Source organism: Chlorocebus sabaeus, chromosome 15, assembly GCF_047675955.1.
Source record: "Chlorocebus sabaeus isolate Y175 chromosome 15, mChlSab1.0.hap1, whole genome shotgun sequence".
Classification (NCBI taxonomy): domain Eukaryota; kingdom Metazoa; phylum Chordata; class Mammalia; order Primates; family Cercopithecidae; genus Chlorocebus; species Chlorocebus sabaeus.
Genome location: NC_132918.1, coordinates 71,542,991 through 71,615,079, shown reverse-complemented (window position 1 = coordinate 71,615,079; position 72,089 = coordinate 71,542,991).

Below are 72,089 nucleotides of genomic sequence, written 5' to 3'. Positions count from 1 at the left end.
AAAAAAAAGAAAGAAAGAAGAAGAAGATGACAACAATGATGATGACAATGATGACAAAGAAGAAGACGACAAAGGTGAAGAAGAAGAAGAAGTAGGAGAAGACAGAGGTGTTGTTTAAATGTATGTTGCTGGGTGGCTTACTATCATTCACAACAAACATTTTCTGACATGCCATGCTCTCCATGTGACTAGCCACACTATTCTGGCCTATGTAAACTAGTCTATGTGATGAGATGAGTGGGTAAGCCAGCCAATTAGGATTCTTCCATTGGAGTAGAGACTGTAAGAGAGAATGATAATAGAGCATTCTCAGAGGTTATCTTAAAAAAGATGAGCTAGACAGAGTTCAGACTGAGGAATCAGTTTATGGAGTTTTACCATGAAGTCACATCCAATATGGATGGAGTAATTCCAGCAAGGCTGATAAATACATGGGCATCTCAAACATTGATACTGCTCGATATAACACTTGCTGAGTGTATTTCATGTAAATTATTCAGGCCATGTAAACAATAGTCCCCAGCATTTGTCCTCAGGTTTTTATCTCTGTATCTAGTTGTTATTAACTGCTTTATAAGGAATGGCATACTCTACTTCTCTAGAAACCTGTATTTCACCCAACATTTTAGGTTCAGTTCAATCCCATCTTGAGCTTATTTACTTATTTATAGAATAAATGATCCTCTAAGGCTAACCTGACATCTGACTAAAAGACCTTGTAGAAGCCATAGACTCCACTGGCTGCCCTGTTGCTCTGGAAATGTTAAGCTTCATCCTAGGTTATTGCCACGCCTTTGTCTCAAGCAGCCATATGCCTGGAGTTTCTCATTCTCTCACCTCTTCTGGAGTTGTGTGAAATACCATACTGCAAGTGAACAGGTCTGGCATCCCAGGTTGCCACTAAAAAGGCCATGTGATGTAAAGCAGAAAGTGGAGGAGAGTTATGTTCCATGACATATATTTGGACCACTGAGAAACTGAAGCTGGGGAGAGGGCTGGGCAAATAAATTTCACCTCCTTTATTGTTCTCATGGACTTCTCTGAGCTGGAGTTTCTCCAAACAGGCTGGAGATGCCCTTTAGATTCAGTAAATACATTAGCCAAGCAAACCAGAATGCCCGATGTTGATTATAAAGCAATAGTGAGCACAGCAATGCAGCATTTCATGTCACTTCACATCTTTCTTGACTTTCTCTTTTCTTCACTCTCATGCTCTAGACTACATGTCCCAAATAAAGTTTCAGCTTTTTACCCTTTCCTCAGACTCTACTTTTAAGAACCCAGGCTATGATAGATGTTACAGAGAGCTATGGGATAGATGCCTCTCTGGACCACCCAACATTTGCTTAGCCAAAAATGGAACGTCAAACATTCTGATTTCGGTCCCACAGGCAAAGTTTGCATAGATTATACAACAAAATGGGTATTCATTTTCTGGGTATGTTGGAAGGAAGATTTGATTTTTTTAAATCAACAACATAATTCATGACATTGTACATATTTACTTACAAAAATGTAAAACTGTTATACAACATGTAAAATCTATAAAGCATATAACATGACTTTACTGCAGAGACTATATCCAAATCTTCCAAATGTACATCCTTGGCTGACTGACATTTAAACAAATCATAAGACAAGTTACTTCATCCAATCAGAACTCAGCAATGCCTTGAGCCCCCAGAGTTGCTTGTTTATATCATCTATCAGAACTCATGACTAAATTTTGATAGCAGGTTATGTAGAATTTTATAAGCTACGGAAATCAACTAAAAAAGTGAATTGTCATGAATAATGACTAATAATAAAATGATCATAAAAATGATCATTGAGAGAATGTGGCAAAGGTGGAAAATTTGAATCAGATTCGGTAAAAATAATTTTTAATTTGTTACCTATGAATTAAGAATATGTTCTGCTTGTGTGACATTTGCCTGATGAATTGTTCACCTAGAACCAATCCCCTCACCTTCTTCTGAGTTTCCACTGCCCTAAAACCTTGCTATTTATCATGAACTTTTTTCACACTTTTGTTCATGCTTTCCTGTCTGTCTGAGACACCTTTCCTTTTTTAGCTGTCTACTTCTCAGTTATTGTGTTACCCTCTTAAAGAGCCTCATCATTAGACAGTGGTTGGCATACTACATCCCATGGGCCAAATTGGTCTCACTCCTGGTTTTTTTAATAGCCTGACAGCTAAAAATAATTTGTACAGCTAAACATTTGCAATCAATCTTATAATGGGAAACACTATCTTTGAGTTCCAGTTAAGCAAGATGTTATCTATCTCCCAACAACAACAATAACATAAAGTCCTTCTCCTTGATAGAATATCTGTATTACAAAAAGCAATGGACTCAATTATTATTAATCTACTGAATTATTTCAGAAACATTTATGGACATTTCTTTCCTCTCTTGTTATATAAATACCTGTCCAAGATCTTTGATTTTTCCTCTTGACCCACAAAGTCTAAAATATTTACTAGCTTGCCTTTTATAGAGGAAATCTACTAACCCCTGCTCTGGAATCATGGAGCCCAAAGCAGTCAGAAAACTTATCTATTCAGCACCTGAATATCCAGATAAAGAAACCTATGCCCAGAGAAGGAATGAGTCCTGCCTGCCCCCTGTTTTGCAGCAGCCATAAGACGGGTCTCCTAAGGCTCTGGATGCACCATGATCCTCCCCAACTCAGAGCTCCACAGATGTTTGTTAACTGAAACAGGATTTCTCAAAGAACATGAAAACCAGACAGTATGCCCAGTCTCCATCAAATATACCTTTCCTCTTCTGCCTTTTACTCCTTGTTTAATTTAATGGAAATCCAATGCTTGGCTGAAATTCAAACCTCACTCTGGCTGCACTCAGCGCTTGAAGATGTTATGTGAGAAGCAGCTTGAAGGAGTGCAATCAGTTAAGTGTGAGCAAGACTGAAAGCCTGAAAAGACTCCTACAGCCTAATAATGGTTTATTAAAAAGCTCTGGCAAGGCTGCGCCAGTTTGACAGTTGGCCCTCACCTTTCATCTTTCTTTTGAAAGAGCTCAGTAAAACCCATCTATCTACCTCTGCCTGGAGACCTGCCATTCCACAAGGCAGAACTTTTTACCTGGGGCATAGTGTTTACACTGGAACTCCATACAACATATTTACAAAAAAGTTCAGACACAACTGAGCAGCCTGCCTGCAGATTATATTTAAATTTACTATTTCTTAAAAGAGGTCCTTTTAAAAAATATATTAAATGTGTGCTTCTAATAAAAGAGCTATTTGAACTTGTGTGATCCGTGTTTAAAGATCATCAGCTATATGAAACCTGTTCCATGGAGACTGTAATGGAATGGTTGAGAGCTGAAAAATACTGAGCTGTTTTCCCTCTGTGTTTATAAAACTTATTTAAAAGCATGTTGATTATAAATACTTCTAAAATATCTACTTCTCTAGCAGTTGTCCTTGGGAAAATTAGAATCCCAACTTGAGACAAGTCAAGTTCAGAGAGAGAGAGAGAAAGAGAGGGATACATACATACACATATACATACATACGGTGTTATTATTACAAAGCATCATGATTCTCTGAGCAAATGCTTGATGATAAAGATCATGTATAGTCTAAAGCTCAGAGATAGGACTTGTAGCCAAGCACACTGTGCTTAATTTATAGGGGGATTTTTAGAAATAATATTCACATTATGATAGTAGTTGGCTGGGGGTTCTTCCTATGTATTCCTATCTGCATTCTTGTCACAGCCAGTCAATGGATTGTGCCTGAGACAGGATGCTTGTGAGGACAAAGGCATGGTGGTCACTCCTACTGAGCTTTTTCTTGAAATAGCTTCTTTCTTTCCAATCCATTCAGATAAATTCTGTATAAATAAAATCCTCAATAGACCATAAAAATAATGTTAGTGTTCATTTGGGAAAAAAAAAATCAAAGATCCAGAAATGTTTTGGCAGCTTAAGAAATAAAGGCATTCTATTTTAAGAGTAAAAGTAACATATGCTTCACTAATGTGTTGGGAGAAGGGAGAATGAAGGACCCGTAGAACTGAGAAGAATCTGAGGAAGGAGGTGGAGGTGGTAAGGAGGGGAAAGCAAGAAGTATCTGTCACATTTGTCATTTTCCTACCTTTCCCAGGGTATGTTGCTTTATGTTTCTGAAACATTAACACATTTTTCTTTTCAGAATAGCATAGTGGAAGGAAGGAGAACTCATCAATGGAGAGAACCAACTTTGCCATCAGACAGTCTGGACCTGAATCCCAATTCTCCTACTAAGTCATTTTCTAATATCTCTGAACCTCAGTTTCCACAAACACAAAATGATTATACAAGCAAGGCTTGTTTGTTATGAGGATTACTTTAAATAATCCATGTAAACAACTCACAGAGGCTCCTGACTTTGACAGACACTGGATAAAATGTAATGAGATAAAGAAGAAGTGCAAGTTCGTAGTGGAGAACCACAGAGCCAGCTTGGGGTGCTGTCAAGAAGATCTTCCATGGTTCTTTGTCATCCCCCAGAAGCTTGAAGTTGAATGTTGGAGAGAGCTTTAAGGCCTTGGTGGTTCTTAAATTGGACTGCACATCTGAGTCATCTGAGGAACTTTCCGTTTTAAAATCTAGACTTTTGGGCCTTGCTTCACATCTACTGAATCAGAATCTCTGGGTTGGATCTCTGACATTAGCATTGTTTTTAAATAACAACCTAGTGATTCAAGTAAGCAATCAAGTATAGGACCTTCTGATTTAATCCACCTTCTCTTAAATGAAGGAATTCTTTCTTCAAACTTCCTTGCTTCAACCTCTTTGGGGTACTTCAATGCTCTCAAGCAGCCAGGATCATCTGTCATGTCATTTCAGTTGTTAGACAGTGATTTTCTATGAAGTGCAAAAACCTTAAAATTTCTACACCCGCATATTAGTTCTTAGTGTGGAACAATCCATCTTATGTAATAACTTTTCTAAAATGTGGAGGAGGCTAATCATCAGGTCGGCTTTACATCTTTTTTCTTTCTTTCTTTCTTTCTTAAGCTCTTTCAAATATTTCTCCCAGGATGTGGTCTCTAAACCAACTCACCATCATCTTCACCTTAATAAATGCTCAATTATAATATTCTTCTTTAAAAGATCATGCCAAAACACAATAGAATTTTCTGTGTGGCCTAGTCAGCATAAAAAAATCATTTTATAATCTTCTCCTGAGCAATCTAATGTTTATTACTTAGTTTCTCTCTTTTGACAACTATCTAATATTGTGGTACATCAAAACCCCAGACATTCTTCAGAAACTGCTGCAAAACCAAATCTTCCTTATTTTTAGTCCCATGTTTAACTTTTTGAGAAAAATTTAGGTTCATATTTTTCCCACTCTTAAATTTCCTTTGGAAGATCTTGATCGATCATTTTAATTTGTTGAGAGAATATATAGAAATGTCATTGTAATTAACATATTCATTATTCTTCCTTGCTTCAGTCATTTTATTCAGCCATTGGCTTAAAAAAAGACCAAGAGCTGTAAGACCAAAAGTTGAGGCCTGTGGAACACTACCGGAGATCTCCACCCACGTGGACATAGATCCATACAATCAGCTGTGAATCTAAAACTATAGAATGCTTTGCTGACCTCAAGAAGACTTCTAACTGGTGAACTCCAATAAGAATTCTTTATTAGATCTAACTCTAATTAGATCCACCAACCTCGTCAAGGTATCTATAAAGATACAAACAAGTAGCAATGAATCCTCACCTTTTTAAGAGTATATAAACAATTCAATAATCTATTTCAAAATTTTGTAAGATTGTGTCAAGTTTATCAGTTGACATCAACCAGAAACTAGCTTTGTTTGACTGTTGCCATTTTTTACAACTCCTTTATAAGTCCTTGGAGATTAACGACAATGACTCAGACTCAAAAATCATGCATCTAAGTTCTGTTAGCCATGATCAGTTTTATTCCCATGTACTTAAATTATTTTAAATCTACTGTATTTTCTTTTACTGACTCTTCATGGGCCACAACATCACCTTATTTTGTTTTTAGTTTCTTCTTTTCCATTGGAAAATGCTTTCACTTTACAGACAATGGAAACAAAAATAGGAATTGTGCATTCTCCTTTCTTTTCATCATGTTAACATCCACATATTTCTTCAGGATACAAGCTTAATACTTCCTCCAGTGTGTCTTTGGTATCCATTGTTCCAAAAATAGCTGAAACAGTTTTCAGTGCCATCATAATTCTGATAATTTCCTTAATCTTGACAATACTGTGCCCTGCTTTCAAAATTAACTTTGATTATTTGACATGTGAGGTTGAATAATTCTTTGTTGGGGGTTAGGGGACAATCCTAAACATGTAGGCTGTTTAGCCACATCCCTGGTCTCTGCCTACTCAATACCAATAGCACATATTCAATTGAAAATGTCTTCTGACATTGTCACTAATTGAGATCCAAGATTTTGGAAATTTTCACAATCATGTGTCAAAATTTTTGGATTAAAATGCAATTTTCATTGCCATGTGCCCCTTGGTATCCTGTAGCTGGTTCATACTTAACTTTGTTATTAATATCTCCATGTAGTTGGGTCATACATCATAACTTCCTCTGGGTGATCCAGACTCTTACATCTACAATTCCAAGATATGGTCTCTTGAATCTGACATGTTCCTGATTTCATTTGCAAATCTGCCATTTTTAATCCACCAAAGAAAAACTTGAACACAATCCCAGACCTTCTCAGATTGTGAGATTAAGATAAAAATAGTGAAATCATGAGACAATACTTAGCCATTCTCAATGCTTCTAATTCCAATACCCACATTGGAATGGAAGAAACCAACCAGTGTGCCCTGGGCTGCTCCTTGCAAGCATTTCCCAAGAAATGCTGATTTACACCAGAGGTATTCTTATTTTTTTTTTCTCATGGGTTATTTCTAGCTACTTTTCTAACAAAGTTTTTTTCCTTGTTCCCACTGCCTGCCCTCCTTTGACTAGCACATTGCTAGATGTACTTTTTAGTGGTGTGTCCTTGTAATAAAGTCTACTGAACAAAACACAGAAGGTAGTATTCTTTCAAATGTCTTTTGGGGAGAAACAAGACAATCCACAAAAAGAAAGGCAAGAATGTTCTTTTAGAAACTGCCTGCAGTGGCAAAAAGGAACACACAGAAAAGGACAATTTTGTGATTCAAAGGGAATGCAAAAGTCAGAATTCCTGCCAACACAGAAGGATAGAGGAACGCAAGGTCCTAGAAGCGTAAACACTAGATGTGTAAGGTCACCAGGCTCTCTGTCTACACACAGAATGCTAGTCTAGCTGTGTAGAAGAAGATAAACTCTGTAATGTTTGCACATCTTTCCCACCTAAGTTCAGAGGATCTGCCTTCCTCTAGTGTGGCATTGTGAACCCAATGTCCTAAAAGTATCCAACACAAATTCTTCCACAGATGTTCTCAGGAAGTTTTCTGGGTCACCCACAAAATATGTTTTATACTTGCCAATAGCCACAGGGCCAAAAATTTTCAAGCTATAGTGTGCATGAGAATCACCATGAAAGCTTATTTAAAATGCAGCATTCTGGGACTTGCTCTCCAGGACTTTATGATGTGTGAGCTAGGGCCTAGGAATTCACATTTTAATAATCAACACAGGTGATTCTGATGCATTGTTGAGAAACACCATCCCAAGTGTCCCAGGGTGAAACTGAGAAAACCTTGATACTGGACCCTGGTCATGTGGATATAAAATCTATTTTATCATAGAATTCAGTATTTCTTTCTCCAAGAACAGTGCAGGGGCAAAGGGAAAACTTATCCTTCACTCTCTGAAAGTTCACTGATAAAAGGCAGATTAACAAGAGAAAAGGCATATCAAAATTTATTTTAACATGCATAGTATGGGAGAATTGTAGGAGAATAATTATTCAATAACCCAATTGGATACAGATATTTATATAATCTTCTTCATTAGGGAAAGGGAGATGAGAAAAATGTAGCAATTTGAAGGATAGTAAATGATTTTTAGGAGGATTCAATGGGCTTAGAGAACACACAACAGCTTGTTACTAAGTCTATTGGGTCTACAGAGCAAACAGTTGATTGTGACAAAATTCTGTCTAGATGTGTTGACAGATTTTTGTCTCTCTTTCTGCAATTTGAGTTAAGTTAATGAAAACACAGATAATGCAGTTGTGTTCTTTGTCAGGTCCAGTTTCTAGGCAGATAAGGGAACTTCAGAAAAAAATAAAATTCAGCCTGTGCTTCAGGAGAGACAGACCCTTGAGAGACAGGTGTTGGGTAAGGGCAGGAAGGTCAGAATGACTCTGAAGCTGCTCCTTTAGTCCAGTGTGTCAAAGTGTGTATTGGGAGATAATGGTTTCTGAGTCCCAACATTCTCCTGTCTGATGGTCAGGGAAGGAAGGTCAGAGTGAGGCCTCTTCTTTACTTCAGCATGTCAAAGTGCATATTGGTTTCTGAGCCCCCAAATTCCCACCTGAACTTCCCTAGAAATTTTACCTACTGAAAACTGAGTTGGTGGATGTGAAGAGAAAAACTGAGTTAGTAGCTAAATGACAAAGGATCCCATTAAAGTAGTCTCATTCTGGGAATAGGCCAGTCCAATTACACAGTTGTGTCTCATTTTAGAAAATCGAGTTGCAAATGGGATCTTAAAGTTAGGCCTCTATATTCAGGAAAACAGATCTTTTTAATAAGAGACATTAATTATTATGTTTATGAAACCAGGCAAAAAATTAACGTCTGGGGCAGTCTATAAACTAGTTTCGTCTAGAGTGGAGGGCAGTCATCTGAGACGACCAGTGGCAATCCAACAGATTTTCCTGGGTTGTAGTATATGTGTAAAGTTTGTCCAAATATAAACTACTGCAACAATTTTTCTTTAAAGCCAAGTTGACTAGCTTCATCTTTCAGGGCCTTAGGAAAAAAGCAGCTTTAATTTTAGTAATTTCAAGTCAAAAAGGTAGGAGAAAAATTTAAAACATTAGTCAAGACAGTTGCAGCCAGCTATTGGAGGGAACAACTTTAAAATTCAGTCCAGAATTTAAAAAAAAAACTAACAAATGGACAGGTCTGTAATCTAATAACAAGTGCACTAACGGTTTTTTTTTCTGAAATATATTTTTTCTCTCTCCAGTCCCACCTTTCTACCAAACATAAATCATAGTAAGTCTAGTTTGTTTGTAAAATAAGTTCAGTCTTTGACCTAATGATTACATAAGTTTAGTAAGAATGACAATTGACCATATAGGCTATTTTTAAGTTGCCTTTGCTAAAACTTTTTCATAAGGAACCTCAGATTCGACTTTTCTGAAAAGTCTCTCAAGGCTTTGGGGCCAAGCCAAGGATTCATCATCAGACTGTGCCCAAGTGAATTCCTCTTTTCCCGAGGTCTTAAAAATATCTTGCGATTCCTAGGCCCACCAGAAAGTGACATTTTTTACTTACCACAAGGCTAGAACCCTGTAAGGGATTTGTGTTAATAAGATACCAGGCCAGTCTTTCCAAGGTAGAGTGGGTTCTGGCTCTATAAAGTCAATCTGAAATCCCAGTTCCTTAAAGCTGTCTGATGATACTGAAGAAATAACCTCCCAGTAAAAGCCTTGGTAATATTACAGTATTTCCAATAGTGTCTTGTTATGTAAAAAGAATTCTTATTGAAAGAATGCTGACAGTATGCTGACAACTATATTGCCATAAAATAAAAATACCTATGAACAGTTTCCAAATTTTGGAGAGAATCAGGTAGAGAGAAAGAGAAATGTTTTAATTTTTCTCACAAAAGAACACTTTACCAAATAGCTGTAAAGTTTCATAGAAAAAGAAATTTCCTTAACTTGTGAAGGCAAAACACAAAAAGAAGCAACAAATGTTTAAGCAAAAAAGTCATAAAAATCATTTCAACTCAATGTAATTAATTCTAATTAATTTTTGTTCTGCTTGATGTTGGATTACAATTTTATGAGTCCAGTGGTTTGTTTTTTTTTTTTTTTTAAATTAGAGTTCTGGAAATTTTTACCCAGTGCAATGATACAATCTCAAAATTGCCAGACTCTGCATTTGTCAAAGCTTTTTTTCACCATTTTTATGAACCTATTTGAAGACAGACTTTAGGATTTGCAACCTGTTTTTAGGAAAAAAAAAAAAAAAAAAAAAAAGCATCAGAAAAAGGCAAATAACTGTGGACAACCAGACTTAAAATGGCAATGGTTAAAGATGGAATTGACATGAAAATGTGGTCATTCATTTTTTGTGACCCATAAAAGTTCAACATAATAATCATAATAATGACTGAGAGCATATGCCAAGACATTAGGAATCACATGTAATTTTGGAACACATATTAATAACATTAAAAAGGTTGAACATAATTTTTATTTCAGAATCTTTCCTATATCATTTAATGTATAAAATAAATATGTTAGTTATCTCACTTTCAGATGCTTCAAGGTCCCTTTGGAGCATCCCCAAATTAGTTTGAAGTCAAACATAATCCATCACATAAACAGAACCAATTACAGAAACCACCTGATTGTCTCAATAGGTGCAGAAAGGCCTTAGATAAAATTCAACAGCCTTCATGCTAAAAACTCTCAATAAACTAGGTATTGATGGAACACATCTCAAAATAATAAGAGCTATTTGTGACAAACCCACAGCCAATGTCACACTGAATGGGCAAAAGCTGGAAGCATTCCCTTTGAAAACTGGCCCAAAACAACAACACCCTCTCTCACCACTCCTATTCAAAATAGTTTTGGAAGTTCTGGCGAGGGCAATCAGGAAAGAGAAAGGAAAAAAGCGTATTCAAATAGGAAAAGAGGAAGTCAAATTGTCTCTGTTTGCAGATGACATGACTGTATATTTAGAAAACCCCATCATCTCAGCCCAAAAACTCCTTAATCTGATAAACAACTTCAGCAAAGTCTTAGGATACAAATTCAATGTGCAAATTTCACAAGCATTCCTAGACACAAATAGCGGACAAACAGAGAGCCAAATCTTGAATGAACTACCATTCACAATTGCTAAATTGCTAAGACGAGAATAAAATACCTAGGAATACAACTTACAAGGTACATGAATAATCTCTTCAAGGAAAACTGCAAACCACTGCTCAAGGAAATAAGAGAGGACACAAATAAATGGAAAAGCATTCCATGCTCCTATATAGGAAGAATCAATATCATGAAAATGGTCATACCGCCCAACTTAATATATAGATTCGATGCTATTCCCATCAAGCTACCATTGAATTTCTTCACAGAATTAAAAAAAAAGAAAAACAAAAAAAAAATACTTTAAATTTCATATGAAACCAAAAAAGAGCCTGTATAGCCAAGACAATCCTAAGCAAAAAGAACAAATCTGGAAGCATCACCCTACCTGACTTCAAATTATACTCTAAGGCTATAGTAACCAAAACAGCATAGTACTGGTACCAAAACAGATATATAGACCAATGGAACAGAACAGAGGCCTCAGAAATAACACCAAACATCTACAACCATCTGATCTTTGACAAACCTGACGAAAACAAGCAATGGGGAAATGATTCCCTGTTTAATAAAGAGTGCTGGGAAAACTGGCTAGCTACATGCAGAAAACAGAAACTAGAAATCTTCTTTACCCTTATACAAAAATGAACTCAAGATGGATTAAAGACTTAAAGGTAAGACCAAAAACCACAAAAACCCTAGAAGAAAACCTAGACAATACCATTCAGGACATAGGCATGGGCAAAGAGTTCATGACTAAAACACCCAAAGCAATGGCAACAAAAGCCAAAATTGACAAATAAGATCTAATTAAATTAAAGAGCTTCTGCACAGCAAAAGAAACCATCACGAGAGTGAACAGGCAACCTACAGAACGAGAGAAAATTTTTACAATCTATCCATCTGACAAAGGGCTAATACCCAGACTCTACAAGGAACTTCAACAAATTCACAAGAAAAAAACCAAACAACTCCATCCAAAAGTGGGCAAAGGATATGAACAGACGCTTCTCAAAGAAGACATTTATGCAGCCAACAAACATTAAAAGAGAGCTCATCATCACTGGTCATTAGAAAAATGCAAATCAAAACCACAATGAGATACCATCTCACTCTGGTTAGAATGGCATTCATTAGAAAGTCAAGAAACAACAGATGCTGGAGAGGATGTGGAGAAATAACAACACTTTTATACTGTTGGTGGGAGTGTAAATTAGTTCAACCATTGTAGAAGACAGTGTGGTGATTCCTTAAGGATCTAGAACCAGAAATACCATTTGACCCAGCAATCCCATTACTGGGTATATACCCAAAGGATTATAAATCATTCTGCTATAGAGACACATGCAGACATATGTTTACTGCAGCACTATTTACAATAGCAAAGACTTGAAACTAACCTGAATGCCCATCAGTGATAGACTGGATAAATAAAATGTGGCATACCATGAAATTATATGCAGCCTTTAAAAAAGAATGAATTCATGTCCTTTGCAGGCACATGGATGAAGCTGGAAACCATCATTTTTAGCAAACTAACACAGGAACAGAAAAACAAACACCACATGTTCTAATTCATAAGTGGGAGTTGAACAATGAAAACACATGGACACAGAGAGGGGAACATCACACACTGGGACCTGTTGGGGGTTGGGGGGCAAGGGGAGGGATAGCATTAGACAAATACCTAATGCACGCAGGGCTTAAAACTTAAATGACGAGTTGATAGATGCAGTAAACCTGTATATTCTGTACATGTATCCCAGAACTTAAAGTATAATAAAAAAATACTTAATTTAGAATTTGAAATTTGATTTTGGGAAACTGTGAAATAAGTCAAAGTTTAAAAACACTTCAAAAATAGAATCACAGGTCACTGTATGGTAATAGCCATTTGTTTAGCCAAAGTGATGATTTTTAAAAAATTAAAAGCAAAATCTTTTACTCTTTGATAATGAGACAACTTTTTAAATAATCAAAAGTCCTAAGAAAGCTCTTTTGATTGTATGATTAATAACATGGGATACACAGAATCTATTTCTCTTTCTCTTCTCTTCCTCTCTCTGCAATTTACTCAAAAGAGGAACAATAATGTTTTACTATCTTTTATTAATTCTACCAGAAAATCTCATTTAAAAGAGAAAACCAGATTTTAGTATTTCATTAGTGTACTTTTAATATTAAAGCTAATTTTAATAAAATTTGAATAATAAATTCATCCAATATCACTCAGCTTTGATCACACAAGATTTCCATAAACCTTTTATATCCTCTTTCCATCTGTTTATTATTTTTCTTCTTCCAACTTTCTATATCCAGTTGGTTTTATCTACATCATTCTTACTTTATCCCTTCATGTTGAAACAATCTTTAAATATCCTTTAAACTAGACAAAATTAACTTTTTTCTCCACAAAGTCACCTTTTTTCTCCACAAAGCCACAGGTCTTCACGGCTTTTTATAACTTTTCTCACCAAAAATACATCTTGATTTTCTTGTACACATTACATACAAAATTCTTTTCCATACTTCTGGTAATTTTAAGTACGTACATTAAAATAAACATTTTTACTTACCAAAGGTTACTAGAGTCGCATGAACTTAGAAAACTATTTAGGATTATTTATTGAATTTATGAGTACCTGTAAGTCAATTTGGTACCATGTAGACAGTATAAAAATACCTGTTTAGACATATTCATACATATATACACAATATTCAGCACACACATGTATGTATGTGGGTATACAAAACCCAAAGAGATTAGGGAGCTCAATGCAAGAGATCAGAGCTTTAGACCTAAAAGGAACCTGCCCACCTGCCCATGACTCTTGGGATTCACAAAAATACAGAGAACTCCAAAATAAGGGGGTAGGTGGTGACTTTGTGTGTGTGTGTGTGTGTGTGTGTGTGTGTGTGTGTGTGTGTTTCTCAAGGGGGTCTCAGAGTCATTAGAAGTCCCCTCTAGATCCCTTCATGTGGCATCAAAGATGGCAGAAAGGAGAAATAACAGCAAATGAAAGAACAAGTCTTTGAGAAGTCGATTTGTGGAGATCTTAAGCTTCTAAAAAAGGCCAGTGAAATTTTACATTTTTCTCAGGAAAAAACATGCCAACAAGAAAGGAAATGAACAGAAGGACCAAACTTGTAATTAAAATGGGGTTTCAGTCAACTGAAGGAAAAAAATCCCAAGGGAGAAACAGAATCCAAAAGAGAACAGAGAAACTTAAAAAAAATATATATATATATGGCCTGAATATCAGCTTTTAATTAAGCTGACTATTGACCATGGAGGGTTTTCCTTTCAATCTTTTAAATCTCTTGTTATCCAACTTTAGCCAGGACAAACAGCCAATATTTATGGCCTTTGAACCTTGTTTTTCACCTTTCTCTTAATCCAAAGTTACCTAGTGACTCAGAACCAAAACCAATAAATCTTTATGACTTAACCAAGGATGTACGAAGGGTGTCCAAAGAAATGTCAAGAAGCTGCCCTCATAACATTAAGAGAAGCTCCCAAAGAAAGTTAAAGAAAAAAGCAACTTAGACAACAGAAAAACAATAGCTATCCAGGGGAGCAAAATAGATCAATAATAAATGGGTACCCAAAAAGAAGCAACAGTCACATAAATTTAAAACAGACAATTCAAGCTAACTTTTAAAAATATAATACTGTTTATTTAACTTCAAAAACATTTCAGTATTCTAAACATACAAAAATTGAAACATGTTTAAGCACACAAGAAACTCAAACTTTTTTTTTTTTTTTTTTTTTCAGAGTCTTTTTCTGTTGCCCGAACTGGAGTACAGTGATGTGATCACGGCTCGCTGCAGCCTTGACCTCCAGAGCTCAAGTGATCCTCTCACTTCAGTCTCCCAATAGCTGGGACTTTAGGCACACACCACTATGCCTGGCTAATTTTTTGTATTTTTTTGTAGAGATGGGGTTTTTCCACGTTGCACAGGTTGATCTTGAACTCCTGAGCTCCAGTAATCTACTTGCCTTGGCCTCCCAATGTGCTATAATTATAGGCATAAGCCACCACACCTGGCCAGTTCTTAAACTTTCACTGATACAGTGGCTGTTTGCTTTGTTAACAATGAAGGACTCTGTAGTTTGTTTTAAAACTACCGCACTAAATGCAAAAAAAAAAAAAAAAAAAAAAATTCAACCATTTCTCATGCCAGCTGGTCTCCCTTTTTCCACAACCAAAAATGGCAGCACAATGTGATGTTGTGATATATATATAAACAAAACAACCTAAAGCTAAATGGATGCCCATTGCAATGGAAACAGACCCAGCCTCACCATGCATGCCCTGAGCTGTGGTCCCTTCAAAAGGCATCATGCTCCACAGCCTCAATGCCAAGCAAGGGTCATCGAGAGTTTGTCTCAGTTGTTTCTTTCCTTTTACAAAATGTAGATGCATACGATTAATAGCTCAAAATTTCTAGTCAATAACCATATAGTTAACAACACCTTGCAAATTAAAAAAAAAAAAAAAAATCCGGAAACATCTTTAAATGCCTTATCACACCAACAGCAAAGTACAAAGAGTGAGGAGAACACAAGAGTGCCTTTTCATTTTAAAAATGTTTAGAGTTATATAAACTTTGATACTGTTTCTGGGTGTTCCAGGCACCCAAGGCTACTTCATGTAAACCACCGACAATTTCTAGAGCACTTTGAGAGACTACAATATGATTGTCATCAAATTTTGTAATTAGACCCAATGAGGGCAATAGACACTTTTTAAATAAGAGATATGTCCATTTGGTGCTCCCCTACTCTAAGGTATTCACGCAGTCAGATCAACAGTTTTTATTCATCTTCCTCCCCTGACACCTCCTCTTCTTCCTCCCTGTTGTCTTTGTCTTCTACCTTTTTCCAGGCAACATTTAGTGGAGCCCTTTGTGCCATCAAACTTTCCTTTAGACTTAAAGTCAGCAACATCCTTCTCATACTTCTCCTTCAGCTTCACCGCCTTAGTGATGCAAGACTGCTTTTCACTGTCACTTACACATTCCACATCTCACCCTGCAGTTTTTGGTCACAACTTCAACAGAGATACCAGGTTTTGCGGATTTAATCTTGGGGTAGAATGCTGAACAGAATAGGAAGAATCCAGATGGTGGGCTTTTGAGGGCATTAGGCACCTTTTTCTTCTCGTGTCCCTTAGCTGGTTCATAATCCTTCATTTCCCAATCAGCATAGTTTATCCACCTTTGAGATTTTATCAAATGTATTTTCTCTTTTCCAAACTGTCTTTCACCTCTCAGAGAACTTTTGAAAATTCTAAAAAACTGACAGGGCCATCTGGTTTCAACTTCTTATGTTCTTCTCTGCATGTCTTCACAAAGAAGACATTAGCAGACATTTTGCCTTTTGGGTTTTTGAGGCCACCTTTAGCCATCCTTAATGTATTGTTCACTTGTCTTGGCAGTGCAGGGCACCATGTGAGGCTCAGTGCTCCTCAGCCTCATGCTAGCTGCCTCCGTGAGAGCCCCAACCTAATTTTTATAAATGTTTATTTTTCCTCCTGGGTTTAAAGGATTTACATCCAGTACCTCCAAGGGACTGGGTCCCTGACTGGGAATTGAACTTGGCCACGGCACTAAAAGCATGGTATCCTAGCCACTAGACTACAGACTTGAGCTCCTTTTTTGCAAATCTCAGAGAAGATCCAAAGCAGGCAGTTTGTGCATACAAAGGACTTCATTTTACATCTGATTTCTGCCTTTAAAAAAAATATCATCAAAGGAGTTTCTAAGGTTATGTTTCCTTTGTATCTTTTCATAAGTACCAATAAGATAGCTGTTTAAAATGGGAGCACTCTAAAAGATTTTCTTTTAAATATAGCTAATTTATTTATTCCAAAAGCAAATCAAGCCAATACGCCTTTTTCATGGGTAGTCCCAGAGAAAACTTTCCAGGTTTAGAATACCATAAATGTAAATGTAAGTGGTATTTTTAAAGTAGGCAAAGATACTGTAACCCTTATGATTGCCAAAAAAAAAAATGCATTCCCAGAAATAGATGAAGGTAGCAAAAGACTTGTTGTTACAGATGGTTGAGGATGGTGTTTGTGTGTACGGCACCTTCAGTGTCACACAAATTTGTGAAGGGCTGCCAGTCACAGACCCATTTATCCATGCCACCAGATAGGCCCTCCTAGGATTGAACTTTCTCAGGATTAATGAGGCAGCAAGAGTTAAAACAACAGGGGATTCATCAAGGAAGCAATGTGACCCACAGAGAACAGAGACAATAAGGCAGGACAGCCACCTACCAGGAACTGGCATGGAGCCAAGGGAGGCTCCCTATTACAGAAAATGGCAACTGAGTGAGAGCCCCCACAGCCCACTTCCGGCATAGATTAGTAAAACCCTAGACACAGGAGGTTCCCTCCACCCACTCAATGCCTTCCCACTGGGGCCTGTAGACTGACATGGAGACATGGCCAGATTCTGGGCAGAGATACCATTCAGGCCCAGGTGGATACCCAAGGGATCTTCCCTGTGAGCCCCCAGTCTCCTGCTCTTTACTAGGCAGGGGCCCTGGCTTGGACCGATAGCATAGTCACTCCACCGCTGGCTGAACCTTCCCATTATTCACAGTGGTTCTGTGTCTTTCTGCGGTGGAATTTCCAGAGGCTACTGTCAGCCTCCCTCCTACTACCACTGTAGCAATACCTGTCCTTGCTGCCACTAGGATGGCGAAGAAACAGAGCCTGAGTGTTTTACTTGCACCTCCAGTATGTTGCTGCTGCCCTGTGGAGAAGGGGTCAGGCTGTCTTCTCTGCAAGTGCCCCGTTCCCCGTGTTTATTATCAGGCATGACCCCCTTTCTTGGGCAGGCAATGCAGTTGCCCCACCCTGGTCTGATTATTTTGAATGACAGCAGCTCTGTTTTTCTCTGGGGTGGAGCCCCAAGAGGCAAGTGAAAGGCCTTCTGCCATTGCCACTGCCAAGGTCCTCACCTCTGTTGCCCCCAAGTTGGGGAGGAAACAAAAAGCCTAAGCTTGCCCCAGGTCTGCAGTGTGCAGCCTGGGAGTGTCAAGCTGAGATCTGAGGCCAGGACTCAAGTGGGAGAGAAACCCACACTCTCAGTGCACTGAGAGGGAGCATAGCTGCAAACACCAGGAAATACACAGGAGCCACGTGGCTAAACAAAAGCTTACCTACTGGCCATTACACTTAAGCACCATCTATAGGATTGCAATCCAAACTGCAAAACCAAAAATATTTTGCTGATATACCCTCTTGTGAAACCAAGGAGAAGAATTCAGCCACAAATAAAGACCCTGCACAAAGCCTCAGCCCTCTGAAAACATCTAGAAATGAAGCAAACTGACTATACCCAAATTACACCACAGCTAAAGAAACATCAGCTCATACAGATGAGAAAGAACCATTACAATAACACTGGAAACTCTGAAAGAGTGCCTCCTTGCCTCCAAACAATCACACTAGCTCCCGAGAAATGATTCCATAAGGAAATGGCTGAAATTACAGACATAGAATTCAGAATCTGGATAGTAATGAAGACCATCAAGATTCAAGAGAAACTTGAAACCTGATCCAAAGAATCTAAGGCATCCAGTAAAGTGATTCAAGAGATGAAAGACAAAATCACCATTTTAAGAAAGAACCAGACTGAGCTAATAGAGATGAAAACTTCACTACAAGAATGTAATAACACAAGAGGAAGTATTAACAGTAGAATAGACTAAACTGAGGAAAGAATCTCAGAGCCCAAAGACTAATTATTCAAATTAACTCAGTCAGATAAAAATAAACAAAAAAGAATTTTAAAAAATAAACAACACCTCAGAGAAATGTGGGATTATGTAAAGAGATTAAATCTACCACTCTTGGTATCCCTAAAAGAGGAGAGAGCACAAGCAACTAGGAAAACATATTTGAGGATATCATCCATGAAAATTTTCCCAACATTGATATATAGCTTGGCATGCAAGTTCGAAAAATTTAGATAACCTCTGAGAGGCACAGTATAAAATGACCATCCCTAAGACATGTAGTTATTAATTCTCTGAGGTGAATGTGAAAAAAAAAAAAACTAAAAGCAGCTAGAGAGAAGGGGAAAGTCACCTACAAAGGGAACACCATCAGTCTAACAGTGGACATTTTAGCAGAAACCCTGCAAGCCAGAATAGATTGGTGAGCTATATTCAACATCCAAAAAGAAAAGAAATTTCAACCAAGAATTTCATATCTAGCCAAACTAAGCTTCATAAACAAAGGAGAAATAAAGTCCTTTCCAGAGAAGCAAATGCTAAGGGAATTTGTTACCACCGGGCCTCCCAAGAGGCCCTTAAGGGAATGCTAGACATGGAAATGAAAAACATTACCAGCCACCACAAAAACATACTGAAATCCATAGATCATCAACACTATAAAGCAACTACGCAATCAAGTCTATGTAACAACTAGCTAACAGCATGATGACAGGATCTAATCCATACATATCAATATTAACCTTGAACATAAATGGGTTAAATGCCCCACTTAAAAGGCACAGAGTGGCAAGTGGATAAAGAAGCAAGACAACTACATGCTGTTCTCAAGAGACCCACCTCACATGTAAGGGCACCCATAGGCTCAAAGTAAAAGATGAAGAAAGATCTATTAAGCAAACAGCAAACAGAAAAGATCAGGGATTGCTATTCTTATTTCAGACAAAACCAGCTTTAAACCAGCAATGATCAAAACAAAAAGGACAAAGAAGGGCATTACAAGATGGTAATGGGTTTAATTCAACAGGAAGAATTAATTATCTAAAATATATATGCACCCAATACTAGAGTATGCAAATTCATTTTTAAAAACTTCTTAGAGACTTGTGAAGATACTTGGATAATTACACAATAATAGTGGGAGAATTTAACACCCCATTGACAATATTGGGCAGATCATTGAGGCAGAATACTAACAAAAATTTTCGGGACCCAAACTTGACACTTGACCAAATGGATCTAACAGATATCTATAGAACACTTCACCCAACAAAAATAGAATAATCATTCTTTTCATCTTCACATGGCACATATTCTAAACCTGACCACACTCTAGACCATAAAGCAATTCGAAACACATTCAAAAGAAACAAAATCATACCAACCACACTATCAGATCACAGCACAATAAAAATAGAAATCAATACCAAGAAGATCTCCCAAAACCATACAACTAAATGGCAATTAAACAGTCTGCTCCTGAATAACTTTTGAGTAAACATTGAAATTAAGGCAGAAATCAGGAAATTATTTGAAAGTAAAGAAAACAAAGATACAACATACCAGAATCTCTGGGACTAAGCTAAAGCAATGTCAAGAGGAAAGTTTATAGTGCTAAATGCCCACATCAAAAAGTTAGAAGGATCTCAAATTATCAACCTAACATCACACCTAGAGGAACTTGAAAACCAAGAGCAAACCAACTCCAAAGATAGTAGAATAAAAGAAATAACCCAAGTCAGAGTTGAACTGAACAAAATGGAAATGATAAAAAACACACAAAAGATCAATGAAACCAAAAGTTGGTGTTTTGAAGAAATGAATAAGATTGATAGACTGCTAGCTAGACTAAAAAATAAAAAAAGGGAGAATATCCAAATAAATACAATCAGAAGCAATAAATAGGACATTACCATTCACCCCATAAAAATACAAAAAACCCGTAGAGACTACTATAAACACCTCCATGGACACAAACTACAATACCTAGAAGAAATTAAGAAATTCCTGAAAATATACTACCTCCAAAGAGTAAACCAGGAAGAAATTGAAACCCTGAATAGATGAATAACAAGTTTCAAAATTGAACCATTAATAAAAACCTACCAATCAGAAAAATGCCTTGGACCAGAAGGATTCACAGCCCAATTTCCCCAGACATACAAAGAAGAGCTGGTACTAATCCTACTTAAATTTATACTAAAAATTGACGAGGCAGGACTTCTCCCTAACCCATTCTATAAGGTTAGCATTATTCTGATACCAAAATGTGGCAGAGACACAAAAAAAGGAAACTTCAGGCCAATATTACTGATGAATACGGATGCAAAAATCCTCAACAAAATGCTAGCAAAGCAAATCCAGCAGCACAACTTTATTAGTCCATTTCCACACTGCTGGTGAATATACATCCAATACTGGGCAATTTACAGAAGAAAGAGGTTTAATGGATTTACAGTTCCATGTGGCTGGGGAGGCCTCATAATCATGGTGGAAGGCAAGGAGCAGTAAGTCACATCTTCCATGGATGGCAGCAGGCAAAAAGAGAGAGATTGTGCAGGGAAACTGCCTTTTTTTAAAACTGTCAGATCTCATGAAACTTATTCACTATTATGAGAACAGCATGAGAAAGACTTGCTCCGTGATTTGATTACTTCCCACCAGGTCCCTCCCACAACACATGGGAAGTCAAGATTAGATTAGGGTGGGGACACGGCCAAACCATATCAATAACAAAAAGCTAATCCATCACAATCAAGTAGACCTTATTCCTGGGATGCAAGGTTGGTTCAACATACACAGATCAATACATGTGACTCATTACATAAACAGAACTAAAAAAATAAAAAACAAAAAAACAAAACAAAACAAAACATGATTATCTCAATACGTGCAGAAAAGGCTTTTGATAAAATTTAACGTTGCTTCATGTTAAAAACTCTGAACAAACTAGGCATCAAAGGTATTTTAAGGTATCATTTAACAACTTTAAAATAGTAAGAGCCATCTATAATAAACCCACAGGGAACATCATACTGAATGGGAAAACACTGGAAGCATTCCCCCTGAGAACTGGAGCAAGACAAGGATGCTCACTCTCACCACTCTTATTTAACATAGTGCTGGAAGTCATAGCCAGAGCAATCAGGCAGGAAAATAAAATAAAAGGCATCAAATTAGAAAGGGAGAAATTAGACAATCTCTCTTTGCAGATGATATGACACTATACCTAGAAAACCCTATAGTTGCTGCCTAAAAGCTCCTAGTTCTGATAAACAACTTCAGTAAAGTTTCAGGATACAAAGTCAGTATATAAAACCCAGTAGCATTTCTATACACTAATAATGTTCAAGCTGAGAGCCAAATCAATAATGAAATCCTATTCACAATAGCCACAAAAAGAATAAAATACCTAAGAATACGGTTAGCCAGGGAGGTAAAAGATCTCTACAATAATAATGACAAAACCTTGTTGAAATAAATAAGAGATAACACAAACAAATGGAACAACATTCCATTATCATGGACAGGAAGAATCAATACTGTTAAACTGGCAATATTGCCCAAAGCAATTTACAGATTCAATGCAATTCGTATCAAACTATGAAAAAGCAACTCCACTTCAAACTATACTACAAGGCTACAGTAAGCAAAACAGCATCGTACTGGTACAAAAACAGACACATAGACTAATGGAACCAGTTAGAAAACCCAAAAATAAAACCACACAGCTACAACTATCTGATCTTTGACAAAGCCAATAATAATAAGCAATGGGATGGGATTCCCTGTTCAATAAATGGTGCTGGGATAACAGGCTCACCATATGCAGAAGGTTGAAACTGGACCCCTTCCTTACACCATATACAAAAATCAACCCAAGATGGATTAAAAATTTAAATATAAAACCTGAAACTATAACAACCCTAAAAGAAAACCTAGGAAATACCCTCCTATATATCAGCCCAGGCAAAAACTTCATAACAGTCTCTAAAAGCAATTGAAACAAAGAAAAACTTGATTAGTGGGAGCTAATTAAACCAAAGTGCTTCTGCACAGCAAACAGACAACCTATAGAATGGGAGAAAATATTTGCAAACTATACATCCAACAGAGGCTTAATATCAAGAATCTATGAGGAACTTAAGCAAATCAACTAACAAACAACAACAATAAACACACCTCATTTAAAAATGGGCTTAAAGACGTGAACAGGCATTTCTCAAAAGAGGACATACATACAGCCAAGAAGCATATGAAAAAGTGTTCAACATCACTAATCATTAGGGAAATGCAAATCAAGACCATCTCACACCAGTCCGAATGGCTATTATTAAAAAGTCAAAAAATAATAGATGTTGGCAAGCTTGTGAATAAAAGGGAACACTCATACATGGCTGGGAATGTAAATTATTTCAGCCACTGTGAAAAGTAGTCTGGTGATTTCTCAAAAACTTAAAATAGAACTACCATTCAACCCAGCAATCCCATTATTGGGTATATACCTAAAGGAATATAAATCAGTCTACCACAAAGACACATACATACTCATGTATATACAGTAATACAGCACTTTTCACAATAGCAGACACGGAATCCACCTAGATGCCCACCAAAGTGAAATGGATAAAGAAAATGTGATACATATATCCCACAGAATACTATTCAGATATAAAGAATGAGATCATGACCTTTGCGGCAATGTGGATAAAGCTTCTGGCCATCATCCTCAACAAATTAATGCAGAAACAGAAAGTCAAATACCCCATGATCTCATTTATAAATGACAGCTATAAATTGAGTTCACATGGACACAAAGAAGGGAATAGACACTGGGGCCTATTTGAGGGTGGAGGGTGTGAGGAGGATGAGGATTGAAAAACTACCTATCGAGTATTATGCTGATTATCTGGGTGTCAAAACTATCTGTACACCAAACTCCCTATGACATGCAATTCACCTCTGTAACAAACCGGCACATGCACCCCTTGAACCTGAAATAAAAGTTGGAAAAAAACTAGTAAATAAAAAATATAAAACAACAAAAGCCCCTATAAATGGGACTTGTTATTAAGGCAAACTTCCTTGAGAGCTTGGCACATTTGGAACAAGGTTTGGTGCTTAATATCTTAGGTTTCTTAGGGTTTCTAGTCTTTTCAGGCTGGCCACTGGACATGACCCCAAAAATTCACACACCCAGGATGGTGGAGACTACGAAGTTTTCCTACTTGATCACAAGTCAAGCTCTTAAGGTCATACAACAAGACAAGAGGGACAAACAACACAGAAAGATAGAGACTAATAAAAAAATAAATACTATTTCTGGGAGGGAAAAGATCAGACACTATGAATATTCATAACAAAAATATATCAGAGTCACTAAACCTAAGACTAGTCTGTATAAATGCTTTTCTCCTATTAATCTTAAATTTGGAAAAGAAAAAACAGACACACAATGATTTTTACCATCAGCTCTACTGGATTCCACAGAGACAGACCAGGAGTCTAGCTGGCAAGAATTTCTTGCTCTTCTGCCCGCTTGTCAGGTCCTGGGTTCCCTTGACTGTGGCTTCCAGAAGAGCAGAGTGGTTTTGAGTCATCCTGCTCATTGGGTCAAAACTGAAGGGGTGAAGATAAAACTCAGCTTTTACCCTCTAAAAATCTACTGAAACATCAACTGACAAAAGGTAGATTAACGGGAGAAAAGGCATGTGAAATTGTATTTCAGCATAGCATCAAGGAATTAGAGGAGAGTGATTTCCCAATAACCAAATGGTGTACAGATATTATATACCGTTATTCATTAGGGAAGGAGAGATGCATAAAATGTGACAATTTTAGGGCTAGTAAATTATTTTTAGGGGGATTTCATGGGTTTGAAGAACATACAACAGCCTGGTACAAAGTCTGTTGGGCCAGCAGAGAAAATAATTGTGAGAAAAGCCTGTCCAGATACGTGGACAGACTTTAGTTTCTCTTCCTGTGATATGAGTTAAGTTCATGACACTCAGGGAATGTACTTGTGTTCTTTGGCAGGTCTGGTTTCTAGGTAGATAGGCAATATAAAACAGTATCACTGGGGCTTGTTTGCCAATACTTCTGCAAAAGAAAAGAAACATATAAAATCATTTGTTTGTAGCAAGGAAATTTGTGCTTAGTAAGAATATGATGCGGTTGACCTAGAGAGCCTTAGTTTATGTATAAGATTTCTTTTCTCACAAAAAGCCTACAGGCAGATATTTTGAATCCCCTAATAAACCATGAGATTTGAATACCTAAAAAGACAAGCAAACACCTTAATAACAACTCCATAAATGTCTGTCTATCTCTGAGCCTTGTAAGACAGTCATTCTCTTCAGACCTACACCAGGAATTGAGAACTGTCAGATCCCAACAGACAATAAACAAGAGTCATCAGCCACTTCTTATTAGGCATTCTGTGTTGTTTACGCAAGACAAGTTCTAGGTTTTCCACCTCAAATAGATGACTGACTTTCACTTCTCTATAAACGTTTCTAAGTCCTAGAGACGACCCCACATGAGCAGGTTTTCTCATTCCCAAGGTATATACAGGACAGAAGGCATCTAAGGTAAGTCACAATAATATTATTTGTATTCTGAGCCCAAACTGATGTTGCTTTGTCTCTTGTTAAACAAAATTAATAAGAAAACACAAACAAGATGTTTTCTTTTATGAACGAATACAGATACAAAACTGCACAAATTGTAAGTACTTAGCTGGAAAATTTTTTACAAAGTTAAATATACTTATCTAACCATCCTTTCATATCGAGACACAAAATAGTACATTTGCATTACCCCAGAAAGCTCTTCCTATACTCCTCCAATTACTGCACCCCCCAGGGTAGAGGTAAGGGCATAATTTTGTCTATTTTTGAACCTTATACAAGTAAATAATTTTTTGTGTACTCTTTTATGTCTGGCATTTTTCAAACCAAGTAACTTCAATGTATGAATACCCATCTGGTGCCCTCTGCTTTTCTAGGGTACTGGCATTGGTCAAACATTTGTAAGAACCCTTAAAAAGTATTCAGCAGAGCAACACAATTGATATACCTCCTGAGAAAACCCTCTAAATCTTAGCAACAGCCAATAGCATGAAATAAACAGATCCTCACTATAGAAATCACTTTTGACTTTCCATCAGACAGTAAGTTCACATCAAAACTTATCATATGCTAAACCCCAGTGGGCTGTAAACTCTGTATTAGTGCTAGGTGGTAGAAAGTGCATAGTTCACACCCAGAAAACACTGAGAATGTATCTGAAGAGGACAGTACACAAAAGAAAAGAAAGAAAGCTCAAGGCATGCAAGTATGTATTTATAGTGCTATACCATGGGGTCTAGATAATAAGTGAAAAGAACAAAAAGGTACTACCTGAGTCACAGACAATGATTGCTTGAGTAATAGACAATAATTGCAAAGTGAGTTTTGGAGGAAAAAGCTCAATGCATGCTGACTGACAAAGAAGGTTACACAGGAGAGATGGCATTGTGTCCTGTCCATTGCTGCAAAAGTTGTGTTATTCAATGAACTAAGGTCAGACGAGGCAGGTATGCAGGGGGCTCAAAGTCAGCCAAGCATAGATGGGCACTAAAAGAAGTTATGGAGCCTAAAATTAGGTCCCTGTGAACAGAAAAACGGAAAGAGGTGTCAACATTTCAGAATCAGTAACAGTTTGCCTCTGAGGTACTTTTTCCTTAGGGACACTTAGCCCCTCTTTATGGAGTCCGTATTTGAGCCAAAGGCGGAGGTTTCATAATGATCTTATGTCTTGGTAATAACACTCAACGCCACACAAGAGTTTGCTCTATAACATCTCAGAGTTTCTTTATAATTGTCAAAGGTCAAAAAGTGAAATGATAATAAAATATCATTGATTAGGGCATTTCTTCAAGGCATTTATATGCGTTAGTTATAATCCTTACCACATGCAAAAAGGCAAATATGTGAAAAGTACTACTCAGAGAGCTGCAATTCCTTTCTCAGGATTAAATAGCTTGTAAAATAAATAGCCTGGATTTGAGCCCAGGTTTCTCTAAATACAAAAGCCAGCTAGAAGGTAGAGGGCAACCCCTTTGGATGTGTGTACTGATATTGATCACAATGGTCCAGTATAGTCAGTAATTATATGGTATTTTCTATTCTAGAAACTCTTTATTTTTTATTAGTCTTAATAGCCCTATCGATTGATTTATCTACTTTTGGCCTTCACAATGGTCATATTGAGTAAACAAAACAAATCTTAGCCATGTCACAGGGGAGGTCATCTAGTTTGTGAGAAGCCACAACTGAAGGCCATGTCTTCTGATTTCATGACCAGTATTGTTTCCATGGAATGGAAAAACACAACTTTAGTAATTCTGTGTGAATGTGGAAGATAAATTACAATATGGTCCTTGAGTCATGGGTGAAATAAAAATCCAGGATATATTCACTGATGAAATAGCACAGCCACTCAATATGCCCTTTTTAAAAGAGATGTGGAGTTGGGGGACATAAGACTCAAACAGTTCTAACAAACAGTCCTCATTTTTATTTCATCAGAACCCCAGCCTTGTTCAGCAACATGGAAGTATCTGCAGAAATGGCTTTGCCTGCATCTTTTTGAGAATAAAAGAAGCAGAGGAAGGTTAAACATGCAAATGATGCTGCAAAATTTATTACTGTACATGCGTCTAAATTCCCAACCGACTGCTTTAGCGGGCACCTGGCTACTTAGAATCAAAGAAAGTAAGCATGAAAAGAAACTGGCAGTGTCCCAGTAAACACACTAGTCTTGGGCCCCCTGCCTGAAAGAATCAGGCAACATAGCAAGACAATTTAAAGGCTCAGTTGCTAACCTCAGTCTGAGCAACCTCAGTCTGAGCAACTTCAGTTGCTAACCTCAGTTGCTAACCTCAGTCTGGGCAACCTCAGTTGCTAACCTCACCATGCCTCAAGCAAGGCATCTTATGCCACTGTGGAGTCAATAAAAGTCTTCTTCGGAGGACAGTTCTGAACCGGAGAGTCTCCAACATCTCAGAGATTCACGAACACAGTTTTGAAGAACAATTAGGATAAGGCATCATCAAAGTCAGTAAATATGTTTTCACTGATTCTCCCACACTTGCCCTTCCCAACTGGCTTCGTATATTTATGGTCTTTCTGTTGTGTTGGGTAATTTCAGGGCTCCACCCTGATCTCCAAGAATATCTTTTTTATTATGTTTGTGCAGATCCCTCCTCCCTTTGGAGTGGGTTAGATACCAACAGCCAGCGTGTTTCTACATGACTGCCCTCAGACTGCTGAAAAAAAGAGCCTGATCCACCTGAAAATTCACACGCCTCCTTTGGGATCCCTTAACCAGTGACCAAGAGCATCAGACTATGAAGGCCCCACTCCTTTGCCTGGCCTCAAAACAAGTCTGTTCATGCTCAGAATTCTGCAAAGAGTTTTACCAACCAGTTCTTTAAACGTTTCTTCCCTCATCCATGTAAACATGGGGGCTCAAACCCAGTCCAAGGAACAAGCTGAAGAGAGAAAATGCCATTCTTCATGCCATACCCCTTCCCTCCTGAGAAGCTTAGCTACAATAAATTTCACCTCCACCCACCTCTCTCAATTGCACAAGTCAAACTCCCCAGGCACATCAGCATATGCAAAGTGATACCAGTGTATCACGTGGAGATGTAGTCTATTCCTGCAGTGCCTGTGTTTGATGAGTCAAAATGTCCCATTACAGAATTAATATGTAGAGACAAGTGTGACTCTGAGCTGTAATGACCATCAGTGTTCGAGTGTGCAAAAAGGATTTGCAAGCCTGTTGGCACTGGAAAAAAGGGTTCGAGCAGCTGAAGAGAAAAAGAAAGTATAATTTTCTGCTGAGGAAGAAAATGAGGGTGAAAGTTAGGCATGTCCTGTTTCTCTTCCAGTGGTGTGTCCTCAAATGTAGTCCCTGATCCAACAGCATCAGCTTCACTTAGAAGCTTGTTAAAAATGCAAATCTTTGAGCCCTACCCCAGACCTCTTAGGGAATGGCCCAGCAATTTGCTAAAACCTAGGGTTTTAGCAACCCTCTGGGAATTCTGATAAACCCTCGAGTTTGAGTCACTAGTCCAAAGTTTAAAGCTTATAGAAACTACTGCCGCCAAATGAGTAGCTGTTATCATTCTGTAAATACTAAGGGCAATGGAGATAAATGGTTGAGATTTGCAAAGATCTTATTGATCTGTCTTGGTTCATGGGCTTTATGACTGTGACTCTAAGGACTTAAAGAGAAAGGTCGAAGTCCCTGGCTATAGACATATCACTATCTTGTGCATGGTTAACGGACATGATGGTCTCAGTCTTGGCTTTCAGGGGTAGAATGGTTGGCTGGGGTTTGCCCCTACTGTAAACACTTTGTTACACTATCTGGAAAAGTCTCCCCAGAATAAAATGCTTCCTGTTTGGAAGAGAGGCTTCTTCAACTAGTTCCACCTGCTGTTCTTGTTTGTTAACCCACCTGTCAGAAATTGTCAAGAGACAGAATCAGGGTAATGAAGGAAATAACAGGAGGAGACACATAGTCGTGGGTGTGGGCCAGACTCCACTCCCTGGTGGAGAATCTTTGCCAACTTCAAGACAAAAATGAGGCAGGAGCCATCACCAGGAAATTCATTCAACAAGAACACCTGCACTATAATCTCCCTGGTAGGGTCCTGCACGAAGCACACCAGATTCAAAGAGTAGGAATCAAATTATGGAGAAGCATTAGTATGCCCCTACCAATCAAGTATGGGAAATATTAAACAGGAGGTAAAATAAAACTTACAGAAGATACATAGGAAAGTGGAGAATCAAGAGTGATACTCTCCTAGTAGAAGTGCCGTGAGAACTCAGGCACATGAGCAATCTCTCTGAACTTGTCTTTCCCCGTTTTAAAAATAAACAAGTCAACTACATGACCACCAATGCCAATTCCAGCTCTAAAATTTTTTGTAAATCTCTCGCCACAGCCTGAATCTTTCCCCACATAACTGTACCAAGCTCCTGTGGTTTTAAGCACTACTTGCTAATTTCTGGGTACATTTTTCCTACTGACTTTTCCGGCATAAAACTTTTATGGATTAAAAAAATCTTTCAAAATCTCTACCTTTGAGCTGGGTATGCAGTTGATGCCCATAAACCAGGCAAAGTAGGGTAAGCATATGTGAGAGCAATGCATTTCAGTAACGGAGGGAGGAAAAGAAATAGAGTGTAATAAATATCAAGACAAAATGGGGTTTAATAAATATAAAAAACTCACTCATTTATCTTAATATGTATTGTACTCTGTATTTTTCCATACCTGGCTCTCCTTTCTCTATTTATTAAACTCTCATCTCATACTTCTTGTTCTTCATTTTTTAGTTGCATGAATAAATCCTCACAGGAACCATAAAAAGTAGGTATCACAATAATCTCCATTTTACAGCAAGAAAACTGAGGTTTAGGGACATTAATTAACAGTCCCAAAATGACCCGGTGGTAAGTTGCAGAAGTAAACTGAAACTGGGAGTAGCTGAATCCAGAGCCAGGTTCTCAATAATTGTTAGTTCAAATGAAACTGAGTTTTAGGATGTCTCTAAAGGGTTTACTCATTTGTTAAAACAACCCTTATAGGCTGTTGTTACTTCAAGTAGAGGAGTAGCTTTTGATTGGATCCCAACAGTCCTTTGAAGAGCGTTCCTTTTACCCAATAGGGGGTGAAGGGGGAAGAAACAAAGCCAGGGCCTCCTGTGTCTCCATATCCATCACTGGAGCCTGAATGCCAGTCCAGGTTCTGTTCTGAACAAACTATGACATTGGAAAAGTCACTTGACATCTCTAGGCCTTAGGTTATCTGGAATTGAGGGAAGGTTCTTTACCCAGGGAAAAAAAGTCTGACTTTTATCACATCACTTGAATCTTCAGGAAAATCTGTTGTTTTGCAACCAAGTCACTTTAGATCTGTGAACAAACTCCACAGTAAAGACAGATAAGTAATCAGGTCGTAGCAGTTGGTACCTAAAATTTGTGTTCTCCTACAATTAAGGCTTCTCTCAACCTTAAGTTTCTGCATGTATGTGCCACATATTTGTTAGTGAGCTTTTTGTTTTTGCTTTTGTTTCTTTTGCTTCATTGCCCAATAGTTAGAATAGTATGAGACACATTTGACGGATTATTCCAAAAATCAAAACCTCTTGTTTTAAGGTACAACAGTCACCTTATCCTATACTGCAGTATAGAACTTCATCTTACATTTTTGCCCCAAGTCTCATAAATTTGCAATGTTTTCTTCTTGCTGAAGCCTTCAATAGAAGGACCAAAGTTCTCCGAAGAAGATTCCTTTTCCCCCACCATTTTCTTCTCCACCTTTCCGGAAACAAATAGTTCAGAACAGAGGAAATAATTGTTTATTCCCTCTCTACGTCAGATCATCTAGCTCTCTCTGGCTGCTGGCATTTCCAATCTTTTTCATTGCTTTTAATTTCTTTTTTATAGTTGCAGATTGAAGGGGCGGCAGAGAGGCAAATCAGTGTTGTTCTTGAGTTTGAACTTCAGCAAGAAAATTAGTGTTGATGTGGCCACTAGGAGTAAAGTTCCTCTTCCTATTTTTACCTAACAGATTACAAAAGTAAACCCAGAATACGTAAAATTACATTCCTGCTGGGCATTTGTAATGAATCTACCACTTCACATTCTGCCACTGTACAAGTTTCAGTCCAATTTAGTCATCAAGTCATATCCAGAATAATAACCCTTTAGAAGAATAATCACCTTACCCACCCAACTAAATGAATGTACTTCAGTGGAAATGCTGACTCTCAATCATTGTCTCAGGAATCATGGAGTTAGAAAGAAATTTCAGAAGTGTTCTAGGTCATCTTCATATCTATGTTGAACCACATTCAAAATAAAGAAAGCGATATGATATTAAAGCAATCAGAGAGTTGGTCTCTTTTGGTAATGCACTGCTTACTTCAATAGACTAATCCAGGATAATAATTCACTTACATTTTTTAGAGGGAAAGACTAAAAACAAATGGTTTTGACTACTTGATTTTTAAAATATAATTTAAACCCAAAAGAGAGCTTTGTACCTTGACCCAGTGAGGATCTTTTAAAGAACCACAGAGTAAAACATTGAAAAGAAACTACTAAAATACAGCATGGACATCTCTAAAATAAGTGTACTGTTGGCATGAATTGGCAGTGGCATTCAAAGCAACTAATTCATGCTGCCAGGAATATACTAAAATAACTCTGCATGTTAACAAAGAAAATTTCAAAATTAACTTATATATTGTTACTCAGGAATCTTATTTGCAAGCATCGCATTCTGGCTAATTCAATCAAAATGAATGAATTGAAATTATATCAGCTGCTTGCAGAGTTAGTTGCTCAGAAGGTTGAAAAATAGGCAGGACAAAGGAGACTAGACAACAACCTGATCAGAGCCAGTGTTATCCAATGGGGACTTTTCTGCAGATGTCCTGAAAATTAGGCCTAACAGTTTGCAAAAGGATTCAATAATTAGTCCCAGACCCCAGATGTCACTGTTGTAACCACTGCTCCTAGTTTTCCCAGAAATATATACATCCTCTGTTGCTGTTGCCATCAGAATAACAGGAAATGAGTTATTCATTGTTCCTACTTCTTTGCATTTCTGGCTTCCAATTTATGCACCTAGATGAATCTGCCGCTTGGTCAGCTTTAGATCAAGTGCCTACAAGGAAGGTTGTGAAAGCAGCTAACTGGTCTTTTGTATTTCCATAACATAAAAGAGGATTTGCCTCCCACTAAGACACATAGGGTAGGGATAACAGTCAAGATAGGGAAAGTTATGCTGTAATAATAAAGAGCCCCCCAAATTTAGGGCTTAACACGGAATGTGTTTGTTTCTTTGTTTTTTATTTTGTTTTTCCAGTCATACTACATATGTATAACAAGTTAGCTGGTTAGCTGGGGGATTTGCTTCCTGTCTCTCCTTCTCACTCTAGGTCATAAAGTGAGAGAATAACCTCTATGTGGAATGCCACAGGTTATTATGGCAAAGGAAGACAGTGGGGAAACATGCATTGGCACTTAAAGATTCTCACTGGAACTGATGCATGTCTTTTCTGCTTATACCTTAATGGTCAAGGCAAGCTATATGGCCACATCTAAGTTTATGGGGAAGGGGAAGGGTAGAGAACTATAATCCTAAGGTGTGCTCAGGAGAAAAAACCCAGAAATATTTGGTGGAAAGCACTAACAAACAGCATATTTGTGAGTTCTCAAATCTATGAAAAGAATTCAGATACGAGGCAACTGAACAAGTTAATGTTCAGTTATATCACATATTACATATAAATCTATTACATATTAATGACAGTTAACATTTGTTGAGTGGTTTCCATGTTCCAGGCACTGTTGCTATGGATTGTCTTATGAACCTTATCTCATTGAATTGACTCTATTGCCTGGTTTTTACTATTATCCTTATTTATTGTGGAGGAAATTGAAGATTGAAGAGATTATGTGACTTGTACAAGGTCACATACTAGGGAATAGAAGAGCTGCAATTTCAATTCATAATTTTTGAGCACTACGAAATAAAGATAAAAGAAAATCAAAATTTTTTCTGAATGAACAATAGCTACTGCAAGTTTTAGCAAAAGGACAGCTGAAGGATCATATAGGTGGTAGTATTAATTTTCTGTTTCCCACCTCTGCTGTTGCTATCCTTTAAGTTCCCCTGCCTTTTCTTTTTGCTCTCATTAATCCATGTGTCTAACCCAAGTCTTCTTCATGGAGGATTTGATCAGGAATTGCATAGGGAAAGATACCTAGATTAAGAGTCAGAAGACCTGGGTTCTTGTATCAAGTTTTGAACTATCTTAAATTCCCAACCACTCTGAGTCTCAGTCTTCTCCAATGTAGAATGATAATAATAACCACAAATTACAGGATGGAGGTATAAGCAAAATTAATTATCAGAAAGTACTTCAAAGCAAACTAACTTTCATAAATGGGGAATATTTTTGGTGGTGAGATGATCAGATAAAGAGTATCTGCTATGATACAAAACTTCTGAACAATTTAAAAAAACCTTTAAAATTCAAAAAGATGAACAGCTGAAGAAATTCCTTGTCAATAGAGAGACATTTGAAGGACTATCATTTTCAAATTTCTTCTGCAATAACACCAGGTAGATAAGCACTCAATTGCAGGACTAATCTTACTCTCCCAATGACCCCTAGTAAGTGAGAGCTAACTGAGTCATCTCTTTGACACTCTTCTTTCTAAATAAGTCTAATTCCTTAAGCCTCCCTTTATAAGACGCTGATGCATTTCAGGAAACAATGACACCACAAATCATTTTATATCATATTCATTTAGTTGATAATAAATAATAATCACATGTGCCTTTTAGATAATATATTGTAAAATTCTTAAAGTTATTTTGTTAATTTGGGGGATGTCATCATGAAGTTAAGATTTCTAAATTCTTTTATTTTTATTGGAGTTAAGTAGATGGGAAAGGTCAGCGTGGAATAAAAGTGGAAGCACAACTGAATATGGGGGAAAATGACTGCCAATAGTTGCTTGGATAAAATGTCAGTGCCAACTAAAAGTGTCCATTAAAACATCTTTCATTACAATTTGCCATGGGATTGTTGTAGCCCAACGTGTCCTGTTCACTCCTTTGGGTGGATTACAGTAGACCAATTGCTTACAAGCACTCACATCCACAACATGTCTAAATTAATAATATAATGCTGTTTTTTGCAAAGCCTGCTTTGTGCAGAGCAAACCCAGTGGTAGCAGATGGACATTTTCTGGTGCTAAGAGAGCTGTGTATTTAACATAAAATAGGAATTCTGTTGCTTGAGAAACAGTGCACTTTATGCTTTTTTTTACAAAAAAAAAGCATTCATCCTCTGCCACATGTCCAAAAATTATCTTTGTTAGCATAATTAATAAATTTTAAAAAGGAAAGAGACCAACAGGGGATAAGTCTATGATTTTTAATTATTGTTGAGTAAATTTCCCGCTTTTGTTACTTTGGCAGAAATATTTTTTAAAGCAGCATGAGTTTCCTGGGACACTGAATATCTTATGGTACCATGTTACAACTTTAACAGATTTTACTTATGAAGGAGCTAAAATTGTTCTATCTTGCAAATAAAATGTGATTATTTAGTCCAAATATTAGGTTACATTCTACTTCTCTGCCACGTGGTCCTAAATTGTTATAACTGATTCCTTTGTTGTTTCAATCAGCAATTCTGATCTTCAAAAAGGAAAATTCAATTTGTTTGGCAGAACTTTGGGACCTAGTTTAGCCTCCAATGTTTATAAATAACTCCTGTGAACTTGTCAATCATGAACCGCAGGCATTGTTGGCTTCTCCTTATTGATCAAGTAACTTATGAAGAAGGGTAATATTTTGGGGATATTACATAAATATCTCAACATCACATAAATATCTTCAAAGAGGATATCATGAAATTCAGTATAAGTGTCCCCATGTATATGCAGGGGTGCAAAAATACAACCCAGTTTTTCAAGTACATATTAGTACCATCCTGAAAATGTTCAAGATGATAGTTATTCCAAAGAATGTTTCTTTTCTATGAACCTGGATCACTGTAGTTGTGCTTCTTAGTTTGTAAACATCTACTCTTCAGCCCACCTTCTCTGGCATTCTTAGTATATGCTTCTTTGGGGAAAAGGAGATCAGAATAAAGTACCCTCTTGTACCTTTCTCTGCTGTCCTTTCCTCTTAGTGTCACTTTCCCTTCACTGTTCTCCCTATAGCTCCTTTCTGTAACTAATCAAACTTTTAAATGAGGAGATTGCATTTTTTACTTTTTGTATTTATATTTTCAGCTCTTAGTTTGGAAAACGAAGACTGATTTATATTTCTCCTTTAAAAAAAGAAAAGGAAAAGCAGTCACTTATACAATTTTAAAGTATTTCTTTCCCTGAGACCCTTAATCCAAAAGGAAAATAAAAAAGAAGCTCCTCCCCCTGCTGAAAGGCTCTTTAGGAGGGAATACAATCAGCCACATTTAGTAACTTAAGGGAGAAAAAGATCACCAGTCATCTTGCACCCCTTGCTGGGAGAATCTGGGAAATGAGGACCATTTAGACATATTTGGTTAATTAAAAAGTTAGAGTTTGTATTTTACTGAATCTTTAGAACTATTTCTCTTTCTTTTCTACATTTTGAATATGCTCTTGCCCTGAATATTTGGAGTTCATACTTTAGAAAAAGCAATAATACAAAATTTCCTTTAAACATCTCCAACTATAAACCTACTGCAATTTTCTCTTATAAGACTGTACCAATGCGTAATTCAGATTTTATAGGGCTTACTATTATGAGAGAAGACAATGTAGGTCAACTTCTCATGGAAATGATATGTGTTTTACATTACAAATGACTTTTAATTATCAAATTGACTCCAACAATGATTTTCCATTCCCATGAGTTTTAAGACAAGAAAGTAAGAAAGCCAAGAAAAAGCATTTTATAATTAGTATCTGATTAATAATATATTAGGTCATACTACCAGCACTGAAAAAACTTCTGAAACTTTCCCTACTTTCTTTTATGGGAGATAATATGTTGTCTTCATGTCTAAGCCTGTTGAAATATGGGTGTCTGTTACTTATAGCCAATGGCATTCTGCTAGATAACATAGTATTGTAAATTATAAGCAACGGAATCTAACTCTAGATCACTTAGCCAAAAGGAAATGTATTAGAGAGTTATCTGAGGAATTAAAGGACTGGTTGGCATTTTGAAGATCAGGTTTGAAATCAACCAAAAACCTAGAACATTATAAAGGGTCATAAGAGTGCTCCTAGTTATAATATCAATTAAATGACCACCTCTTCATTCTTGGGTCTTTCGTTCAAGATTCAATATGCAGTTGGCCATGCTTATATCACACATGTACCACTGAGGTATGCAGACAGCAGAAAGAAATAGAAAAATCTGGTTCCTTTCCTTTCCATGTTAGGCAATGAGCAGCCTCACTCCAAAAAAATGTAAGCCAGATAAACTCCCAAAGGAATTGGAATATTAAGAGCAATTGGGATGGATTCTGGGTAAATTAAAATTATAAATAATCCAGCAAAGTAACACATGGGCTTTGAAGTTACACAGACTCCACTCACTAAGTGTAAGACCTTGAACAAATTATTTTCTCTCTCCAAATTTTGATTTTTAAATCTGTAAACTGATAATAATCATGATGATGAAAAACACTTCTGGTTTCTAGAATGCTTCCAAAGATCAAATACAAGAATGTATACAAAAATATTTAGCAAGAAAACCACCACAAAGTAGCTGTGGGTCATCATCCCCACCATCATCAACATCCTCCTCAGCATTTCCAAAAGAGAAAGGAGGTAGTTGCCAAAATAATCTCTTCCCTAATTATAAGACTGCTTTGAAAACTCATGACTTCAATAGCAATGTCCTGGAGGATGCTCAGGGCAAAACAAAACAAAACAAAATAAAAAAAAATAGTCAGGAACACTCTAAAAGCCTCAATCCAAGTATTGAGTTAAGAAAGAGAAACCCCATTGTGCTTTGAAGTCAAGAATCCAAAAACCTCTTGGTGTCTGCTTAACCAAGTAAAGGAGATTCTGCATGTTGTCTCTCAGGAAGGATTAAGGCCCTATTAATGAGACTGGACAACTCCTTGTCTTGTAGCTCAGACATAATAATCATCTCACTGACTTCCACTCCTGAAGAGTGGCTCCTGATTCCTTGACATGAGATCTGAGGATCTCGGCCAGTGAGGATTCCACTTGCAGAGCAGCAGGCTCCTCCTCCCACTGAAGGGCTCTGGGAAGAACTCCTGGGCTTTCACTGGAACTAAAGACTGCTCAGGATCAGGGGACAATGGGAACAATGCCTTCCACCAACCAGAAACACCTACATTGGTAGCTGGGTATGTTAGTCTGTTCTTGCATTGCCGTAATTTATTTTGTAATTTAATTTTTAAAAAAGAGAGAGAGTCAGAGAGATTTAATTGGTTCCTGGTTCTGCAGGCTATACAGGAAGCATGAGGCTGGCATCTGCTCAGCTTCTGGGGAGATCTCAGGAAACTTACAGTCATGGAGTGAAGCAAAGGAGCAGGCTCATCCATGGCCAGAGCAGGAACAAGATGGTGTGGGGTGCCACACACATTTACATGACCAGATTTCATGAGAACTTACTATTGCAAGGACAGCTCTAACGGGATAGTGCTAAATCATTCATGAAAAACCTGCCTCTAAGATCCAATCACCTCCCTTCAGACCCCACCTCCAATATTGGGGAATCACATTTCAACACAACATTTGAGCAGAGACATAAATCCCAACTATATCACTAGGCGTGGTGGCTCACTTGTAGGTCCAGCTACTGGGGAGACTAAAGTGGGAAGATCACTCAAGCCCAGGAGTTTGAGGCTGTATGATTATGCTAATACACTCCAGCCTGGGTGACAGAGTGAGACCCTGTCTCTAAAAATAATAAAGAGAGAAACACCTGCATTGAGCTGTGGTGTTTAAGTCACTACACACTTTAGGGTTCTTATCACTGCCTACGCTACCCAAACCAATGCACAAGCACTATATAAGCATTTGTTGAATAAATGAACACATTTTCTCCAAGTTTGTTTTCTCTATGTATGATTCTTGCATTTTTTTGTGAGGGCATTTTAATTCCAGGTGTTGTAAAGGTGGTGTGCTCATACCATACTGACAGTACTTCATCTATGTCTATATTCTTGTGAACAAAATGTAATGACTATAAAACCTGCTGAGTGGATGTTCCATAATTTGCTTAACCATTTGTTTATTGGTAGAAATTTACGTTGTTGCTAATCTTTCACCCTTTTGAGTTAATCCTGGGCAAGGAATAACTTTTTAATTGATGGTGCACTGAACAGTTCTATATTATCTAATAATATTTGGGTGAACATACTTTAGTTAATATACAGCCATATTTTGCCACGTTTGTGAAAATTGTTAACATAATCTTTTCCCAAATGGTGAAATGAAAGTAGGTTTCATTAAAGACTAAAAATAGTTAGACTAAGCCTTATTTACCCCAAATATTGTCGCTCCTCTCTTCTGAAGGCTGTACCAGCAGCATTCATCTCTGCTTAGGTTGTCTAGGTTCATTACGTTTAAGGCCAGGGATTGTTTTATATTGTTTTCAAAAGACAGATAGCAGATGGCTTCTGGTCTAGGCTCCCGCAATAACCAAATCATCAGTCTTAAAGGATTGTTCCTGACATTAACTGACTTAATAGCAGGGCTTATCTTTTATATCTCAAATTGAAAAAGAATTAACCAAAATGGTATCATGATGATTGATCTTTTTTTAAACTACCACCACCACAGTAAAATCCTATTAGCTGAGTCCTGGGATTCATGTGGTACAAGAAACATGTTACATTATGGCAAGTAGATGATAAACTAAGTAAAGCCTCTTCCATAAGATTTTGGAGATGTGTTTACTCTGCCCTTGATACTTAAATCTGGATATTTGGTGAACAACAGAGAAATCAGCTAAAAGAATTATACAGAACTTTGAATTTCAGATCACTCACACTGATGAACATTGAGATGATCTTTTGAGCTTTGTTGTAAAGACACACCTATAATTTCAAATCATGATTCAGTAAAATTGAAAAATCCAAGTGAGATTAGAAAACATATTCCAAAAGGGAATGAGGAAGATGGTTTTGAGAGGGCTGGCTTTATATTCTCAAGTTTCTAGCTAATTTGGGTGGAAGAAAAATGTCTATTCTGTTTTTATTCCTTTGGAAAGAAAAGAAAGAAGACCCAAAATCATGCTGTAAAAAAAGGCAAAGTTTGTATCCAAGTTTTAAGGCCTTTAAATTTTCGGTTTTGCTCATTTGCTAGAAATTTTCTTAGCAGCTTTGCAACTATGACTAGTGTGTTTTCAGCATATTAGAAAGTGGTCTCAGTACCATAAACAGTTTGTTTGCTTGATGTCTCCTCTGCTTTTTCTCCTCCACCGTAAGCTTCAAAGGTGGAAAAACAAAAACAGCTCTCCCTGCTGATTCAGAAGGTGGAAAGAGAGCATCTATCAAATTACAGTGTCCATATGAATAGCTGCATCAGTACAGATCATACTCCATGTAATGCTGTGAAATACGCATGCATACACATCCAGAAACTCATAAACTGAACTTTGCTGATGTAAAGAATTTGCCCCAGTCTACAAACCATGAGAGAACTTACTCAACCATCAGGCAAAAATGTATCTAGAGACCCTGCCACAGACATATTATGCTGCTGAGCCTTCTTTATAGGCTTGCCAAATGGACCCTGACATATTACCATAAGAACTATCAATCTCCTTATCAAAATAAGTGAGGTTAAACATTTTGTGATATTTCATCCATTTTTTTTTTTTTTTACATTTTACCTAATATGCAGCATTTAGGAATTCACAATGTTATGACAGGCTCACTTCATAATTGTGGAAAATATAGTCGATTGGTAGAAACACTTTCTGACCCTTTGAAAAAGGCACTAAGATATCTGAATGTTTTATTTCTAACTAGTAAAGCAGATTAAGGACATAGTCTCTGACTATTTTTGTTGATGAAAATCAAATAATGGGACATCCGGGTACAATCTCTTTTTTTTTTTTTTTTTTTTTTTTTTTTTTTTTTGGCTTTTTCCTAAAATATTTCTTCCAAACTGAGAGGCCACCAATGTGACTCAAAATTTCTTATAATTTTTACTTTAAAAAGTACAAATTAATTAAACCAAAGCAAGTGGTAGTTTTATTTTCTCATTTCTCTACATGCCATTCTCAATCTTCCCTTTACTTGTTTAACCTATCATCTGAAGAAAAAATGTTTAAGTTGTATGAGAGGCAGTACCTAGTTTATGGAGAAATTGAAACAAGAAAAGAGCTAATTAAAAATCAGTCATCTGGGAAGGTCTCTGCAAGGTGGTATCTTATGAGCTGATGTCTACATAAAAGTGAGTCAGCCATGTGTCTGGAATATTCAGCAGCCAGTTCAGAGGCCAGGAGCTTGGACTGTTTGAGGTAGAGAAAAATGGTTTCTGTGTCTGAAACATGTCAAGGAAGGCAAGAGCCTCAGGGAGTTGGAGAGTGGTCTAGGGACGGCAGGACATGGTCAGGAGCTCAGTCTTTATTCTGAGTACCATTGGCAACTCGTTTGGAGCATTTCAAGCAGGAAAGTGACATGATTTTACATTTTGAAAAACCACTTCTGCATAGAGAATTGACTGTGGAGAGAGAAGAAGAGTACTCAGAAAACCAGTGAGAATGCTGTGGTTGAGGTGGGAGTTACCGGTGGCTTGTACTACCATGGTATCTGTGGTAATGAAGACAAGTGAATGAATTCAGATATGCTTTGAGGGTAGAGCTCAAAGGAGCTGCTCAGGATTGACTGGGTATAAGAAAAAGTGAGTAATAAGGAATGACTCCCAGGCCTTTGACTTTAACACAGAGACAGATGGTGGTACTGTACACTAAGACAGGGTACCAGAGGGGTGAGAGAATAGGAACTCCGTCAAGCGTTCTTAGTCATGCTAAATTGTAGGGGTCTATTAGTAGATAAAGGTATTCAGTAGGCAGTTGAGTTCCAGTGTGAATCTGGAACTCAAAAGAGAAGTTAGGCTAGATATATAGATTGCATAATATATGTCTATATAATTCTGTTTGTGTGCATGTGGGGTGTGTGCGTGTGTGTGTGTGTATATAAATTTAAAGTCATGAGATTAGATGAGGCCACCGAAGAATAGAGACAAATATCAGGAAAACTAAAACTGCTGTGGGACAGTCTAAAAGAAGAGAGTTTGAGGAGACAGAAAAGGAAACAAAATAGAGAGGTCAGTGAAGTAGAAAAATAACCTACTGTATGGAACCACATAAACCAAGAGAATAAAGTGTTTCGAGAAGGTAGGCAGAGACAACTGTGTCGAAATTCACAGAAAGGTTGAGAAGGATGAGGACAGCAAATGACCATTGCTTTGTTAATATAGAGGTAATCCATGATCTTCCCAAGAACAGCTTCAGACCACTGGTAAAAAAAAAAAAAAAAAAAAAAAAAAAAGAAGGTCAATCAAAAACAGTTAAGAAGGCAGGGGCAGGAGGAAAAACAAAACAAAACAAAAAAAAGCAATGACATTAACACGTTCGATCTTTTTGTGAAAGGCAGCACAAAAAGGGGGTGGTGGTTAGAAGAAGATCCAAGGTCTAGAGGTGGTTTTGTTGTTGCTGTTATTTGGGGATGAAAGAACATGTTTGCATGTCTACAGGAGGGATTCAACACAGCAGGAAACACTGGTTATTAAATGGATAGGAGAGTATAGCTATAGAAGTGATGTCTTCAGAATGTAAGCAGAATGGAATCAGATCACAGTGGAGAACTGCTTTTTTAAAACAGCAGGGAATTGCCTAGGTTTTCTTCTAGGATTTGTATCGTTTTAGGTTTATGTTTAAATATTTAATCCATCTTCAGTTCATTTTTGTATAAGGTGTAAGGTATATAAGGTGTAAGGAAGGGGTCCAGTTTCTGTTTTCTGCATATGACTAGCTGGTTTTCCCAATCCCATTTATTAAATAGGGAATCCTTTCCCCATAGCTTGTTTTTGTCAGGTTTGTCAAAGATCAGATGGTTGTAGGTGTGTGGTGTTATTTCTGAGGCCTCTGTTCTGTTCGATTGGTGTATGTATCTCTTTTGGTACCAGTACCATGCTGTTTTGGTTACTGTAGCCTTGTAGTAGAGTTTGAAGTCACGTAGCATGATGCCTCCAGCTTTGTTCTTTTTGCTTAGGATTGTCTTGGCTATACGGGCTCTTTTTTGGTTCCATATGAAATTTAAAGTAGTTTTTTCTAATTCTGTGAAGAAAGTCAATGGTGGCTTGATGGAAATAGCATTGAATCTATCAATTACTTTGGGCAGTATGGCCATTTTCATGATATTGATTCTTCCTATCCATGAGCATGGAATATTTTTCCACTTGTTCGTGTCCTTTCTTATTTCCTTGAGCAGTGGTTTGTAGTTCTCCTTGAAGAGATCCTTCACATCCCTTGTAAGTTGGATTCCTAGGTATTTTATTCTCTTTGTATACTATGCAGCCATAAAAAAGAATGAGTTCATGTCCTTTGCAGGGACATGGATGAAGCTGGAAACTATCATTCTCATTTGCTATCATATCAGCAAACTAACACAGGAACAGAAAACCAACCACCACATGTTCTCACTTATAAGTGGGAGTTGAACAATGAGAACATATGGGTACAGAGAGGGGAACATCACACACTGGGGCCTGTCGGGAGGTGGGGGGCAAGGGGAGGGAAAGCATTAGGAGAAATACCTAATGTAGATGACGGGTTGATGGGTGCAGCAAACCAACATGGCACATGTATACCTATGTAACAAACCTGCACATTCTGCACATATATCCCAGAACTTTAAGTATAATTTAAAAATAAATAAATACATAAATATTATTAAAATAAATAAAACTATTGTTTAGAGTTTTCTGGAAAAAAAAGAAAAAGAAAAGAGCATGGAAGGTATAGCACTAATGGCTGTAACATCAAAAAGGTGGAATATCAGCAGGATCCTAGGGTGATTCGATCCATAAAACATGAACACCCTGGAATATCTGTGGGCACTCAGAGACTTTGGTCCTCAAATTTAGATACTCAGCTCAGTCTCCAGAAAGACCTGTATTTTCATAACCCAATTCTGATCCCTACCATCTATTTCCTTCATCAAGATCCCACTTTTTCTCTACTCCAATTTCTCATCACCTTTAACAGTGTAATTCAATACTGCCTTCTTCAAGCAGTTATCTCTAGCTGCTTCCACCGACATGAATTTCTCATTTCTCTGAATTTTAAAAGTTCTATGCAGCCTTCATTCAGTACTTTTTAATCTACTATTGTGATGTCTAAATATTTCTTGCTTTAGGTATTTTTTGCACAATGGGAGCAGAGCTCTGAGGATAGTGAATACATTTTTAAATATCTGGTCTCCCGTGGTGCCTAAATGTAAGTGAGAATGCTATTATGTCTCAAAAACTGCCTGCTTGCTAATGGATTATAGTGGACATAGGCAGGATGAATTAGGACACAGATTACAGAACAAATATCCAGTGAATATCAATCATTATCACACTATTAACTCCAAACTCTAGTTAATGTAAGGTAGATTAAACTCTTCAGGTGTATGTGACAGGGTGCTGCAACCATTTTCACTCCTATTTAGAAAAATATATCTGACCCAGGCCAATTGTGCCAGAGCTCCTCTGACACGGAAACATTGACTCTAAAATTATCACTCATACAAATTCACATGTTTATTAAGGAAAATTATAATACTCATCCTTGAAAGTCATGTTTGTTGACTTCATTTTTGCAGTAGGATCTGTCACATTTTTTCAAACTGTGTAACAGACAGGATAAACTAGCACACGGTTAACATATTTCCAAAAGTGAAAGATTTTGTGGTGCATTGAAGAAAACTGACTACGTGTCGTTATTTCCAATAAAGGAAATCGTTATTTTCTTAGAATCCCCAACTATATTGCTGTTGAATTTTGAGTGTTCTCTTAAATGATTTATATCTTGATGAGATTGGCATGTACTGAAACTACAGCTCATACATTCTTTGCTGCTCCTTATGTTATCTCTATGCCCTTCTTCGTGACTAGCTATTTCCAGTTAGATTTAAGATATGGCAATTTCTGGATCTATTTTGGTGTTAGGGATGATCTGATATAGAAAATCAGTTGTGTACTCATTTGGTGATGTCTTCAGGTCTCCTTCAGTGGTGGGCATCTCAATAAAAGTGTCCAAGAAAAATAGTGGGGTTCATTCTCATTAGCTAGCTCCAAATATGTCATATCAGAAAAAAATTTAAACCAATGTAAATGAAGAAAAAGCTAAATTTTCAAACAATTTACAACTGGATTATATTTTATTATAATATGAAATGCTTGCCAGAATTCCAATCCCTGACCCCCTCTCCACCCAACAGCCACATGTCCGATTCTCTTAAGTATGCTTGTTGGATTATTTAAGCTCTTTGTGCTTAAAGAGCAAACTCTCCAAGTCTGGGCTGCCAACCAATATACACTTGATGCTTTTGGCCCACCCACAGGTTGGGCTGGGACAAGAAAATGGTAGGAAGGGCTGGCAAGGGGGACAGAGTGATACGGCAGTTATTTAGAAGTCATTAACTCAAGTATAGAAAAGGCAAAGGTTATCAAACAGAACATTCTGCAGAACATAAAGGTGAGAAGGGAAATGCTATTGTTCCTTGTAGTAATTTGTGGTATTTTACTAAACAATTTTCGTCACTGAGAGGTATTACTTCACATGCAAGAAATATAATGGTCTTTTAAGTTCTGCTGAAGGTTTATTCAATGCTCTTGAAATTATCTTAGTTTAAATGTCTTCCTGGCTTTTCCTTAATTAATTCTCATTTCTTTCTTACCTTTTCTCCTATTCCCTAACCATACTTCTACCAAATCCCTGTAGAATCAACTGGGAAAAATGTCAGAAAATTCCTCTTCAAGGAAATCTACTCCATAGGAGAAACGATAACATTTTGTACCATTTTGCGTTTAAAACCAATTATTTCATTTTCAGAAAACAAATTGGAGTTGAATAAGGAGTCTATCTAGGAAAGCTATTTTCCCTTTCTTTGAATTTCTTGTTAGACGTGAACATGAGAAAAGTTACTTTTAATGCAATTGGAAAGCAGTCATTTCATCAAAGTTGCAAAAGCATATTCCTAAATTGGTTTAGGATCATTGTGTCTTATATCTGCTCTAATTCCCTGAGAGACACAATTTCCAGTTAACAGTGGAAAGCTTGGCAAATAGAAAAGAACTGTTCTTTCTCATGGTAAGCAACACTTTTCCAGTGCTGTTCCTTGGCCCTTTCTACTCTGGTCCATTCTTCTCTGTGGACTTTAGTTGATCTACCCTGTTAGGGTTAAGCTTTTTGGGAAACATTTACAAGGAAACTCCTCCAGACCCACTCATGCAGTTAATTACCATCTCTTTTATACCATTGATGAACTTGGTACATGCCTACATGAGCTGCCCTTACCACCTATGGTACCATTATTTATTTGTTCATCAAAACTGCTCCACTATACTATGAGTACCTTGAGGACAGGGATTGTCCCTTATCTGTAGTCACTTTCTCATTGCCCTCAGCAAGTACTAAGTAGATATCTGATGAAGTAATGATTGTCCTGTCCATTATTCCTAACTATATGATCCTGGAAGTGTTATATAGTCTCCCTATACCTCAGTTTCCTTACATGTGGCTAATAATATAAACCTTATTGCGGTTTATATCATAATTGTGGGAAGGATTAAATAAAAACAGACTACGAAAAATAGTCATTGGCATGCCTGCCCATAGAAGGAACTTGTGGCAGACAATGCTGATTATCTAACCACAGACCATTTCTCTCGCTAATAAGTGCTAGGTGGTATGGGCAGCAATGTGTTCAGAAAAGGCCAACACACCCTCCACTCCCAGATGGGGAACTCATAATTACTGATTAAGGAGTGAACATAAGACTTGGTCCCAGTTAATGAAACAAGGGAATTCTGCTGATGGTTTCTTGGATCATCTTTTTTGATAAAAGAGAGACTCAGGAGGAAAAAGATTGACCCCATTTTGGCTTCCATGGATGTTGCTTTATAAGCTGTGGCTTCCATCTTGCTACCATGAAAGGAAAGCCAAGAGTTTCAGAGAAGCCAACTCAATGGACCTGACATCTTTGAGTTGCTGTATTAATCAACTCTGAAACTTCCTCCCTGTGGATATTATACTATGTGGGAAAATTGAATGTTCTTCTGTTACTTGAAAGGAAAAACATCCCAAATAATAAAATACTCAATAAATTCTAGCTATTTTTTATTATTATTAATGGTTTTAGCCAGTACTAATGCTCTCTGACTAATCTTTACTACCACAGGAAGTAGGCTTACCTAAAATTATGCCATACCTTCCTTGGTGTTATTTATAAAACAGGAATTCCACAAGACGAGACTCCCTTGCCTATTTAGAAAATCTAAAAGGAAGGTATCAGGTATCCACAGTCCCCACCCATTCCTTAGTAGTAAGCCCAGGGTAACATAGTGCAAATGAAGATAAATTTCACTTATAAAATTTTTCAATATTTCGTTGATCTTTTGGACCTGCTAAAAACCTGAAACAGGTACCCTGCGGCAAGCCCCTCTCAAAGAAGTTGAATCTAAGTCAACTCAGTCAACAAAATCTTCTTCAAGCTCTTCTCAATTGAGCTTTCCCCCCTCTATCTACCTACCTGGGATAGGTTGAGGGCTGCCCTCTGAAGAAATGTCTTCAAATTTTCATGAGATTTTTCAGATTTACTCACATCTCTTGTTCTATAACACTGCAAATAGATTATTGAAGGTCTCAGACTTCTCCAAGTACTCCCAGGTCTTTTAAGCACACATGTTTTACTAGGCTTGTTCATCTTCCCTACAACATCCACCATAGTACATCAAAGACCTCCAACGTGGATAAAATATCTATGTTATTGTTGCATATGTTGAACATCTTTATTATCATGCATAACAAAAAAAATAAAAGATTCGATGGGGTAGATATTCTCCTTCTGAAAGCTTTTGGATCAAAGGGAAATGGTATTCCCTACCACGTACATATCCCATGGATCACTCAGATCCCAACATACTCAACAACATAAAATGGGGTCATTTGTGTAGGGTTTATAAGATGCTATGACAACTGTATAAGGGTAGGGTAAGGCCAAGGGATAATATAGTAACTGGGAACAGTAGCAGCTAAGTGATTGCCACCCTTAGGGTAGAAGGAAAAAGAAAATGGGGAAGAGTCAAGTGCTATAAAGAAATCTGCCTTTGGAGTGACCTTCAGTTAAGGGACACAGACAGCCTAAGGGCAGTTTTCGTGAAAGGATTTAATAACTTGGCCTTACTATTTTCCTTGTTTCTGACCTTGGACTGGGTCTACTCATTGGTAAAATCCAATCAGTATCCAGAGGACAGGGCAGCCCCACTGATGAAGTCCATATAGATCAGCCTGTGAGACAGAGAAGAGGTGGTATGAGGTAGATAATAGATCTGGAGAGGCACCCAAGGTGCAAAACGAGTTTATTGTGAGAAGAAAAGTACTGTGTCAGAGACGGTTAACTTTCTGAACAGTATATTCTATTGTGCAAATCCTGGCAAGGTGTAATGGGGAAAGAGAAAAAAAGAGAAAGCAGAATCAAAACCTTTTTATCTTTCACCTACGTTTGCTTGAATATCAGGTCTCTCCCTATTTCAGGCCAATTATTAGGGCTCTAGAATGCTAACAGGAATTTAGATTTGAGTGAGAGCTGTGAGAAGGGCACAATTGGAGGTAGAGAAGGTGCAGGAAAATGGAAATGAGATGCCAATTTCTCTTTTTCTGTGGCTGTCAGGAGTTGCAGTACTTTTTTTTGGACTAGTTGAAAACTGCTTCTAACTCTAAGCTATAGAAAAAAAAATAAAACACTCTACTTTAACCTATTCTTAGTTGGATACTGATCTGGCCATTTACAAAACAATACACAAAACTTGGTAGATAATCCAGTTCTACATGTGTGAAGATGTGTTCTACATGTATTCATTTCTACCTGAGTGTATTTATCGACCTAAATTTTTTTAGAAACTTCTAGACAAACAAACTTACTAATACAGTTTTGCCCAACATCAGCCTTTGGCTGTAACTGGGCTTTAGTAATTCAGCTGTTTAAATGTATTTTGCAAATTTTTAATTTTTTCTTAGTCAAGTAAAAATAGATAGAATTTCTCTTTAAAAAATGGAGATCTGGGTCGGGCGTAGTGGCTCACATCTGTAATCCCAACACTTTGGGAGGCTGAGGTGGGTGGATCCCCTGATGTCTGGAGTTTGAGACCAGCCTGACCAATATGGTGAAACCCCATCTCTACTAAAAATACAAAAATTAACCGGGCATCGTGGCAGGCATCTGTAATCCCAGCTACTCAGGAGGCTGAGGTAGGAGAATCGCTTGAACCTGGGAGGCAGAGGTTGCAGTGAGTGGAGATTGCACCATTGTACTCTAGCCTGGGGGACAAGAGGGAGACTTCGTTCAAAAAAAAAAATTGGAATCTGATATATAAGGCTAAATCTAACTATTAACAACTCTAGTCCTTCTCCTCTCACCAAACAACCAGTTTGTGGCAAACCTCCTTCCAGACCTTTTTTCTAGATTTTTGAATATATGCATATAGAAAGATATATTTCGTAAAAATGATGTGGTATTGTGTAAACAGTACTGTACCATACATATAATTCTACAATTTCTTTTTCATTCAATAATGGGTATTGCAGATATAGTGATATTAATTCAAACAGCATTTATTACATTCCTTTTAATATTAGCATAAATTTACCAGATTATTTACTTATTCACCTATTGATGGGCATTTAAATCAATTCTATCTGGGAAATATAAACAATGCTACAGTGCATAACTTTCTACATGTTTTGTTTGAGCACAGTTACAATTAGAAACACAGGGAGTTGCTCATTCATAAGTGTGTAAATAGTCGCTAAAGATGGCTACCCATGGTCTAGGGGTGTTTTTGTCGTTATTATAATAAATTTCTGTCTCCGTATAAACTCATGTTTCTCCTCACGTCAACAGGCACAGTCTAATTCCTATCTCCCTGAAAATGAGCCTGGCCTTAGTGACCTACATGACCAATAGAATGTGATATAAATGATTTTCTTGAACTTCTGAGCCAGGTTATAAGAAACCTTACGGTTTCCACCTGGGCCCTTGAAATACTTGTTCTAGAAAGCCAGTCACTATATAAGAAGTATGACTACCCTGAGACTCCTGTCCTTCGAGAAAGCCCGAGCTAGCCATGTGAAAAGATGATGGGAGCTGAGAGAAAAGCCATTCATTTCAGCTTGATCCTAACTGAAGCTCAGACATGTTATGAGTGAAAAAGTCATCTTGGATGTCTACTCTCCAAGGTCAAGTGTTTTTGTAACTCCAGCCCTAGGTACTATCTGGTTGCAGCCACATGAAAGATCCAATGGGAACCACTCAGCTGAGTTCCGTCAAGCCACAGAACTACAAGAGACACTAGCAAATTCTTTTAAGCACTAAAGTTTGAGAATTTTGTATATAGCAGTAGATAACTGAAACAATACGGTATACTAATTTTTATATTTAATAAATGCTTCCCAATTCTTCTCCAAGATGGCTATATCTTTTACTGTTCTACCATTAGTACATATTCCTATGTTCCTACAACCCATCTTTTTACACTGAGAAAGATTATGAAGCATTTTTCTAGCTGAACTTTTTACTTTGGTTCCAAAGCCAAAAAAAATTTTGTAATTTCTATTTTCAATTAGAAGCTTTTGCTGTTTCTCTTGTGCTCAACGCACAGACAGGGAAAGACAGTTTTGTCCCTCAAATAAGTGAGTTAGAGAGCTTCTTATTTATCCTCAAAACTATGAAAACGGCTCATGGAAATTGTAATGTCTAGTTATCTGGAACTCCAAATTTGCAGGCCATGTTGTTCAAAAGCAATGCTTGAAAAATGACTCTGGATCATTTTCCAGTGGTCAGTCTGAGGCTGACCCCAGCTCCACACACGCAGCAAGAAAGCTCATCTCAAGATGATCATGGTTCTAAATCTATAACTTCACTCTTTTCATCTCTACAATCCAATTAAATGCAAGCAAACCCAACCACTGTCAGAAAATGACTACAGAGAATTGGGTCAAGGCACCTCAGTGAGATTTTCTTCTGGGCTAATCAGAGGGTCAGTCCAATTATTTTCAGTGATTTGGAGGGTGACAGAAAGGCTATCCTTCAATGCTGTCACTTAACTGCTTATAGCTATTCAGTCTTGGTGCTAAGTCCACAGAATATCGTGTTGCCAGCATGGACAGAGTGTATATCTACCAGTGATCCTGGCCAGGAAAATCTCTCCTTTCTGTGACACCTTTATGTCCCCAGAGAAATCCATCACCCTGCTTCTCTAGTTTGTTTTTCTATAAAATAATCCCCCAAAATGGCATTATTTTATGATAAATGTCATGTGTGGTTGTTTAATATAATCATGCAATGTAGATTTTTCTATATAATATATGCATATATATTATGTATATATAATGTAGATATTTCTATATAATAATCATGCAATGTGTTTTTCAAATCCTTCCCTCTTGGTCTCCCCTTTCTTAGTAATAGCTCTTTTGATAACTAGGCTGATTTTCCTTCTAGACATATTCCTATGCCTTTTTGCATTATTATTTCTATGTGTTGTTGGATGAAAGGATCTAATGCATTCCTATGCATTGTTATTTCTATGTGTTGGTGTTGTACAAGCATGAGATAATAATACTGTTTGCAACCATTATTTTTCACTTACCCATATATTGTAGACTCCTGTCACAGGTACAAGTGTTTGTCTCATTTGTTCTTTTTTTTTTTTTTTTTTTTTTTTTAATTTATTTATTATTATTAAACTTCAAGTTGTAGGGTACATGTGCACATCGTGCAGGTTTGCTACATATGTATACTTGTGCCATGTTGGTGTGCTGCACCCATCAACTCGTCATTTACATCAGGTATAACTCCCAATGCAATCCCTCCCCCCTCCCCCCTCCCCATGATAGGCCCCGGTGTGTGATGTTCCCCTTCCCGAGTCCAAGTGATCTCATTGTTCAGTTCCCACCTACGAGTGAGAACATGCGGTGTTTGGTTTTCTGTTCTTGTGATAGTTTGCTAAGGATGATGGTTTCCAGCTGCATCCATGTCCCTACAAAGGACACAAACTCATCCTTTTTTATGGCTGCATAGTATTCCATGGTGTATATGTGCCACATTTTCTTAATCCAATCTGTCACTGATGGACATTTGGGTTGATTCCAAGTCTTTGCTATTGTGAATAGTGCTGCAATAAACATACGTGTGCATGTGTCCTTATAGCAGCATAATTTATAATCCTTTGGGTATATACCCAGTAATGGGATGGCTGGGTCATATGGTACATCTAGTTCTAGATCCTTGAGGAATCGCCATACTGTTTTCCATAATGGTTGAACTAGTTTACACTCCCACCAACAGTGTAAAAGTGTTCCTATTTCTCCACATCCTCTCCAGCACCTGTTGTTTCCTGACTTTTGAATGATCGCCATTCTAACTGGTGTGAGATGGTATCTCATTGTGGTTTTGATTTGCATTTCTCTGATGGCCAGTGATGATGAGCATTTTTTCATGTGTCTGTTGGCTGTATGAATGTCTTCTTTTGAGAAATGTCTGTTCATATCCTTTGCCCACTTTTGGATGGGGTTGTTTGTTTTTTTCTTGTAAATTTGTTTGAGTTCTTTGTAGGTTCTGGATATTAGCCCTTTGTCAGATGAGTAGATTGCAAAAATTTTCTCCCATTCTGTAGGTTGCCTGCTCACTCTGATGGTAGTTTCTTTTGCTGTGCAGAAGCTCTTTAGTTTGATGAGATCCCATTTGTCAATTTTGGCTTTTGCTGCCGTTGCTTTCAAGGAGAACTACAAATCACTGCTCAGTGAAATCAAAGAGGACACAAACAAATGGAAGAACATACCATGCTCATGGATAGGAAGAATCAATATCGTGAAAATGGCCATACTGCCCAAGGTAATTTATAGATTCAATGCCATCCCCATCAAGCTACCAATGAGCTTCTTCACAGAATTGGAAAAAACTGCTTTAAAGTTCATATGGAACCAAAAAAGAGCCCGCATCTCCAAGACAATCCTAAGTCAAAAGAACAAAGCTGGAGGCATCACGCTACCTGACTTCAAACTATACTACAAGGCTACAGTAACCAAAACAGCATGGTACTGGTACCAAAACAGAGATATAGACCAATGGAACAGAACAGAGTCCTCAGAAATAATGCCACACATCTACAGCCATCTGATCTTTGACAAACCTGAGAGAAACAAGAAATGGGGAAAGGATTCCCTATTTAATAAATGGTGCTGGGAAAACTGGCTAGCCATAAGTAGAAAGCTGAAACTGGATCCTTTCCTTACTCCTTATACGAAAATTAATTCAAGATGGATTAGAGACTTAAATGTTAGACCTAATACCATAAAAATCCTAGAGGAAAACCTAGGTAGTACCATTCAGGACATAGGCATGGGCAAAGACTTCATGTCTCATTTGTTCTTAACAACTGCATAGGACTTCACTGCTCCATTTATTTCTAATGGGAATTATGGAAAATTGCTGGATAAAAATGTTCTCTCACTTTTTCATTCCAGTTGTTCACCCCAGAGTGTGATCTGTAAGTGCTTCAAAGAAGAGTAGAGCAACAAACAGTTTAGAAATGGGGAAAAAAGAGAGAGAAAAAAAAGAATGGCAAAACAGAGAAATTCATGAAGGCATGGATTCTATGTGGATCCTATGGTTACTGACTCAAGTTAGAAAGGAAAAAGAATGAATGACACTGTCTGTGCCGACATTTTTCATGTTAGCATCAACATGTTTTAGCTGGGGCTTAAGAACACTAATACTAACATCTTTTCTTTAAGAAAAGGCAGTGTTATTATTTAAAAGAATATGGTACAATCCCATTAAAGCAGCACAGGAATTATTATATGTTCTCTTGCACTGAGACATACTGCGCATTGAATTGTGTTCTCCAAAATGGAACTGAATATAGGAAAATCCTTGCTATTACAAGACCTTCCAGTAAGATAACCAACTATTAGGTTTCACTAATATCATCATTTTAAAGATACTAATAATAGTTAAAGTCACCCCTCAGCATTATAAAGTCATCACAAAAGGCTTTATTGACCTTCTTAAAATATTTATTTTGTTATTAATAATGAAAAAAATAAAGACCATTATGAATAGTGGAGCAGTATGCCCAGGTTTGACCTGAAGGTCTTTGGGCCAATGAGTAAACACAGACTTCTTTTATTGTTGGTATTATTTAGGTATCATGAGAGAAATAATACTTTATAAGCATTGATTAGCTAAGAAGTTTCTCATAAGTGAATTTAGGACCTATCCAGGAATTAGCTTGACTGTTTCAGTAAACCAAAAATAATTCAGTGACACTAACAAAAAAAAAATCTGTTTTTTCAAGCCAAATTAATCACAATGAAAGGAAATAGAAGGATAAAAGTTGCAATGTACCTGTTTATTTCCTTCAAGATCAAACATGAGAAAAGCTGACTCAATCCTATGGGCACTCACATGGCAACTGCAACTGCCAAAAAGAGAGACTAACCATAAGGTAATAAAAAAACTCTGAGCATCCAAAAGACCTGCCACAAAAACAAAAGATCAAATATCGGGCAGTTTATTCGGGGGGGTCACTGAGGTCTTCAGGCAAAATTGTGCAGTTTGGATCCAATTTTCAAAAACCTGCTTATCTGGTTTCTTAATTCATAAAGGATTAGAAATGGCCATCTAGGGAAAGTAGAAAAGACTGGCCACTATTGATAGACAAATTGACATTCACAGAAATATAAGAAACAAAGAATACGTGAAGGAAGACATATTAATTCCTAACAGCTTGGGGCAATTTAGAGATGAAGCAAACAGCTCCAGAGGTCTCAAAGCATGGAAAAAAGTTTGTTTGTATTATCTTTACCATACTGTGTGTAAGAAAGCAGAAAAATGTGGAATACAATTTACAAAGACTTTCACTTAAATATTAGAGATAGAGGGAGAAACAGAGACAGAGAGAGTGTGTGTGTGCTTATGTGTTTCCTGCTTAAGTTTTAAGAAAAACGTATTAAGGCTCCAGTCCATGTGTTATCTCACAAGGTGCTAACTTTCCATATGCAGATTTATTCAGAGAAGGAAGGAAGAAGTTTTTCACATATGTAAATAGAGGCAACCTAGTTACCTCTAGGTTATCATCTCCTCTCCAAAGCATTCTATTAGCTTGTTGTGTAAAATGTTTCTCTACATACTACAGTGTCTCCCTTTGGCAACTGAAGTAAGAGCCTTGCCCACTCACACCCTTAAAACGTGTATAGAGGGCTGAGTGGATCCCTTGAAGACACCAAAACAAGACGTTGTTCGCAAAGGTTAATTGGCAAGATGGAAAGCTCAGATAAAGTTCCTATTATGTCTCACAGAAAGATAGATCTTGGAAAAGCAGTTGGGAGAAAGGGAGTGGATTTAGAAAGCACTTAGTCCAAGAGTTTTTTATATTGTGTTCCAAGTAGCCCTTGATTCAGAAGAAGTGCTTCAGGGACCATTTTATGGAAGAAGAGGAAGACCAAGCAGATTGAGGGCAGCTCCAGACCCATACACTTGTGCCAAAGCAGCCCTGCTTTCACCTGTCTGTCATGTCTGATATTCTATAAAATTTTATTTTAATGAAACATTCTATAGCCAAAAAATGAAAGTTTTAAAATCACTAATTATGAGCTAGATATAATATGGTTAGTCATAAATAAATAATTTCAAATGTGTAAAGCAGAAAACTAAATGAGATTGGGGGAGTAAGATGGATCATGGCAGATAGGAGGCTGGACTAGATTGCAGCTCTGACTTGGATGGACAGAGTAGTATGTAGAGACTCGCATCATGAATTTTTGCTCCAGAAAGATTTCAGGAATAAATCAGGAGACCCAAGAGGACCCACAGACCCTCTGAAGACAGTGAATTGTTCCTGAAGAAAAGGGGAGACACCTCAAATACTGTGCTGATGTCCATAGTTGAGAGACCCACTGAAGATTCACATCACAGAACTCTGTGCAGACAACCCCCAATACCAGCCCAGAGCCTGGTAGACTTGCTGGTTGGCTAGATCCAGAAGAGAGATAACAATCACTGCATCTTAGCTCTCTGGAAGTCACATCCATAGGAAAAGGGGGAGAGTACTACATTAAGGGAACACCCCATGAGACAAAAGAATCTGAACAACAGCCATCAGCCCTAGACCTTCCCTCTGACAGAGCCTACCCAAATAAGAAGCAACCAGAAAACCAACTCTGCTAATGTGACAAAACAGGGTTCTTTAACACTCAAAAACAAAAAAAAAATCACACTAGATCTCCACAATGGATCCAAAATAACAAGAATCCCTGATTTACCTGAAAAAGAATTCAGGAGGTAAGTTATTGAGCTAATCAGGGAGGCACTAGAGAAGGGTGAAGTGCAATGCAAAGAAATCCAAAAAATGATACAAGAAGCGAAGGGAGAAATATTCAATAAAATAGATAGCATAAAGAGAAAACAATCAAAACTTGAAAACATTGGACACACTTGTAGAAATGCAAAACACTCTAGAAAGTGTCAACAATAGAATTGAACAAGTAGATGAAAGAAATTCAGAGCTCGAAGACAAGGTCTTTGAATTAACCCAATCCAACAAAGACAAAGAAAAAATAATAAGAAAATACGAACAAAGCCTCCGGGATTATGTTAAATGAACAAACTTAAGAATAATTGACATTCTGGAGGAGGAAGAAAAATCTAAAAGTTTGAAAAACATATTTGGGGGAAAAAATGAGGAAAATTACCCTGGTCTTGCTAAAGACCTAGACATCCAAACACAAGAAGCACAAAGAACAGCTGTTAAATACTTTGCAAAAAGATCATCGCCTAGGCACACAGTCATCAGATTTTCTAAAGTTAAGATGAAGGAAAGGATCTTGAGAGCTGTGAGACAGAAGTACCAGGTAACCTATAAAGGAAAACCTATCAGATTAACAGCAGATTTCTCAGCAGAAACCCTCCAGGCTAGAAGGGATTGGGGCCCTATCTTTAGCCTCATAAAAGAAAACAATTATCAATCAAGAATTGTGTATCCAGCAAAACTGAGATTCATATAGGAAGGAAAGATACAGTTTTTTTTCAGACAAACAAATGCTGAGAGAATTCATCACTACCAACCCACTACAACAAGAATTGCTAAAAGGAACTCTAAGTCTTAAAACAAATCCTGGAAAAACATTAAAAAAAAAGCATACATCTCACAGGACCTATAAAACAAAAATACAATTTGAAAACCAAAACCACAGAACAAAAAACCAAGGTATACAGGCAACAAATAACATGATGAGTGCAATGATACCTCACATCTCAATACTGACATTGAATGTAAATGGCCTAAATGCTCCACTTAAAAGATACAGAATGGAAGAATGGATAAGAATTCACCAACCTGTGGCCTTCAAGAGACTCACGTAACACATAAACCTCACATAAACTTAAGGTAAAGGAATGGAAAAAGGCATTCAATGCAAATGGACACCAAAAGTGAGCAGAAATACCTATTCTTATATCACACAAAACAAACTTTAGAGTAACATCAATTAAAAGAGAAAAAGGACATTATATAATGATAAAAGGCCTTGTCCACCAGGAAAATATCACATTTCTAAATATATATGCAGCTAACACTGGGGCTCCCAAATTTATAAAACAGTTACTAATAGACCTAAGAAATGAGATAGCAACACAATAACAGTGGGAGATTTCAATACTCCCCTGACAGCACTAGAAGAATCATCAAGACAGAAAGTAAACAAAGAAACAATGGATTTTAACTATACCTTGGAACAAATTGATTCAACAGGTATATACAGAACATTCCACCCAACAATTTCAGAATATACATTCTATTCAACAGTGCATGAACTTTCTCAAAGACAGACCATATGATAGGCCACAAAATGAGCCTCAATAAATTAAAACAAAAATTGAAACTATATCAAGCACTCTCTCAGAACACAGTGAAATAAAACTGGAAATCAACTCCAAAAGGAACCTTCAAAACCATACAAATACATGGAAATTAAATAACCTGCTCCTGAATGATTATTGGGTCAAAAACAAAATCAAGATGGAAGTTAAAAAATTCTTCAAACTGAACAATAGTGACACAACCTATCAAAACCTCCGGGATACAGCAAAGGTGGTGATAAGGGGAAAGTTCATAGTTCTAAACACCTACATCAAAAAGTCTGAAAAAACACAAGCTTGCATTCTAAGGGCATACCTCAAGGAACTAGAAAAACAAGAACAAACCAAACCCAAACCCAGCAGAAGAAAGGAAATAACCAAGATCGAAGAAGAACTAAAGGAAATTAAAACAAACAAGCAAAAATACAAAAGATAAATGAAACAAAAAGCTGGATTTTGGGAAAGATAAATAAAATTGATAGACCATTAGTAAGATTAACCAAGAAAAGAAGGGAGAAAATACAAATAAGTTTACTAAGAAACAAAACAGGGGATATTACAACTGACACCACAGAAATACAAAAGATAATTCAAGGCTACTATCAATACCTTTATGCACATAAACCAGAAAACCAGAAGAGATGGATAAATTCCTGGAAATATACAACCCTCCTAGCTTAAATCAGGAAGATTTAGATACCCTGAAGAGATCAATAACCAGCAGTGAGATTGAAATGGTAATTTTTAAAATTACCAACAAAAAAGTCCAGGACCAGATAGATTGACAGCAGAATTCTACCAGACATTCAAAGAAGAATTGGTACCAATCCTATTGACACTATTCCATAAGATAGGGACAGGGGGAACCCTTTCTAAATCATTCTGTGAAGCCAGTATCATCCTAATACCAAAGCCAGAAAAGGACATAACCAAAAAAGAAAACTATAGACCAATATCCCTGATGAACATAGATGCTAAAATCCTTAACAAAATACTAGCTAACCAAGTCCAACAACATATCAAAAATATAATTCATGATGATCAAGTGGGTTTCATCCATGGACGCAGGGATATTTTAACATATGCACATCAAAAAACATGATACGCCACATAAAACAGAATTAAAAACAAAACTCATATGATTATCTCAATAGATGCAGAAAATGCATTCAACATAATCTAGCACCCTTTATGATTAAAAGTCTCAGCAAAATTGGCATACAAGGGACATAGATATAATAAAAGACATCTATGACAAAACCACAGCTAACATAATACTGAATAGGGAAAAGTTGAAAGCATTCCCTATGAGAACTGGAACAAGACAAGAATGCCCACTCACACCACCCCTCTTCAACACAGTACTGGAAGTCCTAGCCAGAGCAATCAGACAAGAGGAAGAAATAAAGAGTGTCCAAATCAGTAAAGAGGAAGTCAAACTGTCACTGATGATAATATAACTGTTTACCTAGAAAACTCTAAAAACTTCTTCAGAAAGTTGCTAGGACTGATAAAAGAATTCAGCAAAGTTTCCGGATACAAAATTAACGTATACAAATAAGTAGCTTTTCTATACACCAACAGCAACCAAGCTGAGTCAAGAACTCAACCCCTTTTACAATAGCTGCAAAAAAGTAAAATAAAATACTTAGGAATATACCTAACCAAGGAGGTGAAAGATCTCTACAAGGAAAACTACAAAACACTGCTGAAAGAAATCACAGGTGACAGAAACAAATAAAAACACATCCCATGCTCATGGATGGGTAGAATCAATATTGTAAAAATTACCATACTGCCAAAAGCCATCTACAAATCAATGCCATTCCCATAAAAATACTACCATCATTTTTCACAGAGTTAAAAAAAAATTCTAAAATTCATATGTAACCAAAAAAGACTCCACATAGTCAAAGCAAGACTAAGCAAAAAGAATGCATCTGGGGACATCATATTACCTGATTTCAAAATATACTGTAAGGCCATAGTCAACAAAACAGCATGGTACTGGTATAAAAATAGGCACATAGACCCATGGAACAGAATAGAGAACCCAGAAACAAACCCCCATACTTAAAGCTAACTGATCTTCAACAAAGCAATCAAAAACATTAAGTGGGGAAAGGATACTCTTTTCAACAAATGGTGCTGGCATAATTGGCTAGCCACATGTAGGAGAATAAAACTGGATTCCCATCTCTCACCTTATACAAAAATCAACTCAAGATGGATTAAGGATTTAAATCTAAGACCTAAAACTGTAAAAATTCAGAAGATAACATTGGAAAAATCCTTCTAGACATTGGCTTAGGCAAGGATTTCATGACCAAGAACCAAAAAACAAATGCAATAAAAACAAACATAAGTAGCTGGAATTTCATTAAACTAAAGAGCTTTTGCACAACAAAAGGAAAGGTCAGTAGAGAAAACAGACAATATGCCATGAGTTGAGGAGTTTATTCTCTGAATTTGGGATTCAAAGAAAAAAAATCAGAATAAAACAAAAAGTTAATGTAGTTCCAGCATTCACAATCTAAAACATCCTTTAAACATATTCTAGTTTCCAGGTGGTGATGCAGCCTCTTCTTGAACACCTTCAATTGCAGTAATCCACAAGGGCCAGGGCTGTGACCTAGAAATTTCATCAATAGGGTATTCTTCCCTATTCTAGTCCCTTGCAATCTGCACATTGGTAAGGATTTTGAGCCCAGAAATCATATTTCTAGAAGTCTTTTTATCACATGAACACTGTCATTGCAAACAAAAACTGATTAATGGGCACAGTAACAAGAGAGTTCGTAGAAAAATGGTGTGCCTCAGCTTAAAAAAGAAATTGATTATATAAACAGATGCATAAGCCATCTTTGCACTCACAATTTATGAACAGCCATTCACTACCAAGACACATATGGGCTATATCAGGGACACCAGGTTATCTGTCTTGGAAACAAGTGAACCATGAAGATAGTGAAATTTATGCTTAAGAGGTGTAAAAACAATAAAAGAAAACTTCAGGCTTTTAGACTTTCTGTGTAAGTAAAGAATAGACATGGAGACGGAGCACAGTATATCAGCCAAAAGTTTTCCTTATGTCTAGCTAATCTAAACACATCTATTTTTTGCAACTATATATATATGTATGTATGAAGATATTTATATTCTTTATTATATCTATTGCTAAATGTAGCCTCTGTGCTTTCAGAAATAATCTCTAAAACACCAAATTTTCTAACTTCCCACTAACTTGCCAGTGAATTAAATCCAAAAGAAGTAACAATTCTACCATTAAAAATGTCTTTCCCAGTTCAAATTATCATTCAGAATTTCAGCTGTATTGAAACTGAAATACATTCATTAATCATTTTGATTCTCATACTTTTCTTTAGATTATCTTGAGTAGAAAGGTTGAATAAACAGAACGAAAAATCATTACATTATGCCTACAAAATTTTTCGTTAAGTCTCTGAAAACTTGTGAATAAACCATCATTGTTGCTTCTTTTCTTTCATCTTTTATTAACAGCATAGTTCTCTTTGACTTTTTTCCTAATTTCTTGGACCTAAGTTTACTGTTAGATTAGCCAAAGGAAACATATTGATCACTTAAATCCCTAGTTGGACTTTTGCCTAATCTCTTTACTTGTAAGATGCTACCTTTTCTTCCCTGTGAATTATTTGTTACAAATGAAAGTATAAAATCTCCCTAATCACCCAACATTTCCTGCTCATGTTCTTGATTTTGATTCCTATGGAAAATGTTGACCCTGAGAGACCTTAATATATACACCTTCAGTAAGATATTTCCTTAAAGTCTAAATTTAAGGTAAACACAAAATTGTATATTTCACAGTGCAAAAGAGAATCTAATAGAACCCATCACAACTTGGGGATTTTCTGTTTTCTCAATTAAAGGATTTTTCAGAGCTGAGACATCCATCCAAACTGAATTCATTTAAATATTTGAGGGATTAGAAATAAAGATGATCACATTTGCATTGCTTTATTGTTCAGTGTATAATCCTTCATAGTGGTGAGCTAGTTCCATTTACTTTTTACTTTTATGTGTTTTTGCATGATCTGTTTTTACTTTTTTTTTTTTTGAGATGGAGTTTTGCTCTTGTTCCCCAGGCTGGAGTGCAATGGCGCAATCTTGACTCATGGCAACCTCCACTTCCCAGGTTCAAGCGATTGTCCTGCCTTAGCCTCCCGAGTAGCTAGGATTGCAGGTATGCACCACCACCACCAGCTAATTTTGTATTTTTAGTAGAGATGGGGTTCCTCCATGTTGGTCAGGCTGGTCTCAAACTCCTGACCTCAGGTGATCCGCCCACCTCAGCCTCCCAAAGTGCTGGGATTACAGGCGCGAGCCACCATGCTGGGTCTACTTTCATTTAACAATATTTATTTAACACTAGAAAATTCCAATGTAAAAATACATTGTGTGTATTTTTCTTCAAAATGCAAAACCTCATACCATGGATATCCACAGAATTGTCTTTGAGAAGTTGTCTTTGAATTTGGGCTCAATTATCCCTGAACTTATTTGAATACTTTCGTTTATTACACTGGATAGGCCAGATAATGCAGAATAGAATTTTATAAATAATGGACTTCATTGGACTTCCAGGTTTTTACTTGTTTGTGAAAGAAGTTTATCAGGAAGTAGTCTTGAGAAAGGAGTAGAATGACAGCAACCCATAATTAAGCCTATCGGGAATATATGGGTATTTAAGGTATGTATGTTCAAAGGGTAGGTCTGGAAAGTAAAAACTTGGCAAACTCTTAGATTGCCTATGTGATATGGATGAAGACCACAGCTAACTTAGTTATTATTGTATCCACAGAACTAAGTATAGTAACCACCACATAGTAGATGCTCAATAAATGTTAAATACATTTATGAGCTATAAAAATAGAGTGAATACATAGTATTCTGTTCAGGGGAGTGAGAAATAAATATAATTTCAGTTGTACCCAGAAAGTGCTTAGTATACTTGCACCTTTCAGGATAACACTAACATATGACAAATCAGAGCTTAAAGAGAAATAATACCACTGGACAGAGTGCACTTCTAGAGGAGGAGGACCCTTGGAATGCCTTTCTGGTTCTTTGAAAGAGTGGTGGGTCGTAGCGAAAAAATACAGAATCAGGGTTGAATAAGGAGTACCAGGACAGGACATCAGCTGCAGAGATGTGGAAGGTTCATATGGGAGGGTAGTGGGATCCCTAATTGGAAAGGAGGGCTGGGACTTGTGTGGGTGTGTATGTGTGTGTGTAAAAGGGAGTAGGGCTTGACTGGCAGGCCAGAAAGTCAGGCTTTAGTCATTAGGTGTTATTGTATTGGGGAGGTTTCCATGAAGGGAAATGACAGATGCATACAAGGTTTAAGCAAGATTAACCTGGTAAAATGAAAAATAAATTGGAGAGAGAAGTTGGAGAAACAGGAGTACAAGGCATGGAACATAACAAGAACCCCTTGGATATTTACTCGATTGAAGCGTGAAGGCAGGGAGTCTCCCCCTGAGCAATGCTGATTGACTGGACTCATTAAATACCTACAGGTTCTTTGAATCTGCACTTTCACTTCTGGGAATGTGTCCTATGGAAAAATAAAGATGTGAGCAAGGAATTGCCTACCAGTCTGCAAATTGCAGCATTCTTTAGACAATGGTTAATTAAATTATGGGAAATTATGCAGCCATTAAAAATGATGTAAATGTACTTATAGAGAAGGAAAAATGCTCATGATGTATGAAGTCAAAAAGTAAATTTACAAAGACTACACAGAAGATGATCCCAAAATGAACATATATAATGTTCACTCTACACAACAAAACATTCATGTTAGCTCTATCTAGCTAATGGGATTAGAAGTGAATATTACTTTTTTCTAATATTTATTTTCTGATATTTCTACATGAAAACTTACAATTAAAGTTATTTTTATAAAATAATAATTGAGGCATAAAGTTCTAACGTTGGAGACTAAGATGGGTAGAAGTTAGAACAAAAGGCAGGTGCCATAATTTACTATAGCCTCACTTGTTTTCCATGGTGATGGGTAGTAAACAGCAGGAGAAAAATGTCACTGGCCTTCAAAGCAAGCTCAATTCCAAATATGAGAGACATTTGCATAGATGTAAGAGACAGTGCTATAAAAATTACTCTTCTTTAAGGGAGAGGTTTGTAAAGCAGAAAGAGACAGACACAGAGAGAGAGAACCAAAGACCAAATATTTTCTTTTTTACTTCAAATAACAGAAATTTATTTTTTAGTTCTCCTTTTTTAAATTATATTTTAAGTTTTAGGGTACATCATGCGCACACTGTGCAGGTTTGTTACATAGGTATACATGTGCCGTGTTGGTTTGCTGCACCTGTTAACTCATTATTTACATTAGGTACATCTCCTAATGCTATCCCTCCCCCATGCCCCCACGCCATGACAGGCCCTGGTGTATGATGTTCCCTATCCTGGGTCCAAGTGTTCTCATTGTTCAGTTCCCACCTATGAGTGAGAACATGTGGTGTTTGGTTTCTGTCCTTGTGATAGATTGCTCAGAATGATGGTTTCCAGCTGCATCCATGTCCCTACAAAGGACATGAACTCATCTTTTTTTATGGCTGCATAGTGTTCTATGGTGTATATGTGCCATATTTTCTTAATCCAGTCTATCATTGATGGACACTTGGGTTGGTTCCAAGTCTTTGCTATTGTGAATAGTGGTATAAATAAACATATGTGTGCATGTGTCTTTAAAGTAGCATGACTTATAATCCTTTAGGTAAATAACCAGTAATGGGATGGCTGGGTCAAATGGTATTTCTAGTTCTAGATCCTTGAGGAATCATCACACTGTCTTCCAAAATGCTTGAACAAGTTTACACTCCCACCAACAGTGTAAAAGCGTTCCTATTCCTCCACATCCTCTCCAGCATCAGTTGTTTCCTGCCTTTTTAGTGATCACCATTCTAACTGGTGTGAGATGGTATCTCATTGTGGTTTTGATTTGCATTTCTCTGATGGCGAGTGATCATGAGCATTTTTTCATGTGTCTGCTGCCTGCATAAATGTTTTCTTTTGAGAAGCACCTGTTCATATACTTCACCCACTTTTTGATAGGGTTATTTGATTTTTTTCTTGTAAATTTGTTTCAGTTCTTTGTAGATTCTGGGTATTAGCCCTTTGTTGATAAGTAGACTGTAAAAATTTTCTCCCATTCTGTACGTTGCCTGTTCACTCTGATGGTAGTTTCTTTTGCTACGCAGAAGCTCCTCAGTTTAATTGATCCATTTGTCAATTTTGGCTTTTGTTGCCATTGCTTTTGGTGTTTTACTCAAGAAGTCCTTGCCCATGGCCTGAATGGTATTGCCTAGGATTTCTTCTAGGGTTTTTATGGTTTTAAGTCTTTAATCCATCTTGAGTTAATTTCTGTATACGTGTAAGAAAGGGATCCAGTTTTCCGAGCGGCATTTATTACATAGGGAATCCTTTCCCCATTTCTTGTTTCTCTCAGGTTTGTCAAAGATCCAATGATTGTAGATGTAGATTTCTGAGGGCTCCGTTCTGTTCCAGTGGTCTATATCTCTGTTTTGGTACCAGTACCATGCTGTTTTGGTTACTGTAGCCTTGTAGTATAGTTTGAAGTCAGGTAGCGTGATGCCTCCAGCTTTGTTCTTCTGGCTTAGGATTGTCTTGGCAATGCGGACTCTTTTTTGGTTCCATATGAACTTTAAAGTACTTTTTTTCCAATTCTGTGAAGAAAGTCATTGGTAGCTTGATAGGGAAGGCATTGAATCTATAAATTACCTTGGGCAGTATGGCCATTTTCACAATATTGATTCTTCCTATCCTTGAACATGAAATGTTCTTCCATTTATTTGTGTCCTCTTTTATTTCATTGAGCAGTGGCTTGTAGTTCTCCTTGAAGAGGTCCTTCACATCCCTTGTAAGTTGGATTCCTAGGTATTTTATTTTCTTTGAAGCAATTGTGAATGGGAGTTCACTCATGATTTGGCTCTCTGTTTGTCTTTTATTGGTATATAGGAATGCTTGTGATTTTTGCATATTGATTTTGTATCCTGAGACTTTATTGAAGTTGCTTATCAGCTTAAGGAGATTTTGGGCTGAGACAATGGGGTTTTCTAAATATACAATCATGTCATCTGCAAGCAGGGACGATTTGACTTCCTCTTTTCCTAATTGAATACCCTTTATTTCTTTCTCTTGCCCGATTGCCCTGGCCAGAACTTCCAACACTTTGTTGAATACGAGTGGTGAAAGAGGGGATCTATATCTTGTGCCAGTTTTCAAAGGGAATGCTTCCAGTTTTTGCCCATTCAGTATGATATTGTCTGTGGTTTTTTTCAAAAATAGCTCTTATTATTTTGCGATACATCCCATCAATACCTAGTTTATTGAGAGCTTTTAGCATGAAGGGCCATTGAATTTTGTCAAAGGCCTTTTCTGCATCTATTGAGATAATCATGTGGTTTTTGTCTTTGGTTCTGTTTATATGATGGATTATGTTTATTGACTTGCATATGTTGAACCAGTCTTGCATCCCAGGGATGAAGCCAACTTGATCGTGGTGGATAAACTTTTTGGTATGCTGCTGGATTAGGTTTGCCAGTATTTTACTGAGGATTTTGCACTGATGTTCATCAGGGATATTGATCTAAAATTCTCCTTTTTTGTTGTGTCTCTGCCAGGTATCAGGATGATGCTGGCCTCATAAAATGAGTTACAGATAATTCCCTCTTTTTCTATTGATTGGAATAGTTTCAGAAGGAATGGTACCAGTTCGTCCTTGTACCTCTGGTAGAATTCGGCTGTGAATCCCTCTGGTCCTGGACTTTTTTTCGTTGGTAGGCTATCAATTATTGCCTTAATTTCATAGCCTGTTATTGGTCTATTCAGGGATTGAACTTCTTCCTGGTTTAGTCTTGGGTGTATGTGTCCAGGAATGTATCCATTTCTTCTATATTTTCCAGTTTAATTGCATGAGATGTTTATAGTATTCTCTGATGGTAGTTTGTATTTCTGTAGGATTGGTGGTGATATCCTCTTTATCATTTTTTATTGCGTATATTTGATTCCTCTCTCTTTTCTTCTTTATTAGTCTTGCTAGCAGTCTATCAATTTAGTTGATCTTTTCAAAAAACCAACTCCTGGATTCATTGTTTTTTTGAAGGGTTTTTTGTGTCTCTATCTCCTTCAGTTCTGTTCTGATCTTAGTTATTTCTTGCCTTCTGCTAGCTTTTGAATGTCTTTGCCCTTGCTTCTCTAGTTCTTTTAATTGTGATGTTAGGGTGTCAATTTTAGATCTTTGCTGCTTTCTCTTGGGGGCATTTAGTGCTATAAATTTCCCTCTAAACACTGCTTTAAATGTGTCCCAGAGATTCTGGTATGTTGTGTCTTTGTTCTCATTGGTTCAAAGAACACCTTTATTTCTGCCTTCATTTTGTTATGTACCCAGTAGTCATTCAGGAGCAGGTTGTTCAGTTTCCATGTAGTTGAGCCATTTTGAGTGAGTTTCTTAATCCTGAGTTCTAGTTAGATTGCACCGTGGTCTGAGAGACAGTTTGTTATAATTTCTGTTCCTTTGCATTTGCTGAGGAGTGCTTTACTTCCAACTATGTGGTCAATCTTGGAATAAGTGTGATGTGGTCCTGAGAAGAATGCCAAAGTCTAAATATTTAGAGAAAAGAAGAGAAACAAGCTGAATGCATGAGAAAAAGCATCTTTATCTTTGATCCTCAAAACCTGCCAGAATATCCAGCAAATAGTGGCATCTCCATAGTCGTAATCTTAAAAATAGATAAGTGACCATAAAGAGGAGATGAAGGTGAGGATAGGATGATGGGAAAGTTGCTGAGAGATACAAGAGTTTCAAGAAACAAGAGGTAGATAATAAAGCCAGTGTTCTAGACAGTGTATTTGAACTGAGGAAAAGTCCCAAGGTTTGAAAAGTCAGCAGTCTTTTATGAGGTCCAGAGGTCTTAAAGAGTGTAATTTTTAAAAGTCGGAAGAAGAGGTCCACAATTTCAGGAATTTCAGCAAATGTCAGTAGTATTAAAAAAAAAAAAAAAAAAAAAGAAGAGGCAGAGTAGATATTTTACACTAGCAACTTGCCGCTTACACATCCATGTATCTAATCCACAAACATAAATTAAAGAACTATTGGAAGCACTGAGAGGCTGGGGACAACTGAGAGAACCTGTCCAAGCAAGTATCCAGTGATGGGGTCAGTTTTGTAACACGTGATTTCACAGAAGAGCAGTACCTCTCATCTGGCTAAGAAAAGAATAAAGAGAAGATGAAAAAAATTACAGCACAACATTGAAGTAAAGAAAGGAGTGGATAAAAATTTTCCTTTTAATAATCTTCAGCTTAAAAGTAAAGTAGGATAAGAAGTCATCTGTCAAGAGTCATAAGGGAAAAAGGATTCTGGCTTAAGGAGTATCAAAAACACTGGAAACAAACACTATAAAAATAATGCCAGAGAATTAAAAGGATTCCCAACCACAAACCAAAATGGATACACTATCAGGCCGCATAGGAGCCAAGCTACCATTGGGGAGCATGTAATGAATTGAGAGTCACCACTTGCATCAGCCATTACGTTATTCTGAAGCTTGGAACAGTGAAGATAAAGGAGACCCTGAAGATGACTCAGGCTTAGACCAGCAAAAACTGATGAGTAAGTACAGAAGATACTTCTTGGAACAAAGAAAACCCGTTATTAAGGAAAAAAGCTTTGATGGAGCCCACTTTGGTTTCCAGGAAAAGCCAAGAGCTAAATAGAGCCAGAAAAAAGCTTGTGACTAGATGAATTGGAAGAAGTTGAATCTGGCCAAGACTGTTAGCAAAACTAATTCCTTTTTTCAGATGACTACACTACTTGACTCCATTTTCCAACCTGACTTGCAGTTAGATGTGGTTAATGACTGAGTTCTGGAAAATGAAATGAGAATGGGTTTTATATGCTATTTGGGGGCTGAGATGTTTAAGATGTGAGTGAATCTTCCTCATGGTCTCTGCCCATTCAACGTTTTGTAAGTCAGCACTCCAAGGACCTCGAGATGAGTGGAATCACAAAATGAAAGGAACCTGGGTCTCATGGATCACATGAAGTGCCCAACAATGAATATACTTGGGAAGAGACTATGATATATGTGAAAAACTTGTATTAAATAATAAGCCACTAAGATTTAGGGTTTTATCTATGAAGCAGCAGCATCTTGACCAATATTTTGAGCTATTGCTGATCCATGATCTCTGACTGCAAGAAACAACATATTTAAAAATAGAAGTAAAAAGAGAGAGAGACAGATTTGAGCTTCTGGAGATAGAAGGATGTCAGGAGGTAATGATGACTGGAAAAAACATGTGGCCTTGCTGGTGAGAGACACATGACAGTTGCCTGAAAGAACTGTTATGTCACCCAACTGCTCTTCACCATCAAAAATGATGAGGGCAGGGTATTGCAGTCAGAACGACTAAAGATTACTTGGTTGTTTACAATTAGGAAACTGAAATTCAGTTTTCAAAATCTTACCCAGGGAATTATCCTTGGTCAGATAATAAGACTTCTAGCTGTAAGAATCCAAAATTTTCTTTGTGACTTTGTAAGCAGTCACAGAATATTTTATAACTGTGGTTCTCAACTTCAGGGGTGAGTTTTCCCCTAAGGGGATATTTGGCAATCTCTAGAAATATTTTTGGGTGTCATAGCTGAGACCCAGGGTGCTACTGGCATCTAGTACGTAAAGATCATAAACGCTGCTAAATACCCTATGACGCATAGACATTTCCCAACAGTTTTTTTAAAAAAAAATTCAACCCAAAATGTCAATACTGATGCTCCTCAATTTGCAATGAGGTTACATCCTGATAACCCCATCATAAATTTAAAATATTGTAATTGAAAATGCATTTAATACATCTAACCTAGTGAACACTGTAGCTTATCCTAGCCTCCCATAAACACGCTCAAAACACAGTACCCTACAGCTGGGAAAAGTCACATAACACAAAGACTATCTTATAATAAAGTGTGGAATAACTCATGTAATTTATTGACTATTGCACTGAAAGCGTAAAAAAGAATGGCTGTGTGGGTACTCAAAGTACAGCTTCTAGTGCCATTGTAAAGTCAAAAAATCACGGTAAGATGTACCATAGTGGCCTGGTGTTGTAGGGGTGGGAGGCCAAGCGAGGCAGATCACTTGAGGCCAGGTGTTTGAGACCAGCCTGGCCAACATGGAGAAGCCCTGTCTCTACTAAAAATACAAACATTAGCCAGACATGGTGGCGCATGTCTGTAATACCAACTACTTGGGAGGCTGAGGCAAGAGAATCACTTGAACCCGGGAGGCAGAGGTTGTAGTGAGCCCCGCCACTGCACTCCAGCCTGGGCAACAGAATGGGACCCCTTCTAGAAACAAACAAACAAAAAAAAAAAACCCGTTGTACCATTGTAAGTCGGGGACCATCTGCAGTAACAAGATTGAGAAATCTTGCTTTAGAATATTGTGTGACCATGCGTAATAAAAATTTGGTTTCCAACTTGAAAAAAACTAACCTGTAAGGCTAACCAAAAGGTAGTTTGACCTTGACATTAGCCCATCATTTTTGTCTATTCATTTTTCCAGAATCTCATTTTGTTTACAGCAAAGTTATATGGAGAAGACAAGCTTCCCAATTAGGTATATATTAATTAAACAAAGACCTAGGGGTTTGGCTTATACCTATAAAATTGCACACGATTGAAAATGGAAACTTGCCAAGGACAAAAGTCACTGCACAAATCAATAATCCCCTAGGGTGAAAAATGCTCACTTTGTATGGATATTCTGTTTTCACCTTAAGATTCATAATAGCTTGCCATATTTATGACACCTGAAGAGAAGGAATAGGAAAAAAATCTATCATGTCAAAAGGCATCATAGAGTGTTCTGGCTGACTTGAACAACACTGAAACTAAAATAGTTGTAGCGGCCTATTTTGAAGATGGAGATGGGGGACAGAAGATTACAAAAGATATGCCATCAGCAATCAAATTCTAGGTTAGTTAGACTTCATGTAGCTTTCCTGAAAATATCTTTCTGTTCTTTTTAAGGCCCCATTATTAATCTCAGCTTGCCAAGAGAATTTAATATTTCCTCTCCTTATTTTGCCCTCATTTTTAGTTGCAAGAAAGTACATTGTCTATCATATTAATCATGATAAGAGTACACATTTAAATAGCATATCAGGGTTTATGTATATTTATATCCACATTGTATATATATATCCATGCATATACCTATATATATACACATATACAATATGTGTATATATATACAATGTGGATATATATACACAGTGTGGATATAAATATACATAAACCTATATATGCATATAGGTATATCCAGATTCCATGTTATTAGTAATATCATTCTCCTCTGTTAATAATTTAGAAGAAGTAAAATTATTATCTAAATACAACCTGCTAAGTGCTTGTTTAAGACATGTACTTTATTATTCTGGGTTGCTATAGATTTTTAAAGTCTCCCTCTTATGTTAAATTAGAACGTCAACAGCACCTAAAACATTTTTACTGAGGTGACATTTAATGGTATTATCTATGTTCTTATAAGGTCACTAGAACATTCAGTTGTTTGAGCAACATTTGCGCATCTTTCACACATTTGTATGTGAAGATATTACCCAGTATTTCACTCAACATACTTTCTATTGGTATCTAGAGGCTAAATCCATCTTTAAGCTTAATTTCAAGGTTTATTTACAGATGAATATTATGCAAACACTTTTCCAGGTTAAAAATGTTACCTTTTCAATTTCAATAAACGTGTATGTGATTGTGAAATACATGTGTAAAGGTTTACAAAGGAAAGGAAGGGAAGTGAGGAGGGAAGGGGCTTTTAAGGATGAATTAAGAGAGCATGACTTGTTATTAAAATAGCTCTAATTGCTTGATACTTAAGGTAACTCTGAAAGCCAGTTTATTTTCTAAATAAAGATGGATGGTAGACAATCCTAGAGACATGGGAACTTAGAGCTGTAAAGAAAATGGCAAAAAAATGTTAGTTAAAAAATATCAATTTCCAGATTACAAGCTGATGAGGAGTCAAAGAAAGTTATAGTTAGCCTACTCTCCATGAAAGACATTTAACTGGTTAGGGAAAAATTGAAAGTCGGTAGAAATTTCTCTAATCCTGATCACAAAAGTAGCAGGAGAGCTCATTAACAGAATTGCAAGGTGGTTGAGTAAATTTTGAGTCCATTTTGAAGAAAATTTTTAATATATATAAAGTAAAAAATAATTTTCGGATTTCTTCTGTTTTGTATTCTTACATCTTTAAAATCAGTCTATTATTTATTTATTATTATATAAAAATTCATTTTGGAATTATAAATACATGATTAGATTTTACACATAAATGGATAACATCTTATTATTGCTTTCAGTTCTTTCCAAAAATCAGTTTCTTCTAAATTATTCAATATCCATGTTTCAGTCACAGCTGAGTCCTGTCACTGTGCTTACCTGGTAGT